This window comes from Hyalella azteca, unplaced genomic scaffold, assembly GCF_000764305.2.
Source record: "Hyalella azteca isolate HAZT.00-mixed unplaced genomic scaffold, Hazt_2.0.2 contig10210, whole genome shotgun sequence".
NCBI lineage: Eukaryota > Metazoa > Arthropoda > Malacostraca > Amphipoda > Hyalellidae > Hyalella > Hyalella azteca.
Genome location: NW_025940256.1, coordinates 192943 through 265031, shown reverse-complemented (window position 1 = coordinate 265031; position 72089 = coordinate 192943). Strand labels below are relative to the sequence as shown.

General features: G+C 36.9%; 4 protein-coding genes and 1 long non-coding RNA gene across 7 annotated transcripts; 4 read left to right on the top strand and 1 right to left on the bottom strand.

Annotated features, from left to right (window-relative positions):
• The first annotated feature begins 20924 nt into the window (after positions 1-20924).
• LOC108678432 lies at positions 20925-28488 on the top strand. Its single transcript, XR_001931321.1, has 3 exons — positions 20925-20974; positions 27942-28073; positions 28459-28488. It is a non-coding gene; the product is annotated as an uncharacterized LOC108678432 (long non-coding RNA).
• Positions 28489-28561: 73 nt separating this feature from the next.
• On the top strand, positions 28562-30781 carry LOC108678421 (polypeptide N-acetylgalactosaminyltransferase 16-like). Its single transcript, XM_018166838.2, has 4 exons — positions 28562-29075; positions 29667-29839; positions 30198-30263; positions 30663-30781. Exons 1-4 carry the CDS (start codon positions 28807-28809, stop codon positions 30779-30781), a joined length of 627 nt encoding a protein of 208 aa, XP_018022327.1. The 5' UTR covers positions 28562-28806.
• Positions 30782-33677: 2896 nt separating this feature from the next.
• LOC108678439 (polypeptide N-acetylgalactosaminyltransferase 14) lies at positions 33678-38057 on the top strand. Its single transcript, XM_018166860.2, has 6 exons — positions 33678-33748; positions 34125-34236; positions 35180-35272; positions 36152-36335; positions 36750-36908; positions 37916-38057. The coding sequence occupies exons 2-6, from the start codon at positions 34127-34129 to the stop codon at positions 38051-38053; spliced, it is 684 nt and encodes a 227-aa protein (XP_018022349.2). The 5' UTR covers positions 33678-33748; positions 34125-34126; the 3' UTR covers positions 38054-38057.
• Positions 37843-48366, bottom strand: LOC108678438 (glycine receptor subunit alpha-1). Of its 2 annotated transcripts, XM_018166859.2 has the most exons (13): positions 48236-48366; positions 47597-47688; positions 42757-42821; positions 42484-42579; positions 41850-41977; positions 41435-41517; positions 40829-40966; positions 39672-39901; positions 39103-39237; positions 38708-38758; positions 38372-38467; positions 38222-38271; positions 37843-38162 (listed from the first exon to the last, which is right to left on the bottom strand). In XM_018166859.2, exons 1-12 carry the CDS (start codon positions 48307-48309, stop codon positions 38227-38229), a joined length of 1233 nt encoding a protein of 410 aa, XP_018022348.1. In that variant the 5' UTR covers positions 48310-48366; the 3' UTR covers positions 37843-38162; positions 38222-38226. The 2 variants fall into 2 exon arrangements, with proteins under 2 accessions (XP_018022348.1, XP_018022347.1); XM_018166858.2 differs by lacking the exon at positions 37843-38162 and having other exon boundaries at positions 38222-38467; positions 48236-48365.
• A 4814-nt stretch (positions 48367-53180) lies between these two features.
• On the top strand, positions 53181-62886 carry LOC108678427 (glycine receptor subunit alphaZ1). Of its 2 annotated transcripts, XM_047882326.1 has the most exons (12): positions 53181-53459; positions 53998-54080; positions 55369-55433; positions 55738-55833; positions 56575-56702; positions 57716-57798; positions 58336-58470; positions 60103-60332; positions 61733-61867; positions 62144-62194; positions 62532-62627; positions 62728-62886. In XM_047882326.1, the coding sequence occupies exons 1-12, from the start codon at positions 53401-53403 to the stop codon at positions 62770-62772; spliced, it is 1206 nt and encodes a 401-aa protein (XP_047738282.1). In that variant the 5' UTR covers positions 53181-53400; the 3' UTR covers positions 62773-62886. The 2 variants fall into 2 exon arrangements, with proteins under 2 accessions (XP_047738282.1, XP_047738283.1); XM_047882327.1 differs by having other exon boundaries at positions 55369-55379; positions 62532-62886.
• Positions 62887-72089: the final 9203 nt, after the last annotated feature.

The following is a 72089-nucleotide window of genomic DNA, read 5'->3' as shown; positions in this document are numbered from 1 at the left end:
ATCATAAAATGGATGTAACAATTAGCCGAGGCTCGACCCAACACCCACAACATACCGCCTCCGAACGTCGCTTGCCGTTTGTGCTGATCCCTGTTGATTGCTGGAGATTAACAGGAGAACAGAGAGACGCTGATCCCTGTTGATTGCTAGAGATTAAAAGGAGAGCAGAGAGACGCTGATCCCTGTTGATTGCTGGAGATCAACAGGAGAGCAAAGAGACGCTGATTCCTGTTGATTGCTGGAGATCAACAGGAGAGCAAAGAGACGCTGATTCCTGTTGATTGCTGGAGATTAACAGAAGAGCTGAGGAGCGATGATTCCTGTTGATTGCTATAGAGATTAACAGGAGAGCAGAGTATACGGAAACACACACACAATCATATATATACACACAAAAAGTTTAGTCTGGTCGAAGAGGAGTGTGATTTCTTCTGCTCCATCGGTAGAATTTGTTAAATTAATGACATTTAGGCTTCAAATTATACAAATTTTAGTAATAAATTATTATAGTAATAAAAGAAAACGGAAGAAGTGTGATGAAAAAAATAAAGGAAGAAAATAAAGAAAGGAAGAACATGGAAATATGGAGATACAACTTCATTGATGAAATTAAATCATAAACATTTACCTAATGCAAGAAATTAGCAATCAATAACTCTAGATAATTTTATTAATTTTACTCTTACTTAATTAATTACTTAATTACTTAATTAATTACTCTTACTATTTTTTATATTTCAATTTAAACCTTTGAAACGAAATGTCCTCATAGCGCCGCCTGCTGTTAAACGAATTTCCTGTTATTAACGAAAATTGTTAAACGAATTTCCGCCTGCTGTTAACCGAAAATAAACGAATTTCGCTCTAAATGTAGGATCAAATACACGCCAACGAAAACAGGATCAAATATACGACAAAAAATACACGATCAAATACCCGCCAACAAAGTTTTTGCACCGTTTCTGTATCGATTTCCGAAAGTAGGAACCCTCCTGGCAGATGCACGACGAGCACGTTAATGTGTCTCTTGCCACATGTTAACAAGCACGGCGCTGTTTCAGCCCTTTTAAACATGACAAATAAGGAGCCTAACAGCACAAATAAAGAGCTGCTTGAGCACGAAAAGAAAATGGCTTTCTCCTCGCCCGAATTTTGTATAAAAATCTTTTTATATATACGAAATATTTACCGACCGAGAGCTATTTTTAACCCCAGGTGCACCACTGACACTATGTCGTGCCGGCTACCACGACTGCCTCATGTGCGACAACCACGATGCAATATCGGTTGCCAGATGCACAACCACTGTGATGCCGTGCTGGTTGGCTGATATACCTGTTGCAATATCTGCCTGTTGCCAGATGCACGACGAGCGCGATAACATGTAGGGTGTCAGATGCACGACCATCGCACAACCGGATCTTCAAACGGATGCACGACACCATGTCAGCGGCCATATGCACGAACATCGCAATGCCGTGTGAGTTTCTGGATGCCCGACCAACGCAATGCCGTGCCGGATGCCAAATGAATGACCCATCGCAATGCCGATCGTGTTGCCAGGTGCACGGCGATCGCTATGCCGTGTGTGTTGCCAAAAGAACGAACATTATAATGCCGTGTACGTTGCCAGATGCACGACCATCGTAATGTCGTATCTGTTGCCAGGTGCACGATCATTGCAACGACGTATGTAGCCAGATGCACGACCATTGCAATGCCGTGTCTGTTGCCAGATGTACGGCCATCTCATACCGTGCGCCAGCTGCCAGAGCCGCGAGAACAGCGTCTGGGCCGCGAGTTTACGACAGCGCGCAATAGTTGGGAGTATTTTTACGAGGTTTTTTGAGGGACGAGTGCGTCGCAAATGCGAGGTTGTAGCAGCATGAGTGTCGCTGCAACGACGTCTTGCCACAACGCATCTGTAATTGTGGTGACCGCGCACCACACTTACTGTACCACACCACATGTTGCTGTGTGTGAGGTCGCAATGGGTGGTGAGAGGCTTGCTGCATTAGTGATGAGTTTAAAAGGAAATTTGCTTGAGAAGAAAGTGATTCTTGAGGTGAGCTTTTGGTTAATTATTTCGGTAGTCGTAAGGTGTTATGGTGAATTCGGCGGTGAGAGGCTTGCTGCATTCGCCATGAGTTTAAAGCAATTGTTTTGAGAAGCGTGTGAGTTTTGAGTGATGTGAGTTATGGTTAGCGATGTTGTAGTTTTATAATGTTATAATGAAAGAGATAGTGAGAGGCATGCTTGATTCATGAAGTTTTTTTTCTTTGTGTCGAGTCGGCGTGGGAAGTTCTAGATTTGTGTGTGTTAAGTAATGGTTTGAAAATGACTAATGGTGATATGGTCCATGGATAATCTAAAATTTGCAGGAATACATCATGTTAGAAGCCAATTGTTTTATATCGAAATATTTTATCATTGTTAACAACTTTATACTTTTTCACCATGAATCGCTCTTAATATCAAAAATAAAAAATATAGAAATGTACAGGAATGTAAAATTAATACCGAGTTATATGTGCGTTTTATACAGATATTTATTTACTCATTGGATATTCTTACCGTTTAAATCGGTCGATGTTGACCCTAGCTATTATATTCGCTTGTCTTTCACAGACTCTAGCCGAGACCAGCCTTGCAACCACATGTCTGCATCAAATTAACGCAGTGCCCCAACAATAAGAATGTGCGAACATTAAACATGACAGCGAAGGTCTACACTTACAGGCAAATCCACATGGCATTGCCTTGTGAAAATTACCTTGCAATCAATGAGGTCGAGGCAGAGTTGCAGACAATGTTACCGTGGTATGCGACTTGGACCCTTATGCTGCAGACCTATTACAGACACTAACTTCTTGGTCCTTGATTGGTACCATACACTCAGAAACATTGATGGGTCACTTTTCTAAATAGTGACACGCTATCTGCGTGTAGCAAAGATACGCCTTTTTTCGGACCAGTATTGATCAAGATGGTATTGCCACACAAGGGCGATAAGTGCATCGCTATTTAGACGAAGCCTAATTCATTTTTCTGAGTATACCTCTGGATGATAAGCACTATAACTCCGGAAGATACTTTTCATCAGGCATCTGACGCTAAATCAAAGTTGACTAAATGTTTAAACATCAAATTTACGACGATTGAAGATTGTTTCAACGCTATTTGTCTGTGGGTTAAGAGCTTTGTAGCAGAAGTCTAACATCTTTGATGTCTGGAACGCTGTAAATAATCTCAATACAGTGGCAACAAGGACTCTTATTGCAGGAATCGTAAGGATCGAGAACTTTGGTTGCGATAGATACCATTTCAGGAACATTCGTCTTTGATCCTTGATGCATAAAAATGTCCTAAAAAGTCCTGAAAAATCGCCCGAGTCCCAAAAACCTATTGTGTTACCAAATACTATTTCAGGGACATGGAACTCTTGCCTGAATTCCAGAACCCTTTTGGACGCGAAAGCCCTGGAAGTCTCAGCGGCAACTATGCCCAGTAACCCGTTCCTCTGGAACGCTGGATTGTTCCCAGTTTCTTGCTCATGGCCTCTATGGCCTCGGAACAGAAGGTGGTCAGTTCAGGTACGTGCACCTGAAGGCCTTATACCACAGTGCACCTGTTGCTCTCGTGGCGGGCATTTGGCCGGCAAACGCACTTGCGTCACTTGTGCCCAACAGCCAAAGTGGGTACCCCACGACATGCCTCTCTTACGCCCCTGTTCAGGCTCCAAGTGCCCGGCAGAAAGTCTATTGAAAAACGAGTGGGGCCATCCAGCGGCACCGATACATGGATGAGCTTATCTAAATCTGCTCGCTGCTTTTTCAATGTGTGATCTGGTGTGTGGCATGAGGGTGTGTGGCATGAGGGTGTGTGGCACGAGGGTGTGTGGCATGAGGGTGTGTGGCATGAGGGTGTGTGGCATGAGGGTGTGTGGCATGAGGGTGTGTGGCATGAGGGTGTGTGGCATGAGGGTTGGCATGAGGGTGTGGGGCATGAGGGTGTAAGGCATGAGGGTATTATTTAAAATTTCGTTTGAATTCCCTCTGAAACATCCCTTCACATTTTCATTGCAAATTCCTCTCCGGCATCCCTCGTATGTTTTTTTTATTCACCGAAAGCCTTTCAAAAGACCCTTTAACTTCATACACTCCCTCAAATTTTTCCTAAATTTCAATAGAAAATCATCCTCTTTCATTCATTTCATTTCATTCCATCATTTTTTCTCTCTCCGATATTTAATATATTTCTGGTATTTAATCTATCCCTGGTATACATTTACTCCTCCTGGTATTTACTTCTACCTGGTATTTATTCTCGCCCCGGGCATTCATGTTCTTCCTGGTATTTATTATCTCCTTAATATCTATTCTCTCTCTGCTTTTTATTCTCGTCCTGGTACACATTATCGCTCTGGTATTTATTCTCTCCCTGGTCTATATTATCGCCCTAATATCTATTCTTCTCCTGGCATTTATTCTTCTCTTAGTATTCATTCTCGCCCTGGCATTTATTCCTTACATGATATTTATTTTAGCACTGGTATCCATTTTCTCCCTGCCATTTATTCTCCCCTTTGTATGTATTCTTTCTTCCTCCGCATGTTCTCTTTCATCCAGCTCTTCAGGGGCGCCTCCAATGACTTGCAGTTTCTGGCCACGGCAGAGGCCACTTCATGGCCTGAAGATCATAGCATTAATATCTGAAATTAGTGGAGACCTGCAAACTGCTTCCTTATTAAGGCTTGCAGCTGCGTTAATTAGCCTTGGTTATCCAGCTAATTAGGGTGACGAGCTTGATTGTAATGCTGATCAGATGCTAGTGTTTATGGGATGGTTATGTTAAAAGGTATATTTATGCAGAATATATGCTAGTGTTTTTATAGGTTGGTTTTAAAAAGGTATGTTGATGCTGATTATCTGCTAGTATTTATAGGATGATTGTGCTAAAGACTGGGTAAGTCTCGTACGTTGAACGAGTTCAGATTCTGTGAATTCTTTGCTCACGAAGTTACGATGTTGATTTGATGAACAGGTTTTTGACGTCTAAAAGGTTTAACGTTTCTTGAAGGTTTAACGTAACGTCTAACGTTCTCGTTTCTAACGAACCGCCGGTATTTCTTGGAGTCGTTAAAACAAGTTAGTTGTTGTTTAATTTTTGTTCTAGTACTGCTGATCCGTTTCTTAATTTCGTTTTGGGTTTACAACTAATTTATGTTCACTGCACTGCTACCCTATCGAAATTCGAAGACCTGTCAGCTGCTGGCACACGGACGCCCCAAATTCTTATGACAGGGTAAATTAGAAGCTCTATGTCCGCTTTAGGTTCCGGTTGCCGTAGCGAAATAAGCGCCGAAATGGAATCTTGTGAAATTACTCGTCGAGCTTGGGGCGATCTAAAACGACCTTAATCGGCACGAAAATTTTGACAGGGTGCTCCTGATTCACCCCTAAGCCGAATATAGTTCCTCTAAAACGACCTTAATCGGCACGAAAATTTTGACAGGGTATAGTATGTTTATATTATATATCAAGGTTTAATCATTCACGGCTTTAGTTATTACATGTATCAAAATCACGGTTTTAGTATCCCTTAAAATTTATACGAGATAGTGAATGCATCAACGCAATCAGCACGCACTTTAGCCTTCCAATCACAGACAGGAAGATTCATGCGACGATCACTTTTAAAACTTGGTCTCCTCGGAAGCGCGGCTTTTGAGTATGCGAGGTTGCAGCCACGACGAACAAAGTATGGGTCACCGGTAGAAGATTTGTCTTCTCTGTGATAGCTAATTTACTGATACATAAAAGAGAGTCGATAAAATTTGTTACGGGCAAGAGCGCGATCAGCGAACCTATGATCGATGGGCTGCTCGAGAGATTCAAATGAACTACAGTTCGCCCGGTCCGAAGACAGACATTTCGGATTTATGGCTTCTATAATACAGGATGTTGTGAAGGAAGTAAGGGAAAGAGCGCCCATCAAGGCCGATCATGATGTAGGTGAAAGAGGTTGATGAATGGACTTGAGGTTACCTCCTTGGTGTCGGCGACAGATAATGAATTATCGCAAAGGCCGCTCCGCAGAGCGCTGTTGAAAAATGTCTCATGTGACCTGCGATGAAACTTTTCATATTAGCCGCTCATACTTTGTTAAGAAATTTCAATAGAACTTTCACTTGGGTTGAAAAAAAATTGTTGCCAATAACAAAACAACCGCTATTAAAAAACTACCTACTTTAAGTCTGTGAAAATTTTTTTCAGCCACAGAAACAGTCAACGTCATATAGTACGTAGCGTTTCCCATTTAATTTATTGCAAAGTTTCTGGTAAAAGCTACTTTGATGCGATGAAGTTGCATATTTAAACTGCATCCTACGGACTGATTATGAAACGGTCGGCTATACAGTAGCCGATATTTTTTCTAGGGTACGTCGTGAGCACTATTAATTTTCAAAGCTTCTGACGTATAAATAAAGTAATGTTTAAATCCAACTAGGTGAACTTTGCAATGCCATTGATTGATTGCACTCAAGATTTGCAGTGACTCTGCCATCTCACAAATTTGTTAATTTTAATACCATTTTTGATGCTGAACACATTAATTTATGAAAGGTTCTGACGTATATATAAAGTAATGTTTAAATCAAACTAGGTGAACTTTGCAATACCATTGATTAATTGCACTAAGGCTTTGCAGTGATCCTGCCGTCTCACAAAATGTGTAAATTTTCATAACATTTTTGATACTGAACACATTAATTTATGAAAGATTTCGGGGGATGTTGATTGCTATATTAAATTTCACCCTTTGGGAGTCTCCTTCACGCCAAAGTTCACCGAAATCTGTTGCTTCTTGCTACAAAAAATTATTATCATTAAAAGATCTGCTCTATATTCCAAATGCTTATATGATTTCTATGAGATTTATATGTCATGATACTTAGATGTTTTGCAGATTCCATCGGTATTTATAAAATTTCCAACATCCTGGTATTGACTCCTGGTCATCTGAATGTTCCTCAATATTAGGAGATTTGTTATCTCTATTGTTGGCTATCAGAAAATTCTTGGATATCAATGAATTCTGGGATATTTGTTGAATCCTAGTAATTCTTGGATATTTGTAGATCCGTAGAGAAATGTAGATTCCTGGACATCTGGGGAAACTATAGATGTCCGGATATTCCTGCATTTTCCCGAGATTCGAGAATATCTGGAGATCCGCGGAGTTTCCAGAATAACAGGATCATCAGCCGCTTGAACTCTGTCTCACCCGAACGTCAATGAGGATATTCGGCCCGGGAACGAATTTTTTCCGGTTTCATTGTCGAGAGAACAGCTCGACGAGCAGCTGACACTTGGAGCTGAAGTCGAGGCCGAACTCGAGACTGGAGTGGCACTCTACGCCATGGCACTCCAAGCCTTTTGAGGTCTCCAGCGAAGCTCTTGACATGGAACTTGAAGAGATAAGATCAAGTTTCGTAGGACTTTAGCGTTCGGACAACTTTTTTTTGGTCAAGTCCAGACACGGAACTGATTTGATCAAAGGTGTAACTCAAGCTCGGGTTCGTTGTAAATTCCGCGGAAATCGATGATTTCTCTCACGGAAACGTTTTCTCGACTTTGTAACTGCGGTGCCTGTGTGAAAAAAGACATTCCCGAAGTGACTGGATCTTTGAAATCACCGGTCCCAGTTGACGTACAGTTAATTTAAAAGAAAATTCCACGAAAAAGACACCGGTGTTTATAGGGAAGAATACCTACGGTTAAAAGACTGTTTAAATGAATTTAAGGCATACTGTGGCATGACTTCCAGTTATAGAACATTTCCTTTGACAAATGGATAAATAAAACTGTCTAAAAAAGTGACTTGCCTGCTGAGTGTATCACTGATGCGTTATTTTTCCGGGCCAAACTGGGTCAAGATGCCTCGCACAAGGTTATCGCTATTACGACAAATGTGAAATTAGTGAATCGCTATTTCGACAACGTCTCATTAATTTATCTGAATGATATATATTTCTTCAACGCAAAAAACCAGCTGAATTAGGAAGCAATGAAACGAATTCATGAGCTGTAATAGTTCAGTGTCAGCCTGGAAGTCAAGTCGAAAAATTTGTTAATTTTACACCCCCTGAGTAATGGCGGTAAAAATTTACCGTTTGTGAGTTTAGTAACAGTAGTGAAGCTGTCGTATAGGCAGCTGCATAAGGCAGGTATTAAAGACAGCACCGTACGGCAAAACGCTTGATGATATCACATTATTTATAAAGCGGCATCTTAATTGCGTCTGGTATATACAAATAGATAATAAGCGACGTATCATTACCAGTTGCGATAACCGAATATATAGTGAAAGCGCATTTTATTCATCTGAAATATATAAGCAGATAACAAGTAGAGTATTATTGTCATCTTTGATATACAAATAGACAACAAGCAACGTATTATTTTCACCTGCGACATCCAAGTAGATAACCGGCGATGTAATATTTTAATTTGCGATATCGCAAATGGAAACAATCGCCGTATTATTTTACACTGTGATAACACAACAGACACAATCGGCGTCAAGATTTCACCGGCGCCTCGTTTAAAGAAAGCCAGCGGCGCTAACAGTCGCTGCATATAGGAGACTGTCTGTGGGAGCTCAGGGTTCGTGCCGGTAAAGGATTCCTTTTAAGGACGAGAAGCATCCTGCTGGCGACGAGGGATTAGGTCCTGATTTATTGGAGCTCGAGGAGGTGTTCGGGAAGCAAAGTGATTCTTGAGATCCTTAAACCGACACGACAACCGAGCTATACCATCGCCCCATATGGTAGCCCCGACCACCTACCACCTGCCATGAGTTGGCTGTAAAATCAGGCTTTGTTATACGGTATGTCCATAAAATCAGACTTTGTGTATAGGGGGATACTTAAATTTGTATTAAGCTTTCTTCCTGTACACAAGAAGGCTATAATACCTGATTTCCAGGAGCAACATAAGCTGGTTCTTAAAATGCGTGGGACACTTTCATTGTAAGTGTAGCAGTTCTTAAAGCTAGACTAATGCTTTTCTAGTAAACATTTTTTTTGGATTGAAAATGATTAAAATTTATGATTAAGAGGATAGGAAATAATTTGTTATCACTTCGTCTCCACTAGGTTGTTGATTGTGTAATTAGTGTGTAGGCTTCATACCACTAAAATTTCATCAGAATATGAATGTTATCGTTTAGTTAAACAGTTCTATGAATTTTTTTAATCAAATAAAACTTTAAATTATAACAAAGTGTGGACAAGAAAAAAAACAATTAATCGTGACCAGCATAAATTATATATTGTTATCGATTAATATCGATGTGGTTGCCAAACTTTCACGGTGTCAATTGTGATCGAGATCAATTGCGATCGAGATCAATTGCGATCGAGATCAATTGTGATCGAGATCAATTGCGATCGAGATAAATTTTAATCGAGATCAATAGTGATCGAGATCAATCGTGATGGAGATCAATCGTGACCGAGATCAATTATGATCGAGATCAATTATGATCGAGATCAATTATGATCGAGATCAATTGCGATCGAGATTAATTATGATCGAGATCAATAGTGACCGATATCAATTGAGACCGAGATCAATTGAGATCGAGATTAAATGAGATCAAGATCAGTTGTGATCAATATCAATTGTAATGGAGGTCAGTAGTGATAGGTCAATCGTGATCGATATCAATTGAACATAAAGCGTACAATACTGAAAAATCGATGGCCTCATGGAACATGTCGATTGGCCGTCGAAAAGTCTGCCACGATTAAGTCACAGAAATTATATAGAAAAAAATGTCCCGGACAGTTTTGAACGACACATAAATAACTTAGGACAGATATTATCAAAGTTCATGACATATCGAACAAGAGTGACATTGATTATGAAGTTAAATTTTCTATGTTGAATTAAAATTTTTTATTAATAATATTTTCAACATGTTGGAAATATTCTAATGAATATTAGTAATATATAATATTAGTAATCAAAATGTTATTTCATATTCAAGTATGCATATGCATATTTGAGTATTCAAATATGCATATTTTTGTATGAAGCTTAACTTCGCATACTCCTAATATTCCCTTTCAAACTTAACCACAGTTGGAATTAAAGTTGACCTGTATATACTGGTCAAAGATCAGTACATAATGTCAATAAGTTTATTTTATTGATACTGGAAGAGCTGCAGAGAATCACGACTACATTGCACTAGGAGGCTCTGACTAAAATACATATATAAATATCTGTAATATTATTAAAAAGAATTACAAGTTTATCACATAATAATATAAACATTTAAACATATCAATAATATTATATTACATAATAATATAGAATAATAAACAGCTACAGTCTATTCAACCTATGGTTGAATTCAACCATGATTCAACTATTCACTATTTTATGATTACACTAAGTACAAAATAATATACTACAAAGGATGTGTACCCACCACATTCACCTCACACCGTTGTTAATTTAAATCACGTTGTCACATTAAATTGTTCACACAAAGCCACAGGTACGACATTTTAGAGTGCCACTCTGCAGTCCGGACAGGTACGCGTCTGAAGCCCCCAAGCCACCGCTGGCTCTTGATTGCAAGAACCCATCGCTCTCACCAGAAGCTGTTAGCGGTGAGAGTTTAGGTTCTATGTAGGCGGTACATCTGAGCTGTACTATCACTCAGATAAATGAATGAGTCATATTGTCCAAATAGTGGCCCACTATTTTACCCACAGCACGAGCAGAGAGCGAACGTATCACTGATAGTCCCTTTTACCTGCATGACCAAACTGGGCTAGGATGACAAATAATGCATCGCTATTCGAACAAAAACTGCCTCATTTCTCCGAGTGTTCACCTATACTATCTGGCAGGTAGGTAGCTTAGGTCGCCACCGTTGTAGTGTTGCTGTGCTAGTTAACTCCAGATATTTACTGGCAGCCAAACAAGGCTCGAGATCGTTTGTAATTCTTTTGAGTGTGGCCGGGACAGCGGGGCTGGTCGTTGAGAGCAAGAGTTGATTGGTATGCTTGGAGCGTCGGGGCAGGCGTCATACAGACCAGTCATTACGTCGGCCCCACAACGCTGGCTTGCTGCCACACGCACTTCGGCGCATGCGTCTTGCTTTACGAACTATTTTTATGATACACGGATAAGTAATTTACCGAGCCATTTACCGTATTTATAAATGAAGTATTGTTAATGTTATTATGAAGTATTTATATGGATGCCCGGATGAGTGATTTATCAATCGATTTACCGTCTTCCTACAAGAAGTATTTTCATGGTGTACGTATTGGAGATTTAACGTGATGTAAAAAATTGGTCCTTTTTATTGGAAGAGGCAATGATGGATTCATGAAATTAATTGTTCAAGAAATTGTTCATGAGGAAATGGGACTTTTTCTGATAAAATAATTTGATTATCTTCACCTACTTGTGAATCTCTGTGGAGTTTCACTTATAGCTAATATTGATACTATATTGATTAATTGGAGTATAATTAGGGAATAAGGGCTCATAAAAATGAATCATTTTGACATTATAATTTCAAAAATTGGTCAATATGTGAAGATAGGTAATTTTATATGTAGCGTGCGTTTTTAGGTAGAATATGAGAGTTAATTTTTAGATCAAATTCCATTTTCATATTCATTACCCAATTTAAACTTACTGATGATTTGCTCCAGAACTCAAATTTTGATAATAATTGAATTTGAAATTCAATTATTAATTATTAATACATTTTTACATCGTCGCTGCGAGAAGATCGTCATCTTTGTGCCGCTTATGGCACAAATGCGTCAAGTGATAACGACTCTAAAATTATTCGCTACCTGCATATTGAATTTTTATTCTACATTTAATTTCGCGTCAAAAATTCCCCTGAAAATTTATTAGTAAGAAAAATTCCACAATTTTTTATACGTAAATTTATGCATTAATTTCGGTTTTTTTAATTTCCACTGTATTAGCAACTGATTGCATGTGTATTCTAGAACTTAATTTCGAATTTACGATGAGACCGGACTCTTATATTTTTTCCGCAAGATATAAAACTCAATATTAAAATTTTTTAATATTGAATTTTTTGTCATTTCTTTGACATTCAATTTATATAGGATTTGCTATTAAAGCAATCGAGTGACATTGATACTTGTAAACAATTTCTCAATTTATTTAAAATAATATTAGCAGAAATGTCAATAATGAGAAATGAGAGTTATTGCACTTGTAGTAATTTTGAATTTACTAAAAATTCACAAGCATAAAAAATAACGACCGAGTAAAAAATCATATTCTTCTTATGAAAAATTATTTAAAAAATTGTGATGCAATTTCGTCAGACGTAAATTAACGGTATAATGAAGATGTTATTTATTCAGCTTTAGCTTATTTTAGGATTTGTGCCGCTATAAGTTGCAAAAAAATATTCGTGTAGATGATGCATTTAAAAAAAGTATTTTAGGCGTTAAATACGGAAATATATGATTTGATAAATAAATCAGCATTAAAGAAATGGACATATTGCTTGCTGAACATGTGGTAAAATTCATGTAAACTGCAAAATCTCAATAATTATTGCATTAATTTAGTAAAATTGCTCCAGATGGTCGAAGATGGCGCTTCTCCATTTTGCAGCTGCAGTGCTTCACCAGCTGTGCACTCAGAGAAAAGGACGAGTCATATTTTCCAAATAGTGACGCACGCACCGCGCGTAGAGAGGATAATTTATTTTCGTTGGGCAAAACTGAATTAATACGACCCAGAACGGGAAAAAAGTGCACCGTTATTTGTCCTCAGTCTCACATATTTCTCTGGGTGTATGTTAACGACATTCATCAACAACGCATCATAAATATAAGTCAACGAAAATAATGACGTACTGTCGGCACTCTAAAATATTTATAAATTAGGCAGATTTATAAACCAATATACAACCAGTGTAATAAAACATCTTGAAAATGATAAAAGTAATTACGCGGATTTGCTGTAGGGATTTCACATCGAGTTTGGAAACTACTAAGTAATATATTATTTGGTAATAATTATAATAATAAGGCAACTCAAAAAGTTATCATATAGATGGACAATATAGTTTCATTGGTAATTACTGCAATGGATTTTTAAAATCATCATTTCTAGAAAATTTACTAATTATTAGGAAGCCTAATGAAAATTAAGTTCCTAAACCAAAGTGGTAAAATAATTGATTGATATGAGTATAACAATAATTATTTGTTCACAAGCAAACCTTAACAAAATTTTGCACGTAATATTGTGTCAAATAACATTCTTATTCAGCCTATTTCGACGATCTGTTAATTTTAGGGTCCTAAATATATAAGAAATTTGCTGATGAAGTTCTTCGTTGAAAACGTTATGTTGCAACTTTTTACTCGCAAAACAACAATAAAGTTGAAGTTTTTACCCTGATGATAGGCTATATAAAATTTAAAATGGAGGAAACGTATCCTAAAATTCTACTAGTGAATATCATTGAAATGATCGATCATAATATTTAATTTAAATTATCGGCTGGAAAATTGTTCTAAAAAAGCACATGTATAAGTTGTATACAATAGTCTGTATAAATACAGATCGTAGTTTAAATAAATAGATAATGAAAAATATGTTACAACGGGCGAGCGGGAAAATCGAAATCTAATGACCCATTGAATACGTTCATAAGCGGCAGTAATAACGTGGCATGATAAAAGACTGCAATAAATCTGAGGCTTTTGAACAATGTTTGCACCAGAAGCTTCAGACACGAACAATATTGTGTGTGGACCTCTTCGAGCTGAGGTCACCGAGGTCAAATATCCTAACAATAGAGACAACGTCGTTATTCAATAGATTAACGATGCACTCAGAAAATGAATGGGGGCATGTTGCCTATATTGTGGCTCACTTTCTTAACAATAGCTCGTGGACGTAGCACTGGTACGCTCTTTTGCCGGCCAAACTCTGCTAAGATGATTCACACAAGGGCAATAAGTGCATCAGTATTTGGACAATTGTGTCACTCATTTCTTTGAGTGTCTGACGATCTCCATGTGTAAGCGCTGGCGGTCCGAGGATACTTAATGAATAGCTTCAACAGAGATGACGTTGAATCAAGGGATTATTTTTGGGATTGATGACGTCTTTATACTTGTGTGGCTAAAAGAGACTATTTTTAGGAATGATTGGTGATCTTTCCATTTTTTTAATTGGAAATAGTTATTCATGTCAGCAGGGATTATTATTATTTTAATTATTTGTACATGCACATTTTGGGATTAACGACGTCTGTAATTTATAGGATTACTTATGTTATTGGAATGGAAGGGATTATTTTACAGGTATTAATGGCAATCAAACGATCGTTGATAAAAGAATCATGGCTACCAATGCTCAAGGCTGGGGTGAATATAAATTAATCAGTACGTATACTATTTCAGACGACAAATTAAGAACAAGTGTTCCATAAAATCACAAAAATGAAGTGTGTTAAAATTTTGAAATAATAATTTTTGTACCTATTTAAAATTGCCTTGCCGAAATACTGTTTAAATTATCTGGTAATTCTGCTAAAATCACATGATTTTAGTTAAAATATATTAGGTGAAGGACTTGATCTAGAGGTTTTATGATAATCTCCTATCCAACACTCCACGAGCATTCGTTTTAAATTTGTATAGGTTCTTAGATGAAAGAAAACTCACACTCACACTCGTAAAGAAAACTCTCAAATCATGTAAATGAAGTTAAACTCAAATAAATTTGGACTTACCTCTGTTCGGTCACGTTACTCTTTTAGGTCACACATAAAAATTACTGACTATAGGGCGTTGCATTATAATTTTCATTCGACACTAGAAGCTTCTACAAGCATATACAGTGCAATTTCTACCTACATTCTTTAACCATCGGTGTAAATAAGGCACGATGCCGAAATTAAACGTCCCGCACAAAATACTGAAATGGGAGCTTTGTAATTTACCTAATCAATATAATTTTAACAGGAAATAACGGCATACATTTTTACAACGGGAAAGTAATTGACTCGATACTTTTATGAGACATTTTTTATGATCACGCTTCATTTTGATAAGTTGATACATTTTGACACATAGTGGGTGACTGATCAGTTCACATCTAAACTGATTCACGACCACGTCTTAGGTACATGAAGAGTATAGCATGACCTCAGCCTTGTTGAAGGCAAGTGCTTCCAAAGCAAAGTATGCTTTTTGGAATCCAACTGTTGTCGAAAATTTCTACTTCTGGAGCCGCGATATGGCTTACCTATTCAGGGAATATACTCAGTGTAGAATCTTATAAACTTGATTAATTATCTAAATTATATCTAAAGTAATCTAATTAAACAGAAAAGAGTGTAGAATCATAAACCCTGCCACACTGGCGTGCAATTAGTGTTAAAAAAATATAACTCAGTACTCACTGCAGTGAGTGACAGAGAGCGCATTTTCGCGTCGACGAAAACATGAAGTCACTGACGGACAGACAGACGGACAGACAGATGGACGGACAGACGGACATGGCAAGCACAATAGTGCCTTTTTTCATAAATGAGAAATGCGCTAAAAAGAATAATTAGGCAAGGGCTTCCGACCCGACACGATCTACCATCACTGCCCCGTCATTGAGTTCATTGGTTGTAAGAATCGTGTCAATTAGTCGTATGAAAGCATTGACAAATTAATACGATTAAAAAATACAATTATGAATTAATTGAAAGAAAATAATGTAGGCTGAGACTATCAAAATATTCGAAATCTTTAATTTAAATGAAAGTTAAATAGCGTTTCAATTAAATGAAATATTTTTTAAAATTCTGAGAAAATTTTATACATGTTATTATCTTCATGCAACAAAATTACAAATTACTTATTTTTGACGGGTATGTATGAAAATATTGAAAATACAAGTTAGTTTGCAGATAATATTTTCAGATGCAGATTTCCCCATGGTTGAATTAATATATGTATTAATTCAACCATGGATTTTTCAATCCCGGCTACCAGAGTTCCGTAACATAAGGTGCCTGTACAAAGGGGTTCAGCCGCTTCAGAGGCATGCGCCGGCAAGTGCCCGAGGCGCGGCCGAGATAAACAGTCATCTGTTGCTAAAAATTAATGATTACAAATGCTCAAGACTTTGCGCATAGGAAAATTTAGAAAATGATCAGGACATTTACAAATGATAATTTAGGACGAGAAAAATTTATAAAGTACTAACGAACAAAAATGGAACAACGGGTTAAAAATTTTGCGGTAATAATATTTGAACCTAGCTAAATTTGGCCTGCTGAATCATAGTTCAAATTATCTAAAAAGTAATCGAGAAATTATGATTTCCAATAATTTATAATCGGCAAGCAACCCAATCCAAAGATTTGAAGTCAATAATTAAATCTTTCTCGTTCTCTTATTATATCGAACCAATTACAGATCATTTGTGTTTTAGTTTAGGTTGTGCGCCAGAGAGAAAGAAAACTTTTGATTAGAAAAACTTCAAAGTCAAGTATTCGAGGGTAAACCAAAATAAATTTAAGTGCTATATGATTTAGGTATCAGCTCGGCAGCTCCCTTAAATTCAGAAAATTTTATTGTTCAGCGCATTGGATTGCATTTTCTGAAAAAAACATAAAATATTATTTTTTCGTTAGATTGGTGTCAAGTCACGTAGCTCATAATAAATTTATTTTCAGAAAGCACCGAACAGAAAGAAACATCGATGTTAGGTTTGAACTTGAAAGTTACTTTGTTAAATCACGGGTTTGCCAGAACACAGTGCGCTCCACTGAGCACGCAAAAATTACTAACTCGAGCACATTTACATCGCATTGCAATTTTTATTCTAGACAGGAAGATCCTAAAATTACTCACAATACATTATTACATACATAAAAGATAAAAATTTCGACAATTTTAAATTATCGATGAAAATTCGGGACGAAGCCGAAATGAGACGTCCCGGAAGAAATAGGAGCTTCGAAATTTAGCAGAATGTAGATATTTTTAACGAGACTTAACGATACAGACTTAATTAAAACGGTATTGTTTGTCATTTCGATTTTTTTACGGGACATTTTTCGTTTTCACAGTTTATATCGATTGGTTGACACATTTCGACACGTAGATGTTTACTGATCAGTTCACATGTGAACAGATTCCTGATCACGTTAAAGGTGCATGGAGAGTATTGCATGACCTGAACCTTGTTGAAGGAAAGTGTTTCCTTTAAAAAGTTTAACGGCTGTGGAAAATGCCAACTTGTGGGGCTGTGCTAAGGTATGGAAACGCGTAGAAAAAATAACAAATCATAATAATAATTATAATAAAAATAGCTATGACTTTTTTCCGCTTATCCCTCCAAGTAGGCAGTTGAATAGACCTGCCACAGATGCTCCTATAGAATAGAATATAGAATAGAATAGGAGTGTCGGCGTTGAAGAAATAGAAATAGGCCCATGGCCTGTTGCCGATTCTTGAACTTTTCGTGACTTGATTTACAAGGGATCCGGCCTTTGGAACCCAATCTTTCCATAGCTGACGATTGATTGAGATAGCTGCTGGACTTATTACCTGGTCCGTAATTTGCTAGGCATTTTAAGACAGAACATATGCTCCTGCATAGCTTCGTCTAGTCTGTTTTTGAAGATGTTCATACTCGGAGCGTCAACTTTGCTATCAGGGAGGCTGTTCCACATGTCGGTGACTCGAAGCGAGAAGAAATGTTGTCGCATGGATGTGTTCCAACGTTTAACTCCTAAATCCTTTTCCGTTATCGACTTCGACATCATCACTCTGTCGTTGCAACCGTGTCTTCTCATACTGTAATCTTGCTGTTCATTATTCTTGCCAAGGTGGATAACTTTACATTTGTCAGCGTCATGCAATACTCTCCTACTTACATTGTTGTCTAAGTTTGCCAGTCTATAAACAGAAATAAAAAATATTAATTTTCTGGTTGAAAACGATCAATAATTCAAATTATTTCCTTTTAGTTCATCCTACTTTTGCATATGTACCTTAGCAACACCGGTGTTCAGTTTTTTTAGATGCTTAGATTAACTAATTTTTTTGCATTCGTCAGCTAATATTAGTGATCATCATTCGTGCTTCCTGCAACATGCGAAATAGTAAGGCAAGTAAGACAAACCGTAAAAATGGACAAAGTGAAATGCAAAAACAGTAAAGCAATAAACACTATCTAAACCAATAATCATTAATGTAACTATGAACATTACAAAGTACCAAAGTTTTTTGCCTGGTCTTGCCGTCAGGGCGACACGTGCCAGGTCACAGTGTGACGGTGGTCGCTGACGCAGGTCGGGTCAGTGCGTCGCAAGCCGCTCCCCAGAAAGGTTGTGTGTACTTCAGCTTCTCTCATTCACGTAAGGAACCAGCTTGTTCCAAGCCTACGTAGAGCGTAAATAAAATCATAGCTAATCTTTTATTAATATAGGCGAAATTGACAATCTTGCAAACGGTTTGGATGTGCTTCAAAAATAAATATATTTAACGACAATAAACAGCATTTGTACATTTTTTGATGCTCATTATGTGTCTTCATTTAACTTATGCGAGTTTCTGAGTTACTTAATGACGATATTTGGAGAAATATTGAAGGCTCGCAAGCGTTTATTCAGGATTAATTACACGGAAATTTTATGTTAAGTGAATCTTTTAATCGGTAAACAGTTCAAGGGGAAAAACCTAACAGTTCTAAAAAGTATAAAATAATGTATATATTTTACATGAATCATTTTAGTTATAATTCTTATTCTTAATAAAATTTATTTGAAATATTATTACACTAATATCATTAATTTATACAATAATCATCTTTACCATATAAGTTTATGTAAAATAATCATCATCAAATGCAAATTAACGCGTAAGAGAAATTAGATTTTGAACGGAGACGTATTTCCTCCAGATTCCTCAAATTTATTGAAGAAAGTAAAGTTTTAGTTTTCAGAGCTAATCTCTTTCTAAAATTGTGCCACATGTTAAAAATTGTACCCTAAGTCTTAGTAATAATTTTGTCATTATTATTATTATTCCTACTATCATTTATTCAATTAATCGGTTCATGAGAATGCATGTGAAATTGGTTCACACAATTAATCAGCAATATTGCTAATAAGAATGGTTAATGGTTAAGAATAATCAGTTCACAGGAAAGCATCTGCATGCTATTTGCTTGCAAGTGATTCTCATTAGAGCTGTTAGATCTGTTTACAAGCATCGGTTCAAATAAGCGAACACATCGGTTCACGTAAGCGAACACATCGGTTCAAATAAGCGAACACATCGGTTCAAATAAGCGTACACATTGGTTCATATAAGCGAACGCATCGGTTCACATAAACGGACACATCGGTTCACGTAAGCTAACACATCGGTTCACGTAAGCTAACACATCGGTTCACTTAACTTGTAACCACCACAAAACCATCCCACGTTTACAGTTAACTTGTAACCACCACAAAACCATCCCACGTTACCAGTTAACCTGTAAACACCACAAAACCATCCCACGTTACCAGTTAACTTGTAACCACCACAAACCATCCCACGTTACCAGTTAACCCGTAACCACCACAAACCATCCCACGTTTACAGTTAACTTGTAACCACCACAAAACCATCTTTTGTTTACAGCAACTCTGGTTACTTGGATCCTTCAGAATCCACAACCCGGTGGCTTGGTAACGACGTCCAAACTACCCACGTCACACATCAATATTTATTGCTATAACCTGTCATTATTAATACTTAATATTGGGCAGACGTCACAAGTATATATTCACCGATAATCTAACATCGATCATTATAGATAAATATACACGCACCATATGGCCAAAGCAAGAAACTTATAAAACTTATTCACAAGCGTATTAAAGTAAATCGCTTCTATTACTAGTAATTATTTTTATTGTTATTAATATTGCTCTATTCCTATTATTATTAAATATTGTTATTCGCCCGAAAGGCGAGAACTTTAGTGCTAAATTATTCAAGATTGACGTCAAACTGACGCTTGAAACTCACTTAAGGACGATTGAATTGCCCAAAGTTTGCAGCGGTAGCGTTAGAACTTCTATAAATACAATTATTTATTGTTACATGTTTAGTAGTCAGAGTCGAAAATAAAAAAAAATATCAAAGATAAACTTTTTACGAGCAACTTTCTCAAGCACTTCTTTGGTCAGAATGAAAAAAGGCGATATCGTCTTACAACATTTCCGGTTATTTGAATGGCTGCTGCACCCAAAATAAATGGGTAAATTGTCCAAATAATAACACACTTTCTTATCCACAGCATGGGCACAGAGCGTACGCAGCACTAAAACGTCCTTTTGCCGGACAAAACCAGGTCAAGATGACCCAAACAATGGCAAAAGTGCATTACTATTTGGACAATGACCCACTTATTTCACCGATTTCTCCGAGGAAAAACGAGTTTTTCGTAAAAATGGAGCTTGATTTATTGTTCAAAAACGAACACCAATGCTTATGCATTTCAGGAAATGACAAAGCTTCCTGAATTTCCTGAAAAAAATTTCTACGACTAATTTAAAAATCTTTTCGTCAAAAGAAAAATATGTGTTTCTGATAAAAATAATATAATATTTTTATTTAATTCTTGCAGAGCAGAAGCGGGATGCGCATCATGTCGCGCTGCTTGAGAAGGGCTGCGGTTGTTGCTGGCATCATCCTGTCAGCATACCTCAGCATTGCCATGCTGCTGGGCGCCCGTGCTGCGGTCCAGGTGAGTGCAGCAGCAGTCGTGCAGCATACCTCAGCATTGCCACGCTCGGTCCAGGTGAGTGCAGCAGCAGTCGTGCAGCATACCTCAGCATTGCCATGCTGCTGGGCGCCCGTGCTGCGGTCCAGGTGAGTGCAGCAGCAGCCGTGCAGCATACCTCAGCATTGCCACGCTGCTTAGCGCTCGTATAAAACATTTAATATCATTAACAATTAAATTTAGTAAATTAAATTAATTTCTTTGAATCGCGTTAACATTAATTATTTTTTTAAATTTTGAAGACATGCGGGGCCATGTATGCAGTGAATAATTAACTAAAACTATGTCGTTGTTTGCATGCTTATCTGTTAAATTGTTGACCCATTCAATAATAGCAGTGATTAGGGTATTAAATAAATTACTCATGATGATGTTGATCATCTTCTTCAACATTAATCCTAAAAAGTTATAGAGTTTAAAGAGCTTTGTTATAGGCGAGATATAAATAAAATATATTACTGAATATGACTCGTGATGAGATTATCTGGATTAAGTCATCTCTGGATTACTCTGTTCTGCATGAATTGTAGTCATGAAATTATGTTTTAGAGACGGCCGATAAATAAAGTATTATAAATAAAAAGTTTTTAGATTAACGGATTTAATTAAAGGAAGGTATTTTAGGTATTATGAAAATTGTGCGTCTTAGTAATAACCACTTTAAAAGTACGGGAATTCGGGTCACCTAGAAATATAATGTCGTGAGAATAGCATAATATAAAAATACCGATACATCAGGTAATATGAAAATAATATGTAATAATAATATTAGCTAAAAAATAAAATATACTAGAGAATATTAGCTTCTATATTCAGAATCTTGTGCTAGCTATGACATTATATTATTACGCTGGTGTCCGGAGGCACGCACTACAAATTTGTTAGTCTCTGAACCTGACAATCAAGCGGCCAAAAATAGAGTAAGTGTACTCTGATGTTAGAATCGATTGCTGCGGGCTTTGCACAGTCTCGGTACAGTTTTTGTACAGTCCTGTCATATTTTCTGTGAAGTTTTTCCATTCTTGGTCGGTTTCTGTACAAATTCGGTACAGTTATGAACTGTTCCGGTACAGATTTTGTACAGTTTTTCTACGCCTCGGTAGAATTTGTGTACAGTTCCGGTACAGCTCTTGTACATTCTCGAGCCGCCTGTTTTCTGCTGATTTCTTCACGCGTTTCTACACAATTTTCTATCTTAGCTATTTTTTTGCATTTCACAGTCGCTGTTTCAGCTTTTTAACGACATTGAAAGTAAGTGTGTGAATCTAAACCTAATTTTAGTATAAACATAATAATTACATACAGGACAATATATCTGGCGATAATTATCTTATTAAAATCTTTATTGCCATATATAGAATTTTTATGGTAAAATAGATGAAACCGACGATTCGAATGTTGGTTCTCTAACCTGGTACTCAAACTAACGCATCAGACGTTCGTACTCTAACCTTGAAGTCAAACTAACGCATCAAACTTTGGTTCTCTAACCTTGAAATTAAACCAACGCAGCTAACGTTGGTTCTCTAACCTTGAAATTAAACCAACGCAGCAAACGTTGGTTCTCTAACCTGGTACTCAAACTAACGCATCAAACGTTCGTACTCTAACCTTGAAGTCAAACTAACGCAGCAAACGTTGGTTCTCTAACCTTTAAATTAAACCAACGCAGCAAACGTTGGTTCTCTAACCTTGAAATTAAACCAACGCAGCAAACGTTGGTTCTCTAACCTTGAAATTAAACCAACGCAGCAAACCAATTTGCCGTGCATTTGAAGCCAAACTAATCGTTCAGTCACGCGTTGCTCGCTTGGTGGCCTGAGTTCAATTTGTCAAATTGGGTCCGTATCAGTTATTTTTACGACCCAACCTCGATACATTATTATTGGGGACCTAGACCCCTACCTCTATATAGACACTGATCTGACCCTTATTTAGAAAAATATCTAAAACATTTTCGATACCCCTATTTAGTTCTCTGTCAAGACCCTTACAAAGACCTTTATCTAGACTCCATTCTAGACTTCTGTTCCGACCCCTAACTATATACGTAGACCCCATCTAGTCCCTACCAATACACCGGCCTACACCTTAACCCAGACCTCTGTCTAGACCCCTACCTACACTCCTATCTAGACCCCTATAAAGACTCCTTTCAAGACTCCTATCTAGACCCTTTTCTAGACCCTTATCTAAACCGCTATCTAGACCCTCTTCTAGACCCATATATAAACCGCTATCTATACCCCCTTTTAGTCCCTATTTAGACCCTATCTATACAGCTTTCTACAGCCCTATCTACACCCTATCTATACCCCCGATCAAGATCCCTATCTAGACCCCTATGTAGACCCTTAACTAGAACCCTATATAGACCCTTATCTAGAACATTAATTAGACCCCTATCTGCACCCTAATGTAGATCTCTACATAGACCCCAATTTAGACCCCATATAGGCCTCCACATAGACCCCTATTTAGATCCCCATTTAGACCCTTCACTAAATATTGAGTAAAATTTCTGTTTCGGAAATGTCATCACTACCAAATGTAAATACCTTCACATGCTACTATTTTATTATTCAAAATAAAATATTGCTGGTTATAACACTGAAATTGAAATATCACTGATACCAGATGTGCATAACGACTGGATAATTATTATAACAGATATTGGAAAATAAAAGCATATCTGATTACTTTAAAGAATTCATTCATCTAGTAAAGTAGATTTTCAACAACTGTTATATGCAAAAAAATATATGAAAAATCTCACGTTTGCCATAAAATTTTTACATTATAAATACTCCAAATCACAAAAAATTGCTATGTTGACGACTGAAAATATTGCAATAACGTCGATCAATTTCCTGGCAGAATCTAAGGATACCGACAAGAAATAGAATGACAGAATACTGTCATTTAGATGCGCGGAATAAAATTCTATTCCAGAAATAAGCGACATTCTCACAACACGACCAAACACGTAGAATTTTTCATTAGCGCTCTGAAGAAGTTCAGTTTAGCTTTGATCTTCAGGGTTGATCGGTAAGATCAGTAATGACTGCGGGCATTCAAATTATGGCATCTTCTGCAGCACTGAAATTGCTGAAGCTATTTTCGCACACACGAATCAATTGCTATCGATTGCTGGCAACGACAAATGCTTGCAATTATGAATATTATTATAATATAATGTTTTTCCTCGTTATCATCTTAGAATTATTAAAATGTTGTTATACGACTGTGAATTATTGAAGTATTTCAGCATATAAAAATGTATTCAAATTTATTAATGTTATTTAAGATCCACTATTGTTTCAAATATCGTTATTTTTAATCACAAAATCATAATATGAATATATCGTGCGTGAACATAATCAATGGGCCGGATAAAAAAGTGGTAGTTTATAAAGCAGAAATTCATGTTCAGTGCGCGAGCTCGCCTAATGCGAAAATAATTAGTGTACACATAAAAAATTCATCTAAAGCCAAACCACTCGACGATCAATCATTAAATGGCGGCAGATAATTGTAATTTTCAACTACTGAATATTACTGAAATTATTATTCGTTCACTCAGGAATATTTAATCTATAAAAAATCCATGAGTTGTTTATTTATACCCACAGTCAAGCTGTATAAAACGTTAGTAAGGTTAAATATTTTCCACGCAAATTAATATTTGGTCGATAAATATCGCTAATAAATCGAATTATATCAGCTAATTAATCAATATCGCCTCATTATTAATATTAATTCTATTGACTTACATATCGTTCAATTAATAAATATTGTTTGATTAAAAAATATCGTTAGCACAATTTATTCCATGGACGATTCAGAAGCGAAGTTTGATAAAGATGAGTTTCATTTGATAAGCTGATAGCAAGTTAAATTTCAAGTTAACCTTTGTGTATAAATTCGGTCAAAAAGAGAACGCTTTTATCGATCTCTAATTAAAGTTTAATTAGTGATCGAAAAAATCGATCGATAGTTTAATAATTAAACTATAACCTAATCGTGATGGAAATCATCAGCTTAATTCAAATGTGAGGTTAATCATGAAATGAATATTAGTTGAAAATGAATTATGTATTGGGACAAACAAGTCAAGCCTCCAATTCACTTTGAATAAAAATATTCGATTGATCAAGAATGAAACTTAAATTTAACGATGGACTAATATTTATTTTTGCACAGTAGTGTTCCACGTAAACTAAAGTTTACCCATCAATGACACGTATTTAAGTCGCCACCATTGTGCACTTAGCTCGCCGCTCGCCAATAAAAACAACATTGGTTAGAACTGCGGTGCGTAGTGTTCGTTTACCATAAAATAAATACGAAGCTGTTCGGTATTTGCCAGAAATTGTGGTTCGGTTTTGTTAATAAAATGGATCGATTCTATTGAAGGCCGGCGTCGCGGCAACATAAGTTGTGTGGCGGGCGACTTCAGTGGCATTGACGTTAGGCATTTAGTAGCGCGTTTTCATAATTAAAGAGTCTTACCTGCAATAGTTCGTTGTAAGAGCGACGGTGATTGGTCCAAACGCCCGTACATCAGCGCCAGTCATATCAAAACTAACGAAACTTTACCAAGCATTCCGGTATTTTCACAACTTTTTCGGTAATGAAGACACTGCTGCGAAATTATAATGCTTGCAAGGGTATAGAGAAACTTAGAAAATGTCAGGCACTGATCAATTGGTCGTAATAACTTAACCAGAGGAGGTTCTGAAACCGAAAATCCTAAACGCTAACAAAATGCAGCATTGATACCTTATTGGTAGTAATATTACTGAATATATTATCAACACAAGGTTCATAAATAACACCATCACAAGTGAGAGAACGCATTCAACGAAACTAACACCAGCATCTAATCAAAGTTAGTTCACGACGAACAGACTAGCAAGAGACTACCTACAAACGGTCTCTGTGAACCGGTTTTTACTTCAACGAAAAATGCTAGTAAGCACAGAAAAGCAGGAAAAGGTGAATAAAGTTGTAAATAATTTTGAGAAATGACAGTTTTGATAAGTAAAAAAATTATTTGAAAATAGCTGTACGAAAATAATTCGATTTCGAATATGTCGTTGCAGAGGATTATTTCGATGAGTTCGCTATATAATCACTCCAACATATTCTTTTTTATCATGAATATGATCTGAATTTTTAGTGGTAAGATTTCGAACTGAAATGTTTGTAATCAATTGCAGGATTAACGCTAAATTTTAGTTATTTGCATGTGCCTGAACTTTGCTTCGTCGATCGTACAAATAACATACGCAATACTCGAGTGTTGAAAGTTTTGCTTTGAACGCAGTGCCTTAAAATGTCATAGAAGCATATTTAAATAATTAGATATTCCCATATACCATAAATTAAACTTTCTCTTCTGCATGAATAAATCGTCAATGTAACCACAAATTAAACGTTCAGTTGCATATTAATAAATACTTTTACTAAGCAAAAATCTGATGTTTAACAGACAATAATAATTTTAGTAAAAGTCAGCGTTTAAAGTAACCAGTTTCTGCCGACACTGCTGGTCAGTTGATGGCTGGTGCATTCAGTGAGCCGTTGCATTGAAAGTTAGTGATGGAATGATGTCAAATGATGCACCATTATGATGCATTGCTTGAACCAAGATGGTGCAAATGATGAAATGATGCAATAGGCCTCACCAGCGCAATATTAATCATGCACAACTGAAGCAACAATACTTTATTGTATCAGGAATACGCATTGCACTGCAGTGCACCATGAATGCACCACTGCAGTGCACCACGAATGCAGAAGAATGCACCACAAATGCACCGCATTGCACCACATGCGCAGTGCAATCGATGATGCGTGCGTGGCGCAGCAAGCGTGCAGTAACTGCGGCAGTTCGAGGCGCGCGCAGTAACTGCGACAGTTCGAGGCGCGTGCAGTAACTGCGACAGTTCGAGGCGCTCGCAGTAACTGCGGCAGTTCGAGGCGCTCGCAGTAACTGCGGCAGTTCGAGGCTGCAGTAACTGCGACAGTTCGAGGCGCTCGCAGTAACTGCGACAGTTCGAGGCGCGTGCAGTAACTGCGACAGTTCGAGGCGCGTGCAGTAACTGCTTTAATTAAAGCACCACGCAAAGACCTTGAATAAAGACCAAGCAATATAGCGTCTTTGACCTTCGATTATCACTTTGCATTGATTGAATATTCTGTGTTAGTTTTCCGTGTGTGATGGTTACGACGAGAACAGTCATATATAATTTATATTATGACTTATAAAAATATACAAAACTAAACGTGTTATATTGTTTTTGATTTATAATTATCCAGGAATCTTTCGAATGTACATATGTTGTGGCGGTAAAATGCATAAATTTTGTTGAATCTATTCAAAGGAATTCTATTCCGTTATGATATGTATTTGCTGTTTTAGTAATAAATAATCTGTTGGATGTGTATTTTCTGTGATTGTTTTCAGTGGAATAAAAGTTCACTTTTATTTGATTGATCAACGATTTATTGAAAAGGCGCATATTTAAAGTCAATATAATATAATATAATATAATATAATAATAATAATGATAATACATAGCAAACATGTATTATTAAATTATCTAAATATTAAATAATGAATCATAAGGTTATGTTCAACTGCCAACATAAATGTTGGAAGTATTAATAAATAAGTTACTTCAACATAACACTAATGAACATCAATTATTATATCAGCCCTCGAATTGCTGAAGCGAATTGCTTGTGCATTTTAATGCTATTTCTACCAGGTCATCCTTGACAGGCTCAGCTGCCATGGCTGGCGAGATAAAAATTACAGTCTTCTAATTAACGAAGTAATTAACATACTAGTGACAGTAAATATTACTGCGCACTGATAGCAGTAAAGTAATTATTACTGCGCTCTGTTAGCAGTAAAGTAATTATTACTGCGCACTGTTAGCAGTAAAGTAATTATTACTGCGCACTGTCAGCAGTAAAGTAATTATCACTGCGCACTGTCAGCAGTAAAGTAATTATTACTGCGTATTGCGACTTCCCCCCCCCCAGGGGAGCTGGGGGTTGGTGCACGGTGATGGGGAGGAACCGTGGGGCAACGAGGGGAGGCTTGTGTCAGAGGACGATCTGAGGGATCTCGCCATGTGGTATCTGGGGGATGAGGACCCCTCCCCTCACCACGAGGTGGGTACATATTAATGTATTATTTATTAATTTTATTATTATTAATAAAAAATTGCATTACAGTGATTCCTCGACTCGTGAATTTTTCGGCATAAGGGCCTTAAGTTCGAGATTTTTTAAGTTTCATATACGAACATGTTTCTGTTTGCGAACTAAATTTCTGAACCAATTTGTTGCTATATTAATTTAATTGTGTTATTACACACTAAATACCAATTTTCGAACCCTGCCACATTCGGACACTGTCACGGAACGAATTATGTTCGTAAGTCGAGATATCACTTAAATTTATTTGTACCTCCGCCATATTGATTTATTCGTATATTATATTATACTTTATTCAACTATTCAAACTATTCAAATTAACGCAACTTTTCTCGGGCAGCTACAAGAATTTTTGAAAAAGGAGCAAAAAATCAAAAAGGCAACGGAGTATCAAAAGGGAAAAAAGAGTCAAGGACCAATTGATAATAAAGACCTTGAAGGTCAATATCTGGCAAACAAGGATTTATCAAAAGTCAAAGGAAATATTGAATTAAATAATGACGAGAGTAAATCATCATTAAAAAAGCAATGGCATTCAAAGGGAGCGCTTGATTTTTGGAAAGTCAACAGCCTGTTGAAACAAGGCGCTACCGACGCTGGCCAAACCATAGTCAACATCAACGCCTTGACACGATTCAAGGGCAAGAAAATAAGGCCTTTTAAGTCTTCAAACTTCATCAACAGGACCATGCATCAGTATTTACGTCCATCATCATCATTTATTCCAATTAAGAATTTCGACAAAGGAACAAAATTTCCAGGCAAAGTAACTTCCGAATTTAAATCTCCATTGAACGACAACATGGCTGCTGGTAAATCAAATATTTCAGTTGTATTACCAAAAATTTTTGAAGATTCGTCATTTAAATCCGAAGAAGCAAACGTCGCCACTCACAACCACTCGCTGTCGGACAGACTACCACTCGACAGACGAGTGCCAGACACCAGACCACAAGCGTGAGTAGCGAGACACTAACCACTCCTGCACCACTCACTCAGAGATATGAGGGGACTTTGTCCAAGAAGCGGTGCACCTTTTGGCATTTTCTATAGGCGCTAGTTTGACTCACTTATTTTCTAGGCGCTAATTTCAGTTCCATACTGATCGACATACCAATCACTAATCACTAATGCTATTCTTACCAGAATTGTTATTTAGTCTCTATGTGGAAGAAAAGGTCCGTACAATCTAATGCTAAGCGATCCTGAATTAGTACACTTTTTCTGCTTTAAGTTGGAACTTGATTTTATTTTAAATTGAATTGCCTCGTTACTTTTATAAATCAATAAATAGATAATTATTAACTTGTTATTGCATATCGTTATTCAATAACCAATTACATATTTTATTAAATTATATAGAAATTTGTGGAATATAATAATATAGAACAAATAATTATTGAATGTAAAAATAATATTGAATACAGTTGCCGCAATATTCCAGTATTCAATGATGAATAATATATATCATCAGATGTTACGTAAATTAAAATGTACAAAAACGTACATTGTTTAAATATCGAAATTTATTAACAATATTGAAAACAGGTGCCGCGATATTCCGGATTCCGCAATCCCGGACGGGGTTCGGGTGAGCGTCGTGATCGCGCACCGCAACGAACGGCGGGCGACCCTCCTGCGCACCGTTGCGTCAGTGATGCGCCAGACGCCGGCGCGGCTGTTGCATAGTGTTGTGCTCGTCGACGACGCGTCTGATACACGTGAGAATCTCGAACGTGTCGAGAACGTGTTGTTGACGCGTCTGACTGAACTGTCACACGTGTCGAAAACTTGTTGTCCACACGATTGACTGAACCGTTGAACGCGCTGTTCACACGTTCGGCTGAATCATCGATAGTGTTGTTTTCTTGACTGATTGAATCATCAAACGAATTTTTTTTACCCGACTCAACGAACTGTCAAACGTGTTGTTTGCACGACTGACTGTTCCGTCAAACGTGTTGTTTACTAGAATAACTGAAGCGTGGGACGTATTTTACGAGTCGGATTTGAATTTTTAATAAACTTGCCCACGCAATAATGTAACTAACTGTAATTTAATTAATTATTTTTGAGCAGCTTTCCAGCCCACTGATGAGACGCCAATACCGCGTTTGCTGCAGCTCAGGAACGAGCAGAAAATCGGTCAGTTTCTTTCTAAAGCTTAGTATAAGATAAATAAAATATTTATTTAATAATGCAAAATTATTTAATATCATATAAAACCACATGCAATTTTATGTAATTATGAATTAGTAAGTGCTAATTGCAATGGTACTTTGCTACATTATTTGATGACTTTAAAGATAAGTTATATAGTGCAACTCGGTAACTCTTAACTCTAGTGTGATATTAGTAAATTAGTCATTACCATTATAGTCATGGTGATACTTATTATTAACAATGTTATCAATCAATTACTCATTAACGTTAAAGTTAAGGTGCAACTTTTTATCTATAGAATTAAGCAATTACTCATTAATGTTACATTTGAGGTGCAACTTATTAACTATAGAATTAATCAATTACCCATTACCGTTACAGGCGTGACAGCCTCGCGCGCTCGAGGCGCTGCGGCAGGCAGCGGCAGCTCACACATCGTGTTCCTTGACAGTCTTTGTCCAAATAACGATGCATATTCACCCTTATGGGAGTCGTCTTGACCCAGTTTGGCCCTAAAAAAGTGCGTATGAGTGCTACACGCAGCATGTGTGTCACTATTTGGAAAATGTGACCCATCCATTTTCTTCAGTGTACTCATGAGTAAATTATTAGGAAGCAGCGTTACGAATTATCAAAGATGAGTCACGAGGTAGACAATTACCAACCAGTCAATGTGATGGATCGAGGTAATATTCCATGAGTAATGAGTGAGGTAGCATTACTCAACTTTACTTCACCGCAGGGGTAATGAAGAACCTACACTCAGAAACATGAGTGTGCCAGATTGTCTAAAAAGCGACATACTTTCTTAACCCTCAGTACGAGCAAAGTATCAGCGTAGCACTGATACGCTACCCTTTCCGAGCTGAGTAACGTTGACCCACACAAAGGTAAAAATTACATCGCTTTAGGGACAAGATTTGACTTATTTTTCTGAGTGATAATACTCGTAGCATTGCAATAGATTAAGCACGCCTGTTGCTTCTCATTGATTATAGCCGTGATCATGTCGTGTGGCATGATCACGATGTGGCATCATGTCGTGTGGCATGATCACGATGTGGCATCATGTCGTGTGGCATGATCACGGAGTGGCATCATGTCGTGTGGCTTGATCACGGTGTGGCATCATGTCGTGTGGCATGATCACGGTGTGGCATCATGTCGTGTGGCATGATCACGGTGTGGCATCTTGTCGTGTGGCATGATCCATGAGATGTGTCGTGATCATAAATCCCTACTAGCTACTAATGTAATAATTTTCGCCTCTTACTTATTTCTCAAGTTTCTTTATGCCTTCCCAAATAAGAAGTTTTCACCCAGGGGTTTCAGCTCCCCAGTTCTCAAGTCGCGACACGCAAGCTGATTGTACACGTGGCCAGTAGTGGCGGCCAGTACAACTTATCAATGTTGTGACTAATTATTCTGCCACTGGCCTCGTGTAGAAGATGACTATGTCCTTCTGTGGCCAGAAATGCCTAAACATCGATTCAATAGTGGTGGTAAATAGCGGCGGTAAAAATAGTGGCGGTAAATAGTGGCGGTAAATAGTGGCACTAAGTATGGCGGTGGTAAATTGAAAGTTGTACTGGCCGCCACTAGTGTCCCCGTGTACAAGCACCTGTATGCCCCCAGAGCCCCGACGCGCTAGTGTCGCCAGTGCTGGACATCATCGCGCCTGAGACGCTCGAGTACCGTCCTACCAACGACCTCCTGAGAGCAGGTGTGTTGCTACATTATTAATAATATTATTTAAATTAAATTAATTTTTTAAATTAAATTAAAAAATTATGTTCAAATACAGGAAATTTTCGTACAAATTTGTAAGTTTTTTTCAAAATAACGACCTAATTTCTGCATGAAGAATTAGCACTATTTTTGATGGGCTTAATTGAGTTAAGATGACCTAAACAAAGTAGCGATGTTGACAAAGTCTCTACATTTCTTTGCATGTAGGCTGCTTCCACCGGTGATACAGGGTAAATAGTTCTGAAACATTGTGCTTTAGTTTTACAGATCTAATGTTTACATATCTACATACATTTATAAAGTAAATTTTACCCGCGTAATGTTAATTTTGCGAACGGATTTTTAATTTAACACAAGGACTAAAAATTAAATATTCACATTGAAAATTTAATTCGCTGAATATTACACAGACGTGTTTATGTTTACAAACAATGAAGCGTAATCACTTAACCAGTTCATTCGCTAAACACATAAAATACTCTGTACTCATGTATTGTATAGATTCAAATTACACGTATAATTTTATATTTTCGCTTTGCACACAAAATAGCTATTTTTAAAATCCGCCTTCATAATTCATATGCCTTATTTCAAATATAGCATTCACTGAAATACAATTTAAAACAAAATGCCTGATATAGAAGCTAAATGTTGCTTAAACCAACAATAACATGTTATCTTCTAGATTGTGGAGATTATTAGAAATTTTCAAAACCAAGAGATTATTTGAGAAATTAATTATGTTGATTTTGATGGGATATTTAATGAAAAAAAAAAAAACTCTAACATCCTGACGCAATTGAAGTAAGAATAATGCTAATAACTAGTATTGAAATAATAACAGGTTTTGGCTGGGGTTTGCGGTTTAGATGGATACCTGCAGAGGCTAAACGACAGGCTAGCTCAACTGAGCCATACAGGTAAACATTATACAACTGAATAATTACACTTATTGAAAAATTGTATTCTTTCAAAAAATTTTCACTGGATAACTCTTTATTAAAAAATTGCATTTATCCAAAAAATTACATCTGCGATACCATTTATATTGCCAAAATCGAATAGTTGAAAGGTGGCATTGATAAAAAAATAGTATTTTTACATAATATTTTTAAGTGGGACACATCTATTTATTTTGTTAAACCGAATAGTTAGAAAGTGACATTGCTTAAAATAATTACTAAAAATTTTTAGTAATTCCTTTAAGCAATTTTCAATCGTTACACATTTTTTATACCCCCTTAAAAGTATATTATTTTATTGTTTAAATCGCAGTGTTTTAGCAAATCTCATATCTTGAAATGAGAGAGACTGAGACTGCAAATGAAAAAAATATGTCGGCACCTGTTTTTGTGATGCCAATTTACATTTTTTTAAGCACAGAGGTAAACGCTAAACGTTTTTTCGTGTCGATAATAAATCTTAGTGAATAATACACGATAATTTTCAAACATTTATTGTTTTTGTAATTTTGAAACAAATTTCTATTACTAATTTTCGGCAGCCGATTATCTTCCGTCGTTGAAACTGGTCATAAGATAATCGAATTTTAGTAAATAATTTTTCAAAATAATATTTTTCTGAAAAATATTAACCAAAATTCCTGAACTAAAGCACGCCTGCGCTTGCTGGAGGCTCCTTCCTCATCGCGCGCGCTCGCTGGGATCAGATCGCAGGATACGATCCTGGCTTCGAGGATCGCGGTGGCGATACAGTCGGTAATGAAAGATATCAGCGATAAAATTAATGTTATGGTTCATGTGATATAAATTTATATATAGTTCATATAGTGTTAATTTATACTATAGTTTGCGATCTATACTCCTGTATTATCCAAGGCAGATCAATCGCATACGAAAAATGAGCACACATTTCAATCCATCAATACCGCTTGTTTAATATTTACATCAACTTCCCACCAATTTCCCTCCATCTCTCACGAATTTCCCTCCATCTCCCACGAATTTCCCTCCATCTCCCACGAATTTCCCTCCATCTCCCACGAATTTCCCTCCAACCCCCTTGAATTCAACTTCATCCCCCATAAACATTCCCCCCATTCAAATATGTTCTACTCGGCCGCCCTTCGTTCAGAGATGTCACTCAAGTCGTGGATGTGTGGGGGGCGGGTGCTGGTCGCCCCCTGCAGCAGAGTGGGTCACGTCTTCGTCAGGCGACCCACTTCCAAGACTGGAGGTCTTCTCAGGTATAAGGTTATCTATATGACAAGCGTGCGCCGTCAAGGATATTAGATTAATACGGATAAACTGATAAAATATACGGAGGTTGTCATACGTTTTAATGATAGTTAATGAAAATATTTTTCATTAAAGTTATGATAATGTATGAAGCCCTACAAAATAAATATTGTGGGGCGTCATTTCAATCTAAAATATTCAGAATAGAAATAGATTTGTAACTAAAATTGTTTCCATAAATTCTGAAGCGAACAATTAATAATCACATGAAAACTATCCTAATTAAGTAATTTGATGATAGAAATTGATTTCTAACTACTTTTGCTGCAACGAAAGCTTACAAAACCGTTAGATTTTCAAGCAGTAGCTGAATTAAATTTTTGGATAATATTTTAAAACGTATGTAAAATTTTTAAACCCGCAGCATTATTTTCACCCCGTAACATCACAGCATTATTTTCACCCCTTACCCTCGCAGCATTATTTTCACCCTTTACCCTCGCAGCATTATTTTTACCCTTTACCCTCGCAGCCTTATTTTCACCCTTTACCCTCGCAGCCTTATTTTCACCCTTTACCCTCGCAGCATTATTTTCACCCTTTACCCTCGCAGCCTTATTTTCACCCTTTACCCTCGCAGCATTATTTTCACCCTTTACCCTCGCAGCATTATTTTCACCCCGTAACCTCGCAGTATTATTTTCACCCCGTAACCCCGCAGCATTATTTTTGCCCCGTAACCTCACAGCATTATTTTCACCCCGTACCCTCGCAGCATTATTTTCACCCCGTACCCTCGCAGCATTATTTTCACCCGGTAACCTCACAGCATTATTTTCACCCCCTTACCCTCACAGTATTATTTTCACCCCCTTACCCTCACAGCATTATTTTCACCCCCTTACCCTCACAGTATTATTTTCACCATTATTATCATCACATTATCAACAGGAACACGCGTCGCATCGCTGAGGTCTGGCTGGACGAATACAAGAAGTTTTACTACGACTTGCGGCCTCAGGCGCTCTACAAGAACTACGGCAAGTGAGTCATACTATTCTGACAAGTGGGTCATAATATTATAACAAGTGAGTCATATAACTCTGACAAATGGGTTATATTGTTACAGCAAGAGATCATATTATTAAGACAAATGGGTCATATTGTTGTGTAATATGTAACAAAAGAGTCATATTCCCCAAAATTTATTGATTTGTTAAAGAAATTTCATGCGAAAACTTTGTAAAGAATAAATGCAAATTGTTGATTTTACTAAACAATTTTATATAGTTACAATATTTATATATCAATGCATTGTAAGTCAACTTTGAATATTTTAGAATATATTGAATTGTTGGTAAATGAAATAAAAATTGTAGTAAATGAATCTATAACATATTATGGTGATATTGAAGAAACTGTAACTCAATGGCAAATGCAATTCTAAAGTTTAGCACTTGTGGAAATTATTGAATAGCGTTCGAAATTGCCGTGAACTATGGAGGCTAACGTGAACATAGCAATGATAAATCGTAATTATTCATAGCAATTATTAATTGCAATTATTAATCATAATAACTAATCAATCAATCACAATCAATCGTCACAATGATTAATCGCAATTGCTTATCCCGATGATTGATTGCAATCAATCATCGCAATTATTAAGCTTAATTATTCATCGCAATGAATCAATCTAACACGATTTATGATCGCAATGATTAATTGCAATCAATTATCGCAATTATTAAGCTTAATTTTTCATCGCAACGAATCAATCAAACACAATCAAACATCACAACTATCAATTGCAACTAATCATCACAATGACTAAGCTTAATTAATCATCGAAATCAATAATAAATCAATTAATCACAATTATTTATCACAATTATTTATCGCAATTATTACTGATATGGGCAGCATATCGACGCAGTTATCGCTGAAGCAGCGGCTGCAGTGTCGCAGTTTCTCGTGGTACCTGATGACAGTGTATCCTGAACTGCTGCCTCCTACACCCATCATACTGAGGCAGGGTACACTGAGGCATGGTGCCTCGTGCCTCAGTGTCGTCGTCTACACTGAGCCTCAGAGGCGCAGTCTCAAGGTGAGCCTCAGAGGATCAGCCTCGAAGTGAGGCTAGAGAGTCTAGCCTCAGAGGCGCTGTAATGTAACTTTTAATGTCGAGTAATATATTTAAATAATATATTTGAATTGTAAATAGATTTTATCATTGTTATATATAATAGACATTTAATTGAGATATAATAATCAAATGAACCAATGGCTTCTTATTATTTATGAATTTGGCATTATAATGTTTTGTAAATTTCCTAAAATAAACTGTTAAAGATTTTTTGTTAAATTCAAATTAAGTGAAGGAATAATTGTTCCTTTTCCCTCTCCAGGAAATTTTATCAATTTTATAGTGAAAAAAATTTAGTTTATTTTTATTTTAGCAAAAAAAAAACAACAGATGGTGAAAACAATTATATGACGCATTAATGTTTTCTGACGTCAGGGAACGTCGCGCACGCTTGGATACGTCGAGTGCTCCGAGGCTGCGACGTTCGTCCTGACGTCAGACGGACGTCTCATGGCTGACGGGCTGTGCGTGACGTCATCACCGCCTGCTGACGCCAGGGTGGTGCTGGCAGCATGCGGCGCCAGCAGTAATGCTGTCAGTGTCAGCAACAATAGAGAAGCTATTGTATCGCTGCTGTCAGTGTCAGCAACAATAGAGAAGCTATTGTATCGCTGCTGTCAGTGTCAGCAACAATAGAGAAGCTATTGTATCGCTGCTGTCAGTGTCAGCAACAATAGAGAAGCTATTGTATCGCTGCTGTCAGTGTCAGCAACAATAGAGAAGCTATTGTATCGCTGCTGTCAGTGTCAGCAACAATAGAGAAGCTATTGTATCGCTGCTGTCAGTGTCAGCAACAATAGAGAAGTTATTGCACTGACCATAATATCACAAAACATTATATTGCTGTTTTAATAGCAATATGCGTATTGATAATCACAGGCCTAGACACTGCCTCATATATAGGAGTTAATTAAATGGTATTTCTAGATATATGAAGATGTTACTTGTATATTACGTGTTTACAATAATAACACTGTTATTACAATAAGTGCTTACCGTTGCTTCGCAATTATAATGTAGAACAATGAACTGCTTCAAAAAACAAACACTGATAGCAATTGAATTGAAATATTCACTATTGCTTCATACATAATCTCTTAATATTAATTACAAGAATTATTCAGAGAATTTTAGAAGTAATAATTCAGAGGATTGTAACATTAATAATTCCGAGGATTATAACAGTAATAATTCAGAGGATTATTACAATAATAATTCAGAGGATTATAACAGTAATAATTCAGAGGATTATAACAATAATAATTCAGAGGATCATAACAGTTTAAGTGCAGGTGTTCATTAGGACAAAATTGTATACATAGTCTAGAATAATTTCGACCATGCATGTTACCTTCCATAAGATAAGCAACGCTGTAATCAGTCTAACGTCAATAATTAAATCAAATAAACAATACAATAAAAAATCAACAATAACAAATATATATATAAAATGTTCGTGCATCTCACATCACATATATAAACATTAAATATATAAACACTTCAGAAAAGTAAAAAGATAACAACCACCCCCCCCCCTCCAGCGCTGGACATACGACGCTGGGCTCCAGCAGCTGGTACACGCAGCGTCCAGCTGGTGCATGAGTCCAGCTGCTGATGACGTCACCGTGACACAGCCCTGCTCAGCTGGTGCTCTGGGCTGGACCTTCCAGCGCCGCTGAGGCTTAATAAGTAACTATAAAGAAGTTAAAAAACGTCTAAAAAAAAATGCTTAGTCGTAAGTTCTACGATGTTAGTAATTTATTCGATGGTCGTAAGTTTTAAGATGATGTCGGTCAAGCTATGGCGCGCTGTAGGATGATGTAGTAGGGCCAGTAGATGTTGTAGATGTCGGTCAAGCTATGGCGCGCTGTAGGATGATGTAGTAGGGCCAGTAGATGTCGGTCAAGCTATGGCGTGCTGCAGGATGATATAGTAGGGCCAGTAGATGTCGGTCAAGCTATGGCGCGCTGCAGGATGATGTAGTAGGGCCAGTAGATGAGGTTGAAGATCAAGAAGCCTCCAGGGAAGACGATGCGGGACAGACGATCAACGGCCCGAGCGTAGAAGATGTAGGTAGAGCCGTAACCTTCCTTCTGTTAACAGAATTTTGCAAACAGGCTAGAAAAGCTGTTATTTTCCTTCATATACAAAACTAAAACTTTGGCAATATCCTCTACTATTTTTGAACTTTAGGACCAGTTTCTATCATGCACATTTTTCCGTTTATATTTAGTCAACTTTAAAGTTACTTGGTTATTGTATTATCAGCGATTTATTCTCCTGCAATGTGTTTTTTTTGGGGGGATTCAAATTTTTTTTGCGATTTTCCTCACCTTTTGTTCACCGGCTATTGGGTCCTCCACAATCTCCGGATATCCGGCCAACTGTTAGCAAGAAGAATACAATTTGAAATAATTGATGTAGTAATAAATTATTAATTGAAAGAAAATCATGTAGTTAAAAGACATCACGTTAGCTTTAAGGAGGAACTCTAATTAGATTACTTATATTCATACACAAATTATTTATAACGGCTTGGTATAATGTATGCCAATTCTAATGATAGACGATTGGTAATATGCATGCTGACTAATAATATTGATGGTATGAAACTATCGTTACTTTCATTATGACCAATCGATGGTCATTATAAAGTTCAATAGATAGCTACTGAAAAAATCTTTATGAGACAAATGTAACATATGAATCACCGAGTAGAAATACTCACGCATCTTGGTAGATGAATGATCTCAGGTAGACGCGAGTCTACCATCTTCTTGTTGGCGAGGTAGTTGACGAAGGTGAACTCCAGCAGAGCACCGAACACCATGATCATGCATACACCGATCCACACGTCGATTGCCTGCGCACGAACACCAAAAATTCCCTTGAAAACAATTTTTAGCCGTAAAAAGTCTTTAGCTGAAATAATTGGTTAACATTCGAAAAGAAGCTACAAAAATGTAATAAATAATGTAAAATTAGAATTTTAACATTGAAAAATCCATAATATATTTGAAATTTTCATCTGATTCTAGCTTACGTAATGGAGCTTAACACATTCAGTTTGCACTTTTAAGGATAATGGCATTTAAGATTCTCGACCTATTAAATTGTGTCCAGTTAAAATTTACCAAAATAACTGTGATGCGAATTCGCTTACATAATTACATGTGTTAGCGATCGCAGATTCGAGACAAAATTCCTTACAATCATTGAATGTTCAGACAGTTAGTTACGAAAGAAAAATCAAAGTCTTTTACTGATGGAATTACGCTCATAATTTTAATTACTAACCTTGACATAAGACACCGGAGGCAGGGACTGCCTGATGCCAGAAGCCAGGGTTGTCAGGGTTAGGAGGGTCGTCACTCCCAAGGATACCCTGCCAGGAACTGCGTTAGGGTCAAGCCAGAAGGATACCCAGGATATGGAGACGATGAGGATGGTAGGGATGTAGGTCTGTAGGAGATGGTAGCCGTTCTGCCGCCGCAGGGCGAAATGCGCCGTCAAGCCGCTGAAGTTTCCTGCAATTTGGAAGTTTTTAATTTCGTCAGATTAAGTCGACTGGAAGGGTGAATTTGCCGTATTTTCAGAGCTGTTCCATCAAAATTACTATCATTTACACGTAGCGGCCTATGTACAACTGTACATAACTAACTAACCAACTAAGTTTCACTGGACAGCCTAATTCACCTTCTAAGTTCACTGAACAGTTGCCTGTCGTTCCCATTGCCAAAACTAATGCCACATTTTATGTTCAGAAATTTTTTATTACAGAAATGTCTGCAGTTTTTTTATATCTGATCGCAATTTACTAATCAAATGATATTCCTAATTTCAGACGACCTCATCAAGAATTAATCTGCGTGACAAACGACGGAGGATGGGCACCGTATCTTGACCGCCTCTAGTTTGAATATTTTATCATCTCTACCTTCAAAAAATTCCGGTACCGTCTGGGCTTCGGTCCAAGAGTCGCTACACTCGGCTGCAAGACATCCTGGGTCTACAAAGCCACCCGATCGAAATCAGCTTTTGATCAGAATCGTTTTTCCAACTTTATAGTCGCCTGAGAGTGTGAGATGGAGCGCCTAATTTACGTGCTCCTCGAGTCCTAGGCGGGACCTAATACTGAGTCTAGCATGCGTCCAAATTTTGTTATGATACCGTAAACATTTTCTACCGTTTCTTCTGGCCGAGCAGTAATGCTACCTGTAGTGCGAGCGACAGTTCATTCATCAGTAAGGTTCTGCTGTGAAAATTATATTAGCAAGAGCACACTCATAAATATATATAGATCACGTTGTATAAACAATGCCTCACTTTCTGTACGTACCACTAATACGTCCTTTTGTCGGGTCAACTGGGTCACGATGATCCCCACAAATGCAGTTGTGCATCGCTATATGGACAAGCGTCACTTATTTTTCTGAGAGGTGCAGTAATCTTACCAGTTGTAAGTACGACAGTTCGTTCCTCAGTGTAGTTCTCCAGTAAGTCGAATTGACTGATTTCGATGTTTTCGTCGATTTCGAGCGCCTTGCCCTGCCGCCACCAGTAATATTTGATGACGTTGTCCATATGTGCGTCTGTAAAGGTATACTCAGATAAATGTGTGTGACGAAAACCTTGAGCGAGTAAAGAAATTCTCCAAAGCAGTAATGCTCATTCAGTAACTATAAAGAAAGTAGATGAAATATGAATGAAGTGAATTTGTCACATACTGAGTAGAGTAAAAGTAAGCTAAGAAATTTCTGTTTGGGATTTCGCTGTTCATTGTGAAATATTATCACAAAGAAAAAATTAAATATATTAATTCATCAAATTATCTCGGTAATAATATTACTATCACAAAGCTAAACGATACTAATTTTACACCATTTGTGTAAAGATTCTCACAAAAATATATACCGACAGTTTTCCAACTGTGATATTAACTCGTAATACTATTATTATTAGGGTATAATATTCCCCAAAAATAATTAAAATTACTTATAACATTACTATCATTATCCTAGATAAATAAATAATTAATAAAAAATAGTAGTTAATCTGACATGAAGAAAGCTTCACGAAGCAGCGTTGGGCGTCGAATGGGAAGAGTTCGAGCTCTAGAGCGCAGGTTAGCGTTAGGGTTAACCTGGAAATATTAAATACCGGTTAATATATTCGATTACTATTACAATGTTAAAATAAACAATGACATGCAACGTGCCTTGTTACCATTGCTCAATAGCAGCAGCCTTAAAGTTTGTAGGTTTAGACATTAATGTGTCTTATTTACACATTTTAAGTATATGAAGGAAGCAAAACATTTTTTATATAATTTTGTAATATAATATTTTTAATCTTATCTAGTCACAGTATCTGTATAATATTGTCACCTGAGGCTGTATAACACGTCACCTGAGGCTGTATAACACGTCACCTGAGGCTGTATAACACGTCACCTGAGGCTGTATAACACGTCACCTGAGGCTGTATAACACGTCACCACTCTGGTTGACACGTAACAAGACGTTAGGCACGGTGACGGTGTGCAGAGACGCTTGCTTGACGTTGTCGAAAAACGTATCGGGTTTCCATATTTTTTGCTGCAGCTGCGAATTTTTTTTAAATTAATACCATATTATATATGAATTTAAATAATAAAATTATTATAACAAAACTCGAATAGATACTAAGAATAATATATTGCATTTGAATTCAATGAATACTTCGCACAATATGAATGAATACAATGAATTCGATGAATAGTCCGTGGCGTGAATAGAGAAAATGAATACTATATGACATGGATAAAATATTAATGAATACTATATGACATTACGTATAGCTAGGCCTACCTGAGGGTCGATGATGGTATAGCCCAGTAGGCCTACCTGAGGGTCTATTATGGTATAGCTGGGCAGGCCTACCTGAGGTTCTATGATGGTGTAGCTGCTGTCTCTTATACACATCTANGAGGGTCTATGATGGTATAGCCCAGTAGGCCTACCTGAGGGTCTATGATGGTATAGCTGGGTAGGCCTACCTGAGGGTCTATGATGGTATAGCCCAGTAGGCCTACCTGAGGGTCTATGATGGTATAGCCCAGTAGGCCTACCTGAGGGTCTATGATGGTATAGCTGGGTAGGCCTCCACTGTAGGCCAAACGTTGATCTCGCCATCGCTGGCGCAGGAACAAATCTATCGTGAAGTCCTGTCAAAAATAAGTATTTTAAAAAATAAATAATAATAAATTATTAAAAATATTTAATGAATTCGTCATCGTTAAAATGTCATGTACTTTTAGCACTAGACGCTTGCAATTTCTAGACCAACTTATGATGCATTTAAGTGAGTCATCATGACTCACTTAATTGTTCGAGTAACTCACCATATTAGCGGCGCTCAGCGAGCCGAACGAGTTGAAGTACATCTGTACGTCCACAACTGTAGGCCCTGGGGTACAGAACGTACATGTACGGAATTTTATATGTACACAATTGTACATGTACACAATTGCACATGTACTTAATTGTACATGTACACAATTATACATGTACACAATTGTACGTGTACCAAATTGTGCATGTACACAATTGTACCTGTACATAATTGTTCATGCACACAATTGTACATGTACACAATAGTACATGTATATTTAGGAAAGTAATGTGTCAGATTGTGGAAATAGTGACACACTATTGGCACCTAGCGCTAATATGTATTTCAGCCTGGCCAAAATAGGTTAGGATTACCCCCATAAGGGCGCAGAGTGCATCGCTATTTGGACCAAGTCTCCATCATTCCTCTGAGTGTACAGTTAGACGGGAGAATATTTACCGACCAAAAAATATCCCGTATGTGAATATGACGATAACAAATATATATTAGTACAGGCTTAAAAAATATAAAAGAAGTGATAAAACTCAGTAAAAATCAGATACTGTGAGAGTAAAGTAATTAGTCGTGAATTGCAGGCAACGTTGTCACCGTTAACGAAATTTATTGAATTTTCTGCTCGTAATTTAGATCCCAGGGAAAGATTGCCGATGAATTCTGCGTAGAAATGTGAACATTGGAGTACAATGGCAACGTAGAAGAAAAGTATTAAAAAATTTGTACATGATTCAGAGTTTTAACGCTTACTCAGATAAGTAAATGGCTCACATTGTCCAATATACATGGACAATATACAATATACATGTATTGGCACACTCTCTCGCCCACAGCATGGGCAGAGAGTGTCTTTTTGCCGGACAAAACTGGGTGAGTGTGACTCATTCAGGGGGCAAAAAGTACAGCGAAATATTGTAAAAATGTTACTCATCGAAATTTAAACTTATTTGTCTAAGTTTGATCAGTTGAAATATTAAGAACATATGCAGAAAAATTCAACAATAATGAATTTACGAATGAATGTTTCAATGATGTCCTGCACCAGATTTTATACCGAAGTTATATTAAAAATTCTTCAATTGTTGCTTCGAACATATCTAATTTAAAAATGGATGAAATTCGCAGTAACAGCTCAATAACTATAATTTATTTAATTGTTAGTGAAGTCGAAAATTTTTAGCAATTTTAAGTGCATTGACCGCAAGCTACAAACGCCAGGAATTATGCAGCCTGAAGCAATTAAACGGTCGAAACTTACAAGTAATTTAATGAGGCAAAAAAACCTCAGTAATGAAGTGAGAAAATAAATTTGTACGTGTATGTTCTTTTCGTGTCAGCGACGTGCCAAACGCTGGTAAACTCAACGCACTGTACGCGGACATTAATTTAAATTGATGGTGCAACGGCAGCGTTAATTGTGAACTTCAAAGAGAGTGAAGAAGACGAACGCCATAGTTTCCTGACTGACAATCGTGCTAGTGAAGGCAGATTGCGATGTTCCTTCACTGACAATCGTGCTAGGGAAGGCAGATTGCGATGTTCCTTCACTGACAATCGTGCTAGGGAAGGCAGATTGCGATGTTCTCTCGCTGACAATCGAAGGAATGCTGATTGCAATCTATTTCAGATTGACGCGTGTTAGCTTCGCTGTGATAACGAAAATTTATTCACTGTCATTCAACGATTTCGCGAAATAATTGCCAAAATTCATGCCAGGAAGAAAATGTGTATTAACAATTATGTCGGGCATTGTAGTTCCTCAGCGTGGTTGAGATTATCTTCTCACTGATATTAATATTAATGTATATATTGATATTAATATAGTTAATATTAATAACTGATATTAATATAGTTAATATTAATGGAGATTATCTCCAGTGAAGTAATCATTATCTACAGTGATTTAATCATTATCTCCAGTGTTATAATCTCATTATCACTGGAGATAATATCCAGTGATAAGAGGTTCTCCAGGAGATAATCTCACTGAGGATAAAACCTCCCATTATTGTTAATTATCATTTCCTAATAGGTGATTATTCCGTTGCAGTCAATCTACCACTTTATAAAGAAATTATTTTCTTGCTGAAGGCGATTATCACACTGGAGATAATAGCCCATTTTAGGTGATTATCTCTATTGCAAGGCTAATTTGAACTCAGTAATAATAAAAATTTTTTTGGGGGTTTACAATAAATAGAAAAAATTTTTAGTCCAATTAATAATCAGTCTACGGCAATTAGTATTATGACTGTAATATAATCGTTTCATCGGAATGCCCATGAATTAGAGCCCGAACATGGTCGCCTCATCGGTGGCCGCTTGTAAGTCGCCTATGATTTTCTGACGGACCTTTGACAGAAGACTGAGCGCTCTTTATTTGAAAGTTATTTGTACATGGGTCAGTCTAATTCTTTACTCGCATTCATTTCTAATATTATGCTGTTATTTAAAATAGTTTAAAATTTTAAGACAATTAATTCTGACGGACACTTGGCATGATACTGAGCGTTATTTATTTGAGTGTTATTCAGTCATGTCATTCTAATTTTTTACAGTCAATTGTTCAGAATATTATGTAGTCACGTGCAATAGTGTGAATTTTTAAGATAATTAAGTACAATAAAACCTTTACATCAATATCGTCAATACGTGTTAATCAATTAGTATGATTTTTTTGTTATTAATGCCATATAAATACTGAAATTAGGTGCCATCATGATTACCATAATTGATAACGTTTGTAACTTTAACTTTTATTTTTTTTACAATAAATACTTGAATATTAGTTGAGGAATTCAATTCAGAATGTTTTCAATGGATTAATTCTAGCAATTTTTTTCTCGCTTTTGACTACAACGGGGAAAATTTTCATATTATTATAGAATTTTATAATTAGTATACAATTTTTATAGTGGATTATTATAGATTTTTTGTTACAGAAATAAGTTTACAAATGAGTAATTCTGAAAATATAATTATAATTACCATTGTAAATGATGAGGTTATTTCCAATTTTTGATAAATTTCTCCAATAATAACAATTTTAAGTTGCTATCGAAAATCCGAGAGAAAAATGAACACGTAATTTTGTCTATATTGTGACACTTTCTTACGCACTGCACAAGCAGAGAGCTAACCTTGCACTGAGACGCCTTTTTAAAGGGCCTAAATGGGTCAGGATGATCACGCACGGGAAAAAGTGCATCACAATTTGGACAAAATCTCACTTATTTCTTTTAAAGTGAGGACATTCAAGACGCAACGAGCAGCCAGTGGGCGGCGCAGATTTATCTCGTCGTCAGAAGCGCTGCCAAGTGCGTCATCTGACCCATTTTTCAATATAATAAATTTTCAATATATTCCATTTTCAATATAATCCATATTCAATATAATTCATTTTGAATATAATTCATTTTCAATATAACCCATTATTCAATATAATCCATTTACAATAAAATCCGTTTTCAATAAAATCCATTTTCAATATAATGTCAAAAAGTCTATTACCGTCAAGCTAACGGTCTTTGTCACTAAGTTTAGCTTATCAGTCGGCTTAGGTCCCTGAGACAAAGCGTTAGTTGATGCCAAAGACTGAGCGGACATTGCCTTTGTTTGACATAAGAAGTTATGTTTGTTGTTGTGGCGAGTGTCTTGTTGAACAGATGGCAGTTATACTCTACACTCAGAAAATAAGTTGGAGTCTGTCCAAGCAGTGATGCACTGTTAGCCTTTATGTGGATAATTCTGCTCTACTAACGCAGCTATTTTAACAGTTCTGATATATTATAATTAAATATTTTGAAGCAATTTTGTTTATTCAACCCACTCCTCAACACAATTTTAATTAACCCGCTCTGGCAGGTGAAGAGAACTGAGCAAAAATCTTACAGGCGGCCGGCGATGTGACGCCTCTAACACGGCCCTACCCAGGAAAAATTTACAGACACGTCAGCTTCTGATTTGGAGTAATAGAAGCTGGGGCGACTCTAAATTTTGTTAGGTTACATTCAGAGAGATGAGTAACACTGCGCTCAAATAGCGATGCAGTTTTCTCCCATATGTGTGGGTCATTTTGACGCAGTTTGGCTCAGCAAAAAGACGTATAAGCGCTGCTTTCAGAAATTGTGTCATTATTTGAACAACATAACTTCGTTATTTTTTTCAGTGTAGGTTTAAAAAGAAATTTTAATGGCAAAGGCAGCGATACAATCAACATCGATGTCACCGACAGCGTAGTTATTTTTTTTAATCTTGATTTTGCCAGAAATTGTTGCTGATTATCAAGAAATCTTGGCAATGTCGCTACCTATTTGCCGAACTCTCTACACTCACAGTAATGAATGTGTCATATTCTGCACAAAAAGTAACACACTTTCTTACCCACAAAACGAACAAACAGAGGATGTGTAGCATTGACAGGTCATTTTGCCAAACTGGGTCAAGATGACCCACACAATTGAAAGCCTAAAATTCATGGCCCATCGGACAAATCTTCACTTATTTCCCTGAGTGTACATGATTTCTCATTCGCATGCCTGATACGCTGCTATGATGCACGCGTTGCATAAGATTATACAGCATAACAAATTCAATTAGTTGGTTCAATTATATTTAATATAAATATATACATTCATATAAATCTATGCATACAACATAATATATACACCACCACTAGTCACCACCACTAGTCACCACCACTAGTCACCACCACTAGTCACCACCACTAGTCACCACCACTAGTCACCACCACTAGTCACCACCACTTGTCACCACCACTAGTCACCACCACTAGTCACCACCACTTGTCACCACCACTAGTCACCACCACTCACTGCCGTACTGGAAGTCTGGCCACTCGTTGACGTCGTAGTCCTGTAGGATCTGCAGGATGCGCTCCTTCTGCGTAGCATGCGTCTGCAGCGCGCTACAGGGAACACAATTTCATAGCATCCTTGTTACTATATTGCTTAATATTTATATATAAATATACATATATGGCATATTTATAACTGAATTGATTAATGTTTAGATATTAATATACATTTAAATCAATAATAGAACTGAATTACTTAATATTTAAACATTAATATTTATTTAAAGCAGCATTATAACTTAATTTAATTTAAAGCTCTTTACTTGAATGATAAGAAGTTGACAAATTATTTGCAATAATTAATTAAAATAATTTTATAAGATCGTGAATCATCATTGAAGTGGTTGATATATTATCAAGTAAATAATTTCGTAATCATTTGTTAAATTTTTATTTATATGAGTTTACGAGTTAATGATTTGAATAGTTTCACCAAAATATATCCCAAGAAAATTTTGCTCTAACCACCAATAGCCTTTCACTTATTTGAGCGTAATCGAGTGTAACAGTTGGAATGGTAATCAGTTTAATGGTAATCAGTTAGCTTACCTGAGAGTAATTGAAGAGTAACAGTTATAATGGTAATCAGTTAGCTTACCTTACAGCAGTCAGGAGCCAGAGCAGCAGCGGTATTAGCCATGGTTGACTGGACAAGACTAGTAGGTTAGCCATGACGGCTATAATGTCGTATATGATGGCTATGTCTTAATATATGATTGCTATAATTAAAAAATTTCTATATGTTATTGCCAAATTAATACAAAATGATTGGGAAAATGAAAATGCTATCTAAAATAAGATTAATCTGGATTAAATGCGTTAGAATAATAAGTGCGACAGGTAATTATGTTAGAAATATTTGAAAAGGCAACGAAAAATGAAATATAGATTAGTAATTAAGGAAGTTTATTATAGCAATTGATATTAATAAATGAAATATGCAATGAAGCTCCTCGTACGGCATACATCTATAGCATACCTACGTATGAATACTATTGGTGTAAATGTTATAAGTAATTTCGTGCACACAATATTGAATTTTCATAATTAATTCATAATGCTGCTGTATTCTTCGTAATTGAAGCATTCACGTGAAAATTAGATATAATTTATTATAAAAAGGCGCTTCTAATAATATTTTCCTACATTGCCCACATGAATATATGAATGCAAATTAGTGGATAATTATTATTTATTAAAATTTCGCTTTATTGTTTTCAAAGCGCTTGTTATTCGATGATTTAAACCGAGATCGTGTTTGGCGACATCATGGGATATTGTCTCGAGCTTCTTTACGAATCTTTATTAATTTCCTCCATACATTTCGTCACAACTCTTCATCCATTTCCTCACAACTCTTCATCCATTTCCTCACAACTCTTCATCCATTTCCTCACAACTCTTCATCCATTTCCTTACAACTTTTCATCCATTTCCTCACAACTCTCCGTCAATTTCCTCACGATTTTTCATCCATTTCCTCACGACTCTTCATCCATTTCCTCACAACTTTTCATCCATTTCCTCACAACTCTCCATCCATTTCCTCACAACTCTTCATCCATTTCCTCACAACTCTTCATCCATTTCCTCACAACTCTTCATCCATTTCCTCACAACTTTTCATCCATTTTCTCACAACTCTCCATCCATTTTCACCCAACTATTCATCCATTCCCTGACGACTTTTCATCTATTTCCTCACAACTTTTCATCCACTTTCTCACAACTTTTCATCCATTTTCTCCCAACTCTTCATTCATTTTCTCACGACTTTTCATCCATTTTCTCACACTTCTTCATCCATTTAGTCACAACTCTTTATCCATTTACGCACAACTCTTCATCCATTTATTCACAATTTTCATCCATTTATTCACAATTTTCATCCGTTTATTCACAATCTTCATCCGTTTATTCACTGCTCATTCTTAATTAGTGCCTGCGTCCTTCTATAATACACATTCACCAACCACATTAAAAGTTTATTATGTTATTATCTGAATTATCCATCTTTTGTTTGTAAGCCCCATCGCTTATGGTTGACCTTGTACCGAAAAACGCAGGCCATCAAAATATACAACACTTTCCCAGGGTCAATGGTTAGTGCAATTTTAGAATCTTTTTATCTCGAATCCCATCATTAATCGTTCCGAATTTCGGCATTTCCATTGTCCCAAGTCCCGTCATCTCCGTTTTCCCATGAAAAATAGTAGTGAATATTAAAGAAACACTCGTTCAGACCCACATATACACGTTCTAACCCATATATTCACGTTCAGACCCACATAATCACGTTCAGACCCACACATCCACGTTCAGACCCACATATACACATTCAGACCCACATAATCAGGTTCAGACCCACGTATCCACGTTCAGTCCAATATAATCACGTTCAGACCCACATAATCACGTTCAGACCCACGTATCCACGTCCAGACCCACATAATCACGTTCAGACCCACATAATCACGTTCAGACCCACATAATCACGGTCAGACCCACATAATCACGGTCAGACCCACATAATCACGTTCAGACCCACATAATCACGTTCAGACGCACATAATCACGTTCAGACCCACATTTCCACGTTCTGACCCATATATTCACGGTCAGACCCACATAATCACGTTCAGACCCAAATAATCACGGTCAGACCCTAACATTCAATTTGCCTGTAACGACTTGAGCTTAAGCCAGCACGTGCGCCTCTCACGCTGCCATCTCACGCACTGAGCTATAATGAACGTACGAATAATTATATATAGAAACATGCTTAATTACTAGCACATGTGACGAGATTTATTAAGTAAACCGTAGGGTTTATTTGGTTGTCATTATTGAACTTGATTTTTCTCACTGGTTTGAAGGTGCACATAAAAAGTTGCGTCTTTCTTCACCGGTAAAGAGAAACACGGCAATAATTTTATTTATGCAATTAAACTGAAAAACTGACTATACATTTTATTAGCGATTTTTTCTCGTTCATTTAATTTTTTACAAATTTGTTTAACGTTGCGTTTTGCAGGAGTTGGAAGATAGAAAAGATGATTTGCAAAATATTTTTTCGGTAATAAGTTGGTTTCATTGCAGGCTTTGTTTTAGTATTCATTTAAAGATTTGGAAGGTTATAACGAAGTTATTCCGGATGATATTCATAATCGATGAGTAATAAAAATTCATAGTCGACGAGTAATAAAAATTCATAGTCGAAGAGTAATATAAATTCATAATAGAAGAGTAATCCAAATTATTAATTGATGAGTAATACAAATTCATATTCGATGAGTAATACAAATTAATAACACCAGCATCAACGTTTTTATTTTAAATGTGGTACCCAAATATATCAAAATTGCAAGAAAATTATTTCATTGTATATGTGTTTTAATTCATCCGGTATAAATGTTCGTACACTTAATTATTGTTATTCAAAGTCATTGAGCATGTAATGATTCACAATACAGGTGGTAAACTATATATTGCATAAAATATAAGCGGTTTAATATATAATTAAAACGTATTTATTAATATATATCTTTATGATGTTACCATATAATCTGTACATAATAAATGAACGAGTTTTTAACTGTGTTCGTAATAGAAAAATATGTAAAAAAATGTTCAAAGTTTTGACAGTTAAATCGTTCAGCACATGTATAGTTAAAAACTATGTAATTATTTTAATTATTTGTATTATTGGAAATCAATTACCGTCTATATAATGCATAAGATTCGTGTGCGTAGAATTAAAAATAATCAATCACGAAACTATTCAACTCAGTAGGCATTGATCAGCATGAGCATTTACTTTCTAATAAGAATAATTATTTTACTGAACCATTTTTTATTTGAACAAGTTTTTGATTGTACTAGTTTTTAATAATTGTTCAAGTATTTAACTGTACATGTATGCAACTGTACAAATGTTTAACTGTACAAGTATTTAACTGTATAAGTGTTTAACTGTACAAGTATTTAACTGTGCAAGTATATAACTGTACAAGTATTCAACTGTACAAGTATATTACTGTACAATTATTTAACAGTACAAGTGTTTAACTGTACAAGTATTTAACTGTACATGTGTTTAACTGTACAAGTATATAACTGTACAAGTACTTATCTGTGCAAGTATTTAACTGTACAAGTATTTAACGGTACAAGTATTTAACTGTACAAGTATATAACTGTACAAGTACTTATCTGTGCAAGTATTAACTGTACAAGTATTTAACTGTACAAGTATTCAACTGTACAAGTATTTAACTGTACAAGTATTCAACTGTACAAGTATTTAACTGTACAAGTATATAACCGTACAAGTACTTATCTGTGCAAGTATTTAACTGTACAAGTATTTAACTGTACAAGTATTCAACTGTACAAGTATTTAACTGTACAAGTATATAACTGTACAAGTATTCATCTGTGCAAGTATTAACTGTACAAGTATTTAACTGTACAAGTATTCAACTGTACAAGTATTTAACTGTACAAGTATTCAACTGTACAAGTATTTAACTGTACAAGTATATAACTGTACAAGTATTTAACTGTACAAGTATATAACTGTACAAGTACTTATCTGTGCAAGTATTTAACTGTACAAGTATTTAACTGTACAAGTATTCAACTGTACAAGTATTTAACTGTACAAGTATATAACTGTACAAGTATTCAACTGTACAAGTATATTACCGTACAATTATTTAACAGTACAAGTGTTTAACTGTACAAGTATTTAACTGTACATGTGTTTAATTGTACAAGTACATCACTTAACTGCACATCATTTGACTGTACATCATTTGACTGTACATCATTTGACTGTATATCATTTAAATGCACATCATTTAACTGTACATCATTTAACTGTAATTCATTTAACTGTATATCAATTAACTGCACATCATTTAACTGTACATCACTTAACTGTACATCATTTAACAGCACATCATTTAACTGCACATCATTTAACTGCACATCATTTAACTGCACATCATTTAACTGTACATCATTTAACTGTACATCATTTAACTGTACATCATTTAACTGCACATCATTTAACTGCACATCGTTTAACCAGGTATTCACCGAGCAAACAAGCGCTTAGAAGCTATTAAGGGCTGTGCGCCGTGGCGCTGCTAACACTGCTGTGGCTGTGTGCCAGTCTTAGTGTGTCGGAGTCATTCCGTGCTGTGACACAATGCCATGTGTCAGAGTCACTTTGTGTCGTGTCACAACACCATGTGTTAGTCATTTGTGTCGTGACACAAGGCAATGTGTTAGTCATTTTGTGTCGTGACACAATACCGTGTGTCAGAATCATTTTTGCGTTGAGACACAACGCAATGTGTTAGTCATTTGTGTCGTGATACGATGCCATGTGTCAGAGTCAATTTGGGCATTGACGCAATGCATTGTGGTTGAGTTAATTTGTGTGCTGACACCACGCATTGTGTCAAAGGTATTTTGTGTCGCTACACAATGCCACGTGTCAGCTCCTTCACAAGTGCCACCAAGATCGAGTTAATTTGTGTCATGATGCAATGAAATGTTTTTTTTTCTCCCTGCCATCACTTTGTGTCAGTTGTGTCTCTAATCACTTGCTATACACCACACAGCAACACAAAGTCAACACAACACAAATATTTACTTCTGTGACGCATATGACACAACGTTGTGTTTGAAATTAAATTCGCAGTAATTTAAAAATATAATTTTTCACGAATATTACTTTGCATAGTTTATGAGATGATGCGATTATCGCTGCTGCTGCTGCTGCTGCTGAGCCAGCTAAGTTCACAGACTAAGTGCGTTTAAATTAGAATTTAAAATTTTAGACAATAGAGCAGTTGCATTTGGCATATAATTCAAACTCGTGTATTTCATTTCAATTACTTGAAATCTAAAGTTATGCATAAAATATTCCACTATATTGTCATAACTTCAAGGTGATTTAATTTAAACTGACACTTTCTGAAAGCGCGTTTCTATACAAAAATCAGATACACTCATATTTTTCAGAGATTTTTCCAGTAAACTTGAATTTTATGATAATTACTTTGCGGGTGATATTTTTAATGTTATTTTTAAAAAAATTATGTTTGAAAATTCAAAGATAATTTCCAGATAGATTGTTAGCTTGTTAATTATTGATTAGAAAACTGTAGCAATTTTGTCGTTTCTCGTGATGTCTGCCAACACTGTTAGCCATTTTTTGTGTATGTATATTGAATTATCGAATTATTTCTGGATCCATGCATGCATGATTCCGTATTATTTTGTGATTTGAATGTATTTAAGATGCAGTTTAAAATGATAAAGATAATTTTTATTTTTATTATTCAGCCCTGCAGGGTCACAACGTGAACGCGTACTCAGGCTACTCGACGACTACGACGTGAACGTGTGGCCTGACCAGCACCGTAACAGTAAGATCAATAGCGACTTTTATTTAAAGCTTCAGTAATACCTCTAAAACATCTCTTACAAAAATGCCTCAAAAACGCCTCAAAACATCTCTTTTATTAATGCCAAATAAAAACGAATCAAAACACCTCTTTATTAATGCCTCAGAAACGCCTCAAAAGACCTCTTTAATTAATGCCTCATAATCGTCTCTGTATTTATGCTTCAAAAACATCTATGTATTTATGCTTCAAAAACGTCTCTCATATCAATGCTTCAAAAACGTCTCTGTATTTATGCTTCAAAAACGTCTCTGTATTTATGCTTCAAAAACGCCTCTCATATCAATGCTTCAAAAACGCCTCTCATATCAATGCTTCAAAAACGTTTCTGGATTTATGCTTCAAAAATACCTTTCATATCAATGCTTCAAAAACGTGTCTGTATTTATGCTTTAAAAACGCTTCTCATATCAATGCTTCAAAAACGTCTCGTATTTATGCTTCAAAAACACCTCTCATATCAATGCTTCAAAAATGTCTCTATTTATACTTCAAAAACACCTTTCACATCAATGCTTCAAAAACGTCTCTGTATTTATACTTAAAAAACGCCTCTCATATCAATATCAATGCTTCAAAAACGTCTCTGTATTTATGCTTCAAAAACACCTCTCACATCAATGCTTCAAAAAAGTCGCTGTATTTATACTACAAAAATGCCTCTCATATCAATGCTTCAAAAACGTCTCTGTATTTATGCTTCAAAAATGCCTCTCATATCAATGCTTCAAAAACGTCTTTGTATTTATGCTAAAAAACGCCACTTATATCAATGCTTCATAAACGTCTTTGTATTTATGCTTCAAAAACGCCACTTATATATATGCCTCAATCACCCTTAATATTTAAGCCTCGATGCCGGTAACGCTTCTATATATAGAACGCCTCTTATTTTACCGCCTCAAAAACACCTCATAAACGCATCTTTTAATACTTTTTCAAAAACGCCTCTCATTTTAGTTCTTCAATAACGCCCCGCATATAATGTCTCGATAACGCCTTTCTTGGTAACGTCTAAATAGCGTCTCGTCTATGTACGTTAAAATGTTTTTTTTTAACTTCAGTAATCAACGCTGAAGCCTCTATTAATGTTGGTATTAAGATCTTCCATAGCAATACGTATTAATTTATTGCAATAATTCTTATATTAATTTATGACATTAATTCAAGCCTTAATTTATTGCATTAATTCAAGTATGAATTTTAGACAATAATTCAAATATGAACAATGGTTTTCGTTGCTTTTCAGGTGCAACTGACGTGAGCGTACAGATGTTCTTCAATTCGTTCGGATCCCTGAACGCAGGCAACATGGTTATTGATATTTTAGCAGGAAAATAACACTGATTAGTTATTAAGAGTTTTTCAATTTTCACTGATAAAAATTCTGTGTAGTGTCCAATGACATATATTTTCGGTTATTTGATAAGTAAGAGTTAATACACATTGAATATCTGGGACCGAGATCTATAAGAAGAAGTAGAAAGTATACAAGGGTTAGGGCATCTGTTGTAAAATATTCATTATTCTTCCAACATTCATTATTCATCCAATATTCACTATTCATCCAACATTCATTATTCATCCAACATTCGTCATTCATCCAACTGTTCAACAGGACTTTACGCTAGACCTTTTCTTGCGCCAACGCTGGAATGATCATCGCTTGGCCTACGAGGGTGGTCTACCCAGCTACACTATCGTAGACCCTCAGGTGAGTGTGACGTGACCTAGGTGGGGAAGTGTTGAATATTAGGTGGGGAAGTGTTGAATATTAGGCGGGGAAGTGTTGAATATTAGGTGGGGAAATGTTGAATATTAGGTGGGGAAGTGTTGAATATTAGGTGGGGAAGTGTTGAATATTAGGTGGGGAAGTGTTGAATATTAGGTGGGGAAGTGTAGTCTTCAGTTAGGCGAGTCTGGAGCTCAGGTAGAAAAATGTAAACCGATGGCTAGAAAGTTTAGACCGATTGTTGAATAGAGTAACCCAATAGCTTCAAAGTAAGAAACAGTTTTTAAAAAGACTAAACGAATGGTTGGAACGAGTGGTCCGATGGTTGGAAACGTGGACCGACAGTTGAAAAGTGTAGATCGATGTTAGGAAAGTGTAGACTGATGGTCGGAAGGTGTATATGAATAATGGTTGGAAAGTGTATACGGATGGTTGGAAACTATACTGATTACTGGAAAGTGTAGATCGATGTTGTGGTGGCAGCCTTCAATGAAAGGTTTTGCCAGAAAATAAACTGTTATTCCAGAATAACGCGCGCTTTCATTTAAGTTTATTTTAGTTTGAGTTTTATTTTCTTAAGTTTGATTTTTTTTGTTTTGCTCAAGTTATATGCGAATTTGAGAAGAGAATGTGTCAGGCATTTATTAACCTATTTATCAACTGAAATTTATTAATTTATTAAGAAAAGATAATTAAATATCTTGCCTCGCATTTATTTAACAGCTGCGCGAAAAGATTTGGAAACCCGACACGTTCTTCGAGAACGTTAAAGTTGCGTCACTGCACACCGTCACCGTGCCCAACGTTCTGCTACGGGTCAGCCAGAACGGCGACGTTCTTTACAGCATGCGGTGAGACTGTAACTCATTCACCGCATTGACTGGTCATTCAGCCACCGTGAGACTGTCACTCATTCACTGCATTGACTGGTCATTCAGCCACCGTGAGACTGGAACTCATTCACGGCATTGACTGGTCGTTCAGCCACCGTGAGACTGGAACTCATTCACTGCATTGACTGGTCATTCAGCCACCGTGAGACTGAACTCATTCACGGCATTGACTGGTCGTTCAGCCACCGTGAGACTGGAACTCACAGCATTGACTGGTCATTCAGCCACCGTGAGACTGGAACTCATTCACTGCATTGACTGGTCATTCAGCCACCGTGAGACTGTCACTCATTCACTGCATTGACTGGTCATTCAGCCACCGTGAGACTGGAACTCATTCACCGCATTGACTGGTCATTCAGCCACCGTGAGACTGGAACTCATGGAACGAGCTATTTGACTCATTCATTTTTCTGGGTAGAAATTAATTAGTCCATATACCATATAGAGGTAATGTCGCTTGAATATCAGTGTATCATGACAGTGTCTTGTCTGTAAATTAGAAGTGACTGAAGAAACTTCGGACAAAACATCAGATTTTTTAGATCGCCTATTTTTTGTGAATCTTCATCATTTATATCGTTTCAGTGAGAAGTTTCAACTCTACTGTCTATACAATTTCAACTGTATACTGTCTATACAGTTTCAACTGTATACTGTATATAGCTTCAACTGTATACTGTCTATATAGTTTCAACTGTATACTGTCTATGCATTTTCAACTGTATACTGTCTATACAGTTTCAACTGTATACTGTCCCTACAGTTTCAACGGTATATTGTCTATTAATTTTCAACTATATACTGTCTATAAATTTTCAACTGAATACTGTCTATAAGTTTTAAGCTGTATACTGTCTATACAGTTTCAACTGCATACTGTCTATACAGCTTCAACTGTATACTGTCTATACAGTATCGTTGTACGTTTTCGTTGCGTTGCCGTCTGAATTTCTTTACATTTTCTCCAGGTTGACGTTGCGACTCTCCTGCTCCCTGGAGCTCGAACTCTACCCGTTCGATGCTCAGACTTGCTACCTGCATCTGTCTTCCTGTGAGTCTAGCAGACCATTTACCAGATGGTCTGTCTTCCTGTGAGTCTAGCAGACCATTTACCAGATGGTCTGTCTTCCTGTGAGTCTAGCAGACCATTTACCAGATGGTCTGTCTTCCAGGTAGTCTAGCAGACCATTTACCAGATGGTCTGTCTTCCTGTGAGTCTAGCAGACCATTTACCAGATGGTCTGTCTTCCAGGTAGTCTAGCAGACGTTTACCAGATGGTCTGTTATATTGTGAGTGTAGCAGACCATTTACCATATGGTCTGTTATATTGTGAGTGTAGCAGATCATTTACCAGATGGTCTTTTATCCTGTGAGTGTAGCAGACCATTTACCATATGGTCTGTTATATTGTGAGTCTAGCAGACCATTTATACTGTCTGCTCTGTCATCATGTAATTTCATCAGACACTATTATTCGGTGGTATGTCTTCCTGTAGCAAATTTTACTGAAAGATAATATTTCTCATTATATTATAAAATTGTGTAGTAATTAATGAATATTTAATAGTAATTTAAGTTATTACCCAGATGCCAACCCTGGGAACGTGATAGCGTACAGCTGGAGTGCGGAAGATGCCCTCGAGATCGACGACGAGATCGAAATTAGCGAATTTGATCTCATGGCGTACGGCACTGAAAACCGTACAGTCGTTACGGTCACGGGTGAGGTGCACAGGGTTATTTAAACACGTTGACTCGGAGTGTTTAAACACGTTGACTAGAAGTGTTCAATAACGTTGACTCGAAGTATTTAGCTACATGCAAAAACGAAAAAGTTATTCAAATTTATGTAGTTTTTATGAATATCTTTGCAACTATCGAAGATTTATGCACCAAAATTTTACCNTGTTAAACACGTTGACTCGAAGTGTTTAAACACGTTGACTCGAAGTGTTTAACACGTTGACTCGAAGTGTTTAACACGTTGACTCGAAGTGTTTAGCACGTTGACTCGAAGTGTTTAAAAACGTTGACTCGAAGTGTTTAAACACGTTGACTCCGAACAATATGCGTACCACGAAATGTATTTCTCCAGTAAGTAGTGGTACATAATTCAGAGTTGCCAGATGGCCTAAAAAATGTAACTCAATACTAACTGCAGTGAGTGACAGAGAGCGCATTTTCTCGTCGACGAAAACGTGAAGTCACGGACGGACGGACGGAAGGACATGACGAGCACATTAGGGCATTTTTTCCATAAATGAGAAACTGCGCTAAAACAGCCAAGTCCGCGAAGAAAAACGGCAAAACGGCCTAAGAATCAATGCATACAAGTATATATGTAGGTTCCGGTATAAAAATGCAATTTTTTGTAGAGTTTTTCAAATTTATTTAGACAGTACCCCTATCATAAATTTTAGCCGGGCGACGCCATTGAGAAAATTAAATCGTTGAATTTACCCTGAAAAAAAAATTACCGTCTGGCAACCCTGTTTTAAAATAGAATAAATTAAATTATAGTATAAGATGAAGCAATCGGAGTCAGCGTGTTTAACAACTTTAATTTGTGATAATTTTTTAAAGATTTGTACCAATAGACGCCAATGTCTTGACAATAGTGAAGACATTTGCACCATTATTGATTAATCTAATTTAAAAAAATATAAATTAATAACAATAATTTTACATCCGGTCCGAATTTACGGTTGTTACCCATGAGGAAGCGATCCGACTCATACATAAAAATATGAATTTCAATGAAGCCTAAATGAAATAATTTGAATCCCAACTTAGTGTGCGTGCAGTCTTACAGTCAGCCCGAAGTTTTGAACAATAATTATAGTGCGAATTGGTAATGTTGAAGTGTTGTAAATTGTATAGTTCTGAATATTTGTGGCTAAACCAAACTTGAAACCAAATTGAAAATACAATCACATGGCATTACGTTCTGACGCTCAGAAGAGATTATAAAATCAATTTTGCTGATAATAATCTGAACATAAATTTTTGGGCGTATTTTAGAAGATGCCTGCGAACAATATTCACTATTGAGCCTTACGATAAATTGTTTCCTGAACGCATTTGTAAAAATTTCCGTCCATTTGTACAAATTGTCGTCGACTCATCTTGAAAATTTATTAAAAATTTTCGATTATTACTTTGAAAAGATCATATTTTGAAGAGATATCATAAATTGTAATAGCAGTGATTACAATTAACGATATCTCTTCAAAAAAGAATACTTGCAAAAAAAAAAAAAGATTACATGCAACCAGTAATTTTTTTAATTTCATGAGTCATGTTACCTAAAATACTTGAATTTTGAACGAATTAATGAAATATTGTAAATTTCAGGAATCTACAGCGGCCTTACGGCGCATTTCGCGCTCCGGCGGCAGAACGGATACCACATCCTACAGACCTACATCCCTACCATCCTCATCGTGTTCATATCCTGGGTATCCTTCTGGCTTGACCCTAACGCTGCCCCTGGTAGGATAACCCTTGGGGTCACAACCCTGCTGACCCTAACAACCCTGGCGGCAGGGGTTAGGCAGGCCCTGCCTCCCGTCTCCTACGTCAAGGTAAGGTTATACAAATGCAATATCTCACTAAATTCGATAAAATTCATAGTTGACACACTCCATGCAGGTAGAGTTAAATAACTGTATGTTAAAGTTTCGAGTACTGTTAGTTGCACACCAGGATTAATGATATTGCACACCAGGATTAAATGCTGAAATAATCGAAACTGAAAAACTGAGACTCGACTTATACTGTACATGTGATAAATTGTGACAATGGTCGTTGAGGCGGCGAGTATGAATGCATTCATTAAAGTGGTTTAAGTGATCATGATCAGGTGGTATTCCACTACATATGATCATTAAGTGGTATAATTGCGTAGGTTCTTGAGGTACCTGAGGTACTTTCCACACGCAAAAACATAACTCCAACGTTTCAACACGTGCCGACTAGGACTCGATTAGCATTTAGATGCTAACCGAGTCCTAGTCGGCAGAAATTATAACCTAAAGCTACATATCCGCTTTAGGTTATAATTTCTGGCCCAAATCAGACAGCTTAAGGAGACCACTGGTCTGCAACAATAAATTTTAGACCTTGTAATTTTGACGGAACTTGATGAAACTTGGTGTAATTTTTTTGTAACTTGATGAATTTTTTCGAATTTAGTCATTTCTTTGGATGTATTATAATGGGCATATTCTCAGCGGTTCAATCAGCGTCTGTGCATGGTTATTATTTTTACTATTCAAGTTCAAAAAAAACCTGTAGCTAATCCTCCTCAGCCCTTAGCTACGAGTATTACAGGCTTGCTTTCTGAATAATTCATTGATCTCTATTTAATAAAAATGAATAGACTTATGCCTAGTAACAAACTTGTCAAACATCTGTATACCCTCAGGCACATATCAATACAACACATGTTTTTTCGTAAACTATACAGCTCCAGAATCGATGCATGGATTCAGACTTTCCAAAATCCATCCTATGGATTCTTAAATAATACTGTGGCTTTTTGCAAAACTCAAACTCAGCCGTGCTGGAAAGTGTAGAAAAATCCCTACTAAATTTGTTTGAGAAACCGTACCTAATTTTTAGCGCATTTTCTCATTTATGGAAAAAAAGGCACTACTGTGCTCGTCAAGTCCGCCTGTCTGTCTGTCCGTGACTTCACGTTTTCGTTGACGAGAAAATACGCTCTCTAGCTGTCACTCACTGCAGTGAGTACTGAGTTATATTTTTTTGGAAGCCGTTCCCAAACTTGTTTAAGACGAACTGCTTAAAATTTTTTAAACAGCTACACTCAATTTATTTCCGTGCTTGAACCTGTTCAAACAGCAATATTCAATTTTGATTGAAAAACCGAAAAACAGATACTTTTTCACGCCAAGTAAATAAGCCCTAATTGTTCATAAAAACATACGTAGATTTAAAAATCAACATCCATGTTCGTGTACAGGCTATCGACGTGTGGATCGGTGTATGCATGATCATGGTGTTCAGCGCCCTGCTGGAGTTCACGGTAGCTAACTGGCTGGCAAACAAATTAATGATCGACTCGAGACTTCCTGAACTAATTCATCTGCCAAGATGGGTGAGTGTAGAACTAATTTTGATGATAAAGCTGTGAGACGGAACTCATCTGATTTAATGAAAAAATGATTTTGGGAACAACATTCATGCATCTACTTCCTCTCAGTGTTAGCTTAATTTCCCCTCAGTGTTAGCTTACTGATAATACGTGCAAATCTTGCAGCACTTCTACAAAAATCAGTTAAATGCAAAGGCTGAAATTTCAATGAACAATCAATGATTTAATCTTCATTTATCAGTATATTTATAACAACTTATTTATCCTCCTCGTCACCAGCTCGCGGGCTATACTGGAGGAGCACCCAAGCCGCTCCCCGGTCAGCCTAAGGTAATACTTACAAATTTTTGAACAAGAACAGAGAAGTAAATGGAAGATATTTAGAAATCCTTTCAAAATTTAATATACGGTGTTATGTTTATAATATTAATTCAATTCCGGAGTGAATTAAAATCGTTGCCTACAGAGGTAATTACTCTTAATCTAGAGATTTAAGTTGCGCTTGTATCTTTCATACAAACTGAACACTTAGTTAACTGGTGCAGACTTTCAAATTGTTTTAATTGTGATACTCAAGTAAGCTATTGCTGTATCATTCAGAGATAGAAAAAGTAATTTGATGATATATAAGCAATATTTTTGAAATTTCAGAAGTATTTCTTCCCAGATGGAAGGCTACGGGCAGACCTACATCTACTACGCCCGAGCGCTGGACCGCTTGTCGCGCGTCGTGTTCCCCGTGAACTTTTTGGTGTTCAACCTCATCTACTGGCCCTACTACATCATCCTACAGCGCGCCATAGCTTGACCGACATCTACTAGCCCTACTACATCATCCTACAGCGCGCCATAGCTTGACCAACATCTACTGGCCCTACTACATCATCCTGCAGCGCGCCATAGCTTGAACGACATCTACTGGCCCTACTACATCATCCTGCAGCGCGCCATAGCTTGACCGACATCTACTGGCCCTACTACATCATCCTTCAGCGCGCCATAGCTTGACCGACATCTACTGGCCCAACTACATCACCCTGCAGAGCACCAACATATTGTGGCTTACTTCAAAAAATTTATCTGTCAATAAATTTAACGCAATGAATTTGGTTGAACTTATTTTCTCAAAAAAGTCTACGGGCGATAGCTGAGGCTCTTCGAATGAAGGGTACGTGTCTCCTAATATCTACTTCCTATAAATTAGGTTCAAGACGTGTCAAATGATAAATTTGATTACTTAATGAATAATTTTCAAAAGCTGGGCAACAGTTATGATCGAGTTGCGTCTATGTTGCCCAATGTTTGAATTTAAGTGATTTCAAATCTCGAAATTTCATGTGTTGCAAAGTCACCAATAATGAAGAATTTATATTCAAAACGTCTTTTATCTAAATAATGTGGGAAATTTCCCACAGTTACTTAGTTTGTTAATTTCTTTTACTTTGTTTTATTAGAATAAGATTATTGTTGCGTTCAATCTAGGGTAAGTTTATTGTTAGGGAGTTTACTTCAGGGCCGGGGTTCCGATGTCAGGGGTCCGCGGCATTAAGACCTTTTTTGTGAACCTACAAACTACCTGTCGTCAGCCGCCGCTACATCATCAGCAATTTTCAACCCTAAGTCTAATCATCTTCCTAGAACTGTGATTTGTCTATTCCTTGGTTTGCGTGCCCGATTTTCTTTCATTTTGTTAAGTTCGCTTAAGTCTATGCTTAATTTTCGTGTGAGATGCTTCAGACTTCAATAATCTTATTTATTCAAATTTAATTGTTACCTTGAGTTGACGAGGCTCTAACTAAAGCTCTGTCGTGGAGTTTATGCCAAGTCGCTTTAACTTTAATCTTACTTCAAACCATCCAATCTTCAACTTTACTAACTGTCTTTCCGTCTGAAGCATCCTCCTTCTACTGATTTCTTCTTTTTTTCTTAAATTCAACTCTTCCCTAAGAGTGCGTTAGCACACTGAGCGGCAATATTATCTCAGGTGATTACATTTTATTTGCCACCAACTAATTTGAATTCACTGCTTTCCGCTCTTGCTAATGTTACGCATTTATTTTTACTATAATGAAAATTTACGAAAAATACATTCTTGACAGTATGAACTACAAGCTGGTGTGTAGCTGGTGGTGACTCGGCCGCTTCCATGTCAACTTTTGCAGCAGTTCGTCTCTAAACGCGGTTCCAGCCCTCGTATCAAATTGATTTACCAAATTGATGAAGAGAATCCGTTCCTCGGCTGCGAGAATGCAGGCCCTCAAGAACTCTATTCAAGTCAATTCTCTTGCCAATAAAAGTTTCTAACATCACTGCCTATAATTTAATAACGATTGTATGAAAATAGTCATAATAAATTTATTTTGGAAAACTGTTTTTGACCTTCCAACGCTGGCCGAGGATATTGTTGTACTCGCTCAAAAATATTAGCAGGACAATAGCTAATAAGTTCCATTCTATTATCTTCAATGATAGAGAAACAACTTTTACCAAATCATACCAATATATACATAAATTATTTGACACAAAAGGCGCCTTAGAAGGCGTGAGTATGTATACCTAATGTAAGAATATAATCTAGTTAGTCAATAAGTTAAAAAATTGGGTTCGGTAATTGTTAATTATTTTTGCGTCCTGAAATTTCTAGAGCAAAATAATAAAAAAATAACTATTTGGGCAATGTACGAGAGGAACCCCAAAAAAAGAAACCAGTTTGATTTTTGAAATATGTATTTATTTACCCAAAATATTCTCTTAGAATTCGATAGAGAGAATTTGATTTGGTCCCAAATTTTCTCAACATTTTCTTCAGTGCGGTAAGAAGAAGGACGACCTGAGCGTCAGTTCACATTTCTCCTTGTAGGCTGCCTGTAGCATTTCCTTTTCAGTTTTTCATAAATAAAACAAACGTGAAATTGCTGAATAAAAAAATATTTATATATATATATATAAACGACCTTCGGATGGTGATTGTAAATACGACAATGCTGTGTTGAATATTTTCCATTTTAAAAAGTTCGTTTCACGGACACATGACTCTGCAAAGCCTCAATATTGAGGCCTATATATAATATAGGCCTATAGATATAATATAGGTATACGGCCTATATTATATATTTTATATTTAATATACATATATTTTGGTTTATTGTACTAATAATATTTATAATTTTTTAAGCTGTGAGCCCAGTTCCATCATCTAGAATTCTCATAACAACAAATATCCAATCGAATATACGACCAAATTTATGCAAGTACTTTTATCTGTATTTTTCAGAAATCGCAAGTTCACTAAGGATTTCTCCTTGCTATAAATTTGCTATCAATTTAAACAATATATAACACTCCTGATTACCGTATTTAGTCCTACACTTTCTTATGTACTTAAAAATTGAATAGTTTTTTCCGGAAGATCCATCAACCAACAAGTTATGCTCAGCTCAATAAAACCATTAATTATGATGTAATGATAATACACTAAATGATAATGATACATGGGACTATTTATTTTTTGCTGCTGATGATGTTGGTGCTGATGTTGCAGCCGCTGAAGACGTTGGTGCTGATGATGTTTGTTATGATGATATTGGTGTATATGATGTTGATGTATATGATGTTGCAGCCCTTCCCGTTGATGCTGGAAAAATTATCACCTACTGTGAGTTATCACCTGTGTGGGTGACATAAAGCTGGCGAGTGAGTGGACTCACATCGGTAAATCGGCTAAAGAAATAGCCAGCTTTATATACCTTCCAATTATACTGAGAATGTCCAACTGTCCAGGGAAGAGTATCCAGAGAAGGCCATTTTGACCTCAACCACCCAAATTCGGGTGTTGGGAGAGCAAAACAGCGGACGTGACGATAACTGATGGTCGCGTTAACTGGAACGTTACGATACGAATTGGTCCACATCACATATATTGGTCTACAACACCTATATTGGTTCACATCACAAATAATGGTCCACATCACGTGCATTGATCCACATCACATATATTGGTCCACATCACATATATTGGTCCACAACACATATATTGGTACGCATATAACATATATTGGTCCACTCACATATATTGGTCCACATCAAATATATTGGACCACTCACATATATTGGTCCACATCAAATATATTGGTCCACTCACATATATTGGTCCACATCAAATATATTGGTCCACATCACATATATTGGTCCACATCACACAGATTGGTCCACATAACATATATTGGTCCACATCACATATATTATTCCACATCACATATATTGGTCCACATCAAATATATTGGTCCACATCACATATATTGGTCCCATCACACAGATTGGTCCACATAACATATATTGGTCCACATCACATATATTATTCCACATCACATATATTGGTCCACATCACATATATTGGTCCATATCACATATATCACCCTGGGTTCGTTTGGCCTTTCACAATTAACCATTGTTATACTGCATAATTTTACCTTGTTATGATCGTACAGAGTTCAGGTACTATTGTACCTTTGCCCGTGATTTTAATCCCGTGAACCATTATTGAAAAATCTAGATGTGTTCTACAAAGTCCACTTCGTGTGATTTCAGAGCATAAATCTATGTAATAATTTAATTCGAAGGTAAAATTAAAAAATTGGCCGAGTAGCCGAGGCATCCTTTGTTGTATGATATTAATCGTTATTTAAGAGCTCTAATCTACTTACTATCATAAAATATTCATATATTAAAAATATTAATAAATTTTGTTGCATTAACTTAGGATCAACCAGAGATTGTCTAGCTGCTGGGTACTTTATTAATAGTATAATAGTACTAAGAATAAGCGAATAAAGCGTATGATGTGAGAGTTAGGCATCATAGAACGAATCAAGTTCATAAATACGTAATCCGATGAGAGCGACATCAATTGCAGCTTGTCTGCCGCAGAGTGAGTGTGTGTGAGATGTGCTTTCATTTTTGTTGTGATCCCGGGCCAAAGTTCTAGAGGCCTCGGCGAATTTTTAGATTATAAAATAATTGTCAGAGGTTAAAGTAATCTGGTGAGCTTTTCATTACATCGTCGAGGGTTTTGACAATACGAGCGGATATCCGAGCGGATATACGAGCGGATAATAATATTGTCAATACGAGCGTCGAGGGTTTTGACAATACGAGCGGGGGCATTAAGAATTTAGCTGTCACTACAACAATTAAAATTAATAATTAAGATGATAATTTTGGAAACGTTCCCTTCAGAAGGAAAATCTTTTTGTTAACAAATTCGGTACATAACTGTATACAATAAGCTTACTGAAAACATTTTGGACTTCATAATGAATGAACTGCTTGCACCACTGAATTGATCATTACTGCAGACAAGGCCCTGCGAGCTATTTGTATGTTTACAGTGCTTAGATTAGCAAATTTATTATTGATGACGAAGTTAACGTGTTTAAATTAGCAAATGCATTATTGATGACTAAATTAACTTTGATTATTAGGCGTCACCGCAATTAGTTGTTAGCCAGGTAACTAGAGCTACTAATCTGAGCACTGCTTTTCCTGCCTCCTAAACTGCGAAGTCGTTCTAGAGTGAAAGAGTTAAACTTCACCCTCAGATTTCATGGCTAGTAAACAACATCTCCAGCTCAATGCATCAAAAACCTACTTTATTCAGTTTGCAACTGCTTGACGCCAGCATCAGCTTCAGGCCAACACTGTTCGCGTGGGCAACAAGTTCGTTGTGCCTGCGTCTTCGGTTCGTAACCTGGGTATTCTGCTGGACTCGGAACTTTCTATGAACAATCACATTGCCAAAGTCACCACTGCTTGTTTTGGCGCTATGTGACGAACACGTGCTGTCAGCCGCAGTCTCTCGAGGCCGGTCCGTGAGGCCCTCGTGGTTGTGCTCGTTCTGACCAGATTGGACTATATAGCCACACCTAATGGACTTCCGACCACGGCACTAACTAAACAGCAATCCGTAAAAGCGCTGCTGCTCGACTCGTGCGCAATAAGCGAAAATTCGACCATGTGACGCCGATATTACGCTAACTTCACTGACTGCGCATGCAGCAGCGCACGCAGTTCAAGGTCGCTGTTCTGACGTTCCGATGCCTTCACGGTCTGGCGCCTCCTTATCTCACGGAAGGTCTGCAACGCGTGTCGGATCTGCCTTCTAGAAGACGACTGCGTTCGCCATCAACAGCGGACCTCGTCGTACCCTCCCTCTACAGTCTACACGTCTATCTACCGTCGGCGACAGAGCGTTCCCGGTCGCCGCCAGAACCTGGAACAGTCTGACAGCTCCTTCGTTGCAGGTGTTTCGTCGACGCCTAAAGACGGATATTTCGTTGAGCGTATGAATCAAACGCCTAGTCATTTTTATCCGATCCCATCTTTTCTCGTGTCAATTTATTTTTCAAAGTTAATTTAAACCAGACGTAACGATAACTGCTTCGTAGAAAAAATAATAATAACAATAATAATAATAATAGTAATAATAATATAATAATAATAATAATAATAATAATGATAATAATAACACAGTCACCATGTCGGCCGCGTGTCTTCTCCAACTACTTTTAAAATTTTTGAATTATTAACGAACGAAAAAAATTAAGCTCAACTTACTCTTCAGTAACAAAATTCAAAAAGGATAAAAATTACTGCGAATTTGGCTCAGTGGTAATCGTAATGATCAGAGTGCAAAATTAATGATATCTTAATGATCAATTCTCTGATTGCTTTAATTTTTTTATGACCGATATGAAATGTCGTTTAATTAATCTAATATGAAATTGAATCAGTGTAGACCGAAATAACTGTCGAAAAAATGTTACTAACCTAATTAGCAGCATATCACTACTATAGACGAGTAGCAGGTGCAGATGCAACGTAATTAATAGTGCAATTAAGTTCAGCTGCTGCAATAATGCGATTTAAAGCTTTGATTAGACAAAGAATGCACGTTTTACGATTGTATTAGTTACTGATTCATTAACTTTGGAAATTTTCCATCACCTAAAAGTTCAAAGTCTTTTTACCTAGAATAATCACATATATGCTAACATTTTCCTACTATCACTTCAGCTTACGATTTTGAAAAGCTCTTGGTTGCATTAAATTTTTACTTCGCTCGCATTTGAAATCTCCTACTCTGTTGATTATGCGGCTGTTGATATATACTGCGCAATCCTTCGAGGCTAAGATTTGTTGATACTAATTTACGTTTTGTTGGAATGCTGTGAGTTGACCTAGCATATGCTGACAATTATATTGAGCTAAATTTGTGCTATTATCGTCTGCATATAATTTTATCATATATTTTACGGTGTCATATATTTTCCGGTGTTTTTAGCACTAGCCCGCTTTACAATAGTCAGTTATATAGTAGTTCGAAGATTTTAGAGATCTTATACAATATTAACATGTTCAATAGATGTCTAACAACTAAGACTCCGTGAGACAGTGCAATAGGTGGTTTTAGACAAGAACTTTAGTTTTCATTATAATGGTTCAATTAAAAATTTTAATGAATATTTTGAATATTTTACTCTATACAATATTTCGCTATCTCGCAATAAAATTTGAATGACAATTTGCGACCATATTTCGAATAATTTCTGTTATATTTATAATTTGGGTTTTACATTATTTCAATATTTACATTACATTCGCATGTAACATATTTGAATAATACATGATCGAGTTTGAAGCATATACAACAGAGTTTAAGTCTATATACAATAAGCGATAATTTCCATTCACCAAGCCTGCTCGCCTTAGCACATCTGTGCCTATACGAATATTTCGATGGCCCAGGTGATCGTGACGATCCTGAATAAGGTGATAATTGACGCCTATCCTAAACCCCTGCAAGATCACCATAACACCTGCATGGCCACCATAACCCCTGCATGGCCACCATAACACCTGCATGGCCACCATAACCCCTGCATGGCCACCATAACACCTGCATGGCCACCATAACACCTGCATGGCCACCATAACACCTGCATGGCCACCATAACACCTGCATGGCCACCATAACACCTGTTTAATTGAAAAGCCATGAGCTGCAGTATCGTAGCCTTGCTTATGATTTTTCATAGATCATCTAAACTGTAACGGATTCTTAGGACAACTGTAACGATGTCGGGTTCAGTTATAACTTGATCAAACTTTACATTTATTTAGAACACTATGAGTAAACTTAAAAAGTTGTATAATAAACATGATTTGCAGAATTATTTCGCTTTGTCCTGCTGAGATAAACAAGTGACTCGAGTAAATACTCATCTAAATGACTACGATAATAAATAAGAATGTTTATATGTATATTAGATAATATTACAATTATTAATATAAACACTAAATTACCGTACCCTAAACGAAACTTCACTCGTCGAAAGTTGTACTAAACTCCGTTCTAAATGTGTTTGAGAAACTATACTCTAACTTATAATAATAAAAATTTGTTAAAAAAATAATAAAATTTAAAATAATTTGTTAAAACCTACTTCCAAAAGCCGTACTCAACTGAATGGAGTTCACATTTGAAAATTGGTTTGTAAACAAAAGATGATCGACTCAGAGCTTCTTGCAATGGGTTATTTAATTTACTTCATTCAATTATAGCTAGCATTCACTGTATTATTTAATTCACTTCATTCAATAAGCTAACATATAGTGGATTACATTATCTAAAATTTCATAAGCATTCAAAATAAAGTGATGCATCTAATTCCAGTTTACTTTTAATTTTCCTTATTGCCAACGCATCATCTTTATTTAGGGTGGCCAGACAAGAATATTATTATTTCTGCTTAAAATACTTATGAATATTATAGTGAGAATATTCGAATGCATGCCACTGCATAGTATCATGCCACGCCAGGTTGACCGTGAGCTTCGCTCCCGCAGTTACCGCACACCTGGTGCAATTTTTTGGATGTCTCTGCAATGATGTCGCCTACACTGACGAAAATAAGTGAGTTTTTGTCCGAATAGCGATAAATTTTTTAACCTTGTGTGGGTCATCTCGACCCAGTTTGGGCGGGCAAAATGATGCATCATTGTCACGTCCGCTCCTAGCTCATGTGGTGGGCAAGTGTCAGTACTTGGACAATATGACCATTTATGATTCTGAGTGTAAAGTAAGAACAATATTGCATGTCCCCAAATACAGTTTTTTTGTGTATGTTCTGCATTGATGAATAATCCATAATTATAATGTTTGACCAACGGCCGGCATCAGTTAGAGGCCGCAGGTCTGGACGGTGAATACACCGAGTACACAATTCAGGGAACAATGAATAATTGCTATTGTGTACGTGCAATTAGACAGCTGCGTGGTGCAGCACAAGCTTGCGTGTGCGTGAGGGGAATTTGATCACGAAATTCGTGGAGGTCAGAGTTAGATATATATAGTCATGTAGGAGTAGAGGTGGGAGTAGAGGTGGGAGTAGAGGTAGGACATGGAAGCCCGTTTTTTATTCTACTGATAACTTCCTACGGATGCTATTTTCCGGTGGCGGTTTAGCCCTGTCCGCCGCATGAGGAACCCACTGACTGCATCAGTGTCCACTGACCCCCCACCTCACGTCCACTTTCTCCCACCCACAAGCCCACCCACAAGCCCACTTCACCCTCTTCTACAACCCTCTTCTACAACCCTCTTCTACAACCCTCTTCTACAACCCTCTTCTACAACCCTCTTCTACAACCCTCTTCTACAACCCTCTTCTACAACATTACCTCCCGACCCACTGCCCTCCAACCCACAACCCCACCTCCTAACCCACAGCCCCACCTCCTAACCCACCCCACCGCCGCACCCGCGGGTCGATGGGTGCTCATTACCTCACAACACCTGCACATGTGGACGTAACTTGGTTGTCCTTTAAACGCCACGCGCAGCAGCGCCGCTCAGTCTCTGCCAGCCGCCACTGCGAGCAGGCGGTGGACAGTTAATGCCGGCCACAGTGGTGGCTAGTGGCCCGTTGGTGGCCAGTAGATGACCAGTGGTCAGTGAATGGCCAGTGGGCAGTGAAAGGTCAGTGGCTGGCTGATGGTCAGTGGCTGGCTGATGGTGAGTGACTGGCCGGCGGTTGATGGCTGGACAGTGGTCAGTGGTTGCAAGGTGGCCACTGACCGACCGGTGGCCAGTGGCCGGTTGGTGGTCAGTGACTGACTATCCGGTGGTTATTGGTTTGCTGGTGCCCAGTGGTCAGTGGTTAGGTAG

Excerpts from the sequence above, each read along its gene's own strand:
- LOC108678421 (XM_018166838.2), top strand. The coding sequence starts at position 28,807 with ATGCATCAGTATTTACGTCCATCATCATCATTTATTCCAATTAAGAAT. Across the intron at positions 29,076-29,666 it reads CCAGACACCAGACCACAAGC|GTGCCGCGATATTCCGGATT; the intron begins GTGAGTAGCGAG and ends TATTGAAAACAG. Across the intron at positions 29,840-30,197 it reads CGACGACGCGTCTGATACAC|CTTTCCAGCCCACTGATGAG; the intron begins GTGAGAATCTCG and ends ATTTTTGAGCAG.
- LOC108678439 (XM_018166860.2), top strand. The coding sequence starts at position 34,127 with ATGTCACTCAAGTCGTGGATGTGTGGGGGGCGGGTGCTGGTCGCCCCC. Across the intron at positions 34,237-35,179 it reads AAGACTGGAGGTCTTCTCAG|GAACACGCGTCGCATCGCTG; the intron begins GTATAAGGTTAT and ends CATTATCAACAG. Across the intron at positions 35,273-36,151 it reads CTCTACAAGAACTACGGCAA|CATATCGACGCAGTTATCGC; the intron begins GTGAGTCATACT and ends TGATATGGGCAG.
- LOC108678427 (XM_047882326.1), top strand. The coding sequence starts at position 53,401 with ATGATGCGATTATCGCTGCTGCTGCTGCTGCTGCTGAGCCAGCTAAGT. Across the intron at positions 55,434-55,737 it reads CCCTGAACGCAGGCAACATG|GACTTTACGCTAGACCTTTT; the intron begins GTTATTGATATT and ends ACTGTTCAACAG. Across the intron at positions 61,868-62,143 it reads TAATTCATCTGCCAAGATGG|CTCGCGGGCTATACTGGAGG; the intron begins GTGAGTGTAGAA and ends CCTCGTCACCAG.
- LOC108678438 (XM_018166859.2), bottom strand. The coding sequence starts at position 48,309 with ATGGCTAACCTACTAGTCTTGTCCAGTCAACCATGGCTAATACCGCTG. Across the intron at positions 39,238-39,671 it reads CTCCGGTGTCTTATGTCAAG|GCAATCGACGTGTGGATCGG; the intron begins GTTAGTAATTAA and ends GTTCGTGCGCAG. Across the intron at positions 38,759-39,102 it reads TCATTCATCTACCAAGATGC|TTGGCCGGATATCCGGAGAT; the intron begins GTGAGTATTTCT and ends TCTTGCTAACAG.